Below are 72089 nucleotides of genomic sequence, written 5' to 3' on the forward strand. Positions count from 1 at the left end.
GTCTTAACGTTGGTCATCCAAATCCCATAGGACTCAGAGGAAATGTGGAAAGGAAAACCCTTTGTGTGCGTTCCTTCTACCTTGGCCTGTCCATCAAGTTTGTCTGTGGCTTAATGGGATCAAATAGTAGGACAGGACAAAACTTGCATGACCACCCATGAAATCACAGAATGGTTTGGGTTGGAAGGGACCCTAAAGCTCATCCAGTTCCAACCCCCTGCGACAGGCAGAGACACCTTCCACTGGAGCAAGTTGCTCCAAGCTCCCGTGTCCAACCTGGCCTTGAACGCTGCCAGGGATGGGGCAGCCGCAGCTTCTCTGGGCAAAAAGAAGTGATGATCTTGTGCTCCACTTACTAGAAAAGAGAGTGATGATATATATTTTGCCTTCAGCAAGGCTTTGTTTGCAGACATAATCATAAAAAAAAGACATGACTTAGAGTGCAGAAGACACTCTGCCCTCAGAGAGCAGTATCAGTGGTTCACTGTCAGATTGGAAGGATATTTTCCATGATGATCTGTCTTGGGTGATGTGAACACTTTTATAAATAATTTGGATGATGGTAGAGAACATGCTTACTAATTATGCAGATGACAAAAGCTTTAAGGAGGTTTGAAGACAGCTAGAATGAACATGATCATGACAAACCAGGAGAACAAACAGTTTTGAAGATGTAAGTCTAAAAAATGTAACTCAGTTTGCAACCTAGTGAAGAAAAATTCAGTGGCCTACACTTACTAAGGATAAGCACATGTATGAAACAGGGAAGGGCAAGGCAGTGGCACAGGAGTGCTTCTGGGATGCTTGTAAGTAATCATCAAATGAATATGTGTCAGAGTTATGCTGCTGCAAAGAGACTTACATCATAAAATGCAGTATCTATAAGAAATCCCCATGGTGTAACAATAACAGCAAACCCAGCAAGTCCTTAGACCTTGGCTGAAATACTGCATTTGGAAAGCTACAGGCCAGCAGGAGAGAGCCAAGTGTGTCAAAGGAACAGAAAATATGACATCATGCATTTGTCACAATTCTCTCACTCTTCCTGCACAAAGAGAAGGTTGAAGGAAAGCATAACTAACGGCCGGATACAAGGAGGACTTGCCAAAACTAGGTATTATCTCCCTAAAGGAAGGGGAAATGTAATGACTTCAGATGTCAAAGGGGTAGAGTGAACATTAGAATGGCTGAGGGGATGTTTAACAGTAGTCACCACAAAGCATAGCATGATTGCTCAGCGAGGCTGAAGAGTCTCCATCATCAGATGCTGATAAGAGCAGGTTGAACAAATCAGGAATGACATACCTTCAGCACTGCACCTCCTGTTCTGTACAGTGGCAATGATGGGAGCCAGGATGCTTCTGAGTCAGCCTGTCCTCAAGTCTTCATCAAGCATCCACTCAGCTTTTTGCTGCCCTCAGCCTGCAGGAGCAGAAACACCCAGTGAGTTTTAAGAGATCGACCATTCCTCAGAACAACACTGCTTAAAATACCTCCCTTCCTCCAAGGGCTATAAACAAACTCTGCATAAGAAATGCAAAACTGGAGTTAAGTCTGACTGGCCACAGGAAACATGAAATGATATACTCTGACTTGAAGGGTTTATGTGAATCCAGTCAAAACTTTCTGAAGTGGATGCCTCAGATCAGGCCATTAAATCCCTATACAGAAGCCTAAATCAGTGGCCTCATTTTCAAACACACACTGAGCACTCAAGCAACTCCTGTAGAGTCTAAGAGGAGCTAGTGATTGCTTGTCACATCTGAGAACTTGTGCCACTTTGGCTCTGAAATGTGGACCTGAAAGCAATTTCCTATGCAATTTTTCACAGTTCTAATCCTTGTGTTTTGTGAACTTTTTTTTTTTTCCTAGGCCATTATTTTCTTTGTAAGACATTAAAGCAACTCCAAAGCTTCAACTCTGGAAGTCTTCAATGGATGTGGAACGTCAGGCTGAGAACTACAGCACGCTGAAGATTTTACCATATCAAACACAGTTTGCACTCCCACATCCCCTCCTGCATTCGTAATTACATTCTGACTCTCGTTATAATCACATTTGGGTCCCAGTCCTGCTTTGGAAATTTCATGGCTGCAGGCAGGGACATATCTTCCAAGGCACAGCACCCAACTGTTGGTTAAGCCATACGCAGTCATCATTGTCAGAGCCAAGAAACTGGTTCTTCACCATTTGAATGCACCAGTTACTGCATCTGGACTTCTGGCTCAAAAAGCCATATGGTGCAGAGTCCTCGACACCCTCTTTATTAAAGATATGCTAAAAAGGAATACAGTTCTAGCGCTAAATGGAGAGATTTCGTTACTGTAACTCTGAAAGAAGTTATAATGCTGTTTTTTTTTTGGAGCTTAGCACTAGAACAAGTATGCTGTATCTGTAGGAGGGACAAGAAGTTGTGCTTACCTACAATTATAGTAGAACGGGAAAAATCAGTTTTACCCCCAAACTCTGAATATTTTATGTAAAATGCATCAAGTGTGATTTTGGGTAAGCGTTGAACAGAAATTCCCAACTTTTCCCAGAATTTTTCCTCAACAAACTGTAAGAACATGTTTCAGGAATTTTGCCAGGAGGATGCACAGCCAATAGCAGATGCTTGCAAGAATAATTAAAGCTCAGAAACAGGAGAAAAGGATCCACTAAAATCTTACCCTATTGCTATGGAGCAGTTGACATACGTGGTGGGATTACTGTCCCCTAACTTCAGATATCTACAAGGCAGACTTCTGCATGGGACATAGTCACCCTTGGCTGGCACTAGTACCAAAGAAATGAGCATGTGGCATCAAATGAAAGCAGCTTACCTAGGGCAGCAGCATTTGCACAGCGGGGAAAGGAAGAGCTCCTGCTTGCTTCAGTAACTGCTTTTCCTTGCATTATCAGTTGGCTTGCTTTAGTCTACTGCATTTATATCCAGTGGTTGCTCGTATTTATTTTAGAGTGCTGCAATTCATACATCTCAAAGTTTACTTTCTCTTTTTCTCCTTCACAAACCTTACGCTTAAAGAGATTTATAGGGAACTACCAGAGAGAATGTACCAGAGAATAAGAACCCTTACCTGACCTAAGCTGCTTAGATTTCAGCCACTTAAATGAAGTACCAGTTAATTAGCAATCCATTTGCAGTACTTTAAAGACATATTTCTTAAGCAAGCTTTATGCTTGTTCATGCTGCCCTCTCATTTTCCACCCTAGAAATCAAAACATCCCAATGATATCTTTGAACAGTGATGAAACTGTAAACATAGCCAAGTACCTCCTGAGCCAAATAATACCGGCAGCTTCCCTTATTTCAGTAATTTTCTCTTCTCACTACTGAAACATGAGATTTTTCATATCTTCACATTAAAAATCCTACCTGCCAATGACAAAAAAAAACAAACCCTTCCAGTGAGTAAGTCACCCTGAAATGCAGCAGCTATAAATTTGGAAGCCATTTCCCACTCTCACATGTGACTCCTCCAGTTTCTCAGGGGAAAGTCAATCTAACATCACATTGCAGTCCCAGCTGCTTAATTAGAGTGACTAGGAGATGGCATCCCCATGCCTGCATGAGGCAGATGGAGAAAGCCACATGCCACCATTGCAGGGGCCATGCAAGGTGGTGCGTTTCCATGCATCTGACACAACTCGCCTCTGCAGCACCCCAGAAGGCAACAACCCACAGAGCTAGTGAGCAATTCACTACTCTTATCCCTCTCAATACATTTTATTACCTTCTGAAAACAAATAGGCAACAGAAAACAAACCAAGTAAGTCAACATCAACAGGTACCTGAAGGAGCCACAGATCTGAAGAGCTGAGGATGCAGCAGCAGGAGGTTAACAATATTAACATTATTTTGGGGTAGAATTATACATATTTCTAAAGTGAATTTGAATGCTTCATCTCTTACCAGGGAAGCTTTTGTTATTATGAATTCTTTTGTCTGAGATTATAATTATTTGGGTTCAGAGAAAGAAGAACGGGCAGTGGGTTTCTTTGCCTAAGAATTCAGTTGTATTCCAAGGTGAGTAAATAAATCCCAAACTAATTTTACCTATTGGCCACTCCAGTTAGAAATGTTGGGAACAATATAGGCAATACTAATCACAAGCTTACAACTCTTGATTAAATGATAGACAAGACATTTGCATTTACCCTTAATAGAAAGTACTAAACACTGAGCACAGTCATCAAGGAGTTGTTTCGAGCAGAAGAGGCTCTTAATAGAAAGCAATAAACACTGAGCACAGTGGGAGCAGAAGAGTCAGGCTTGTGGGCACTTCCAGCCCCGGAGAACACCTGATGTCAAGGATCAATCCGTACAGACCTCTTGAACATCCGCTGTCAGCCACAGGAGGGCAAAGCGAACCTAGCCAAACTAAAGAAACCACAGTAAAGCAGCCCAACCGAGACAGGATCACTCTTGGTAAAGGGGAGAAGGTCTCAGGGCCAACCACGGGGAATACAGAATATTTCCGTACATCCTCCATACCAAAGTGTATTTCTACTACTCATCAGCAGCAGGACCAGCTTAGGAAGGAGCAGCAGAGGGGAACAGCCTGCTGGGGCTGCCAGTCAACAGCAAAATGTCTCCCATAGACCAGACCCTCTTTGCTTAAGCCAAGTCCCAGCAGCACTCTGCACATCATAAAATCAGGCCCAAACCCTCCATAGCTGCCAAGCATTTGCCAATCAGAGCATCAAGCACTGATTTCAGAGTAAACTTATTTGGCCGACGCAGACACTGCAGCTATTCATAATGTCCCCTCCATCAAACACAATTCTGTGATTCGAAAGAATACTTGTTTTTCATAAACCCTGGCATCTCCCCAGCAATCAGTGAACTCCCTGGCAGACGGCCAGCACATCCACTGGTGGCAGCAGTAATTCCTTCTCATTATAATGTTTATATGTGCATAAATCTGAGCCAGGTGAATTCACAATATGCAGTGCAATGATAAATGTATCACATACAGCAAAGGATCGAGGAGGTGACTCTGGAGATTTCTCATCTCTGAATGGCAGCATGATCCAAATACACAGTTCTCAAGGTTTTTGAGTTCCCAAACTCATGGCCAAGTTTCTGCTAGACCTTAGCTTTTTACAGAGTCCACGGATCTGCTTTAGTTTTCATTAAACAGATGATAAAGGGAACCTGTGTATGACTTTTTGGAAACTCAAAGCAAATGTTTGGGTTTGTTGTTTTTTTTCTTTAACTTAAATACTCAAGAAAATGTTTTAAAAAGTAAATGTTTTGGTTTGAAAGATAAGGCAGATCTTTCCCAGATTTGCTGCAGGACCTGTGGGAAATAAAGGGTGCTTATTTTATGCATTTCTCAATGTAGCTTAGAGCTGTTACATACAGGTTTGTTTACTTCCCCACTTGAACACATTCTCTTTTCTCACTATGAGAAAATCAAGGTGGGGAGGAGGGGATGACACCCAACAGAGCACTAAGGATGCTCAAGATTTTAATTTGTTCACAGTACGTTCACATCATCCAAAGGGGAGATTACTTCAACACAGACATGTTGGAGGCATGACCAGGAAAAGACAAAAGGCTGCCTCCACCTTTGCTGGTAATGAGGGATCTTTAACCAAGATGTGCTTTCCTCAAAGTGTTCGTATCAACAGCCATGTTCAAAAGAGCTTGGCTAAAAATACACGTCTTCCAGTGTAAGAAAAAACAACATACAAATGTAAAAGTCATACAAAGCAAAAGAGACTTTTCAAACCAATCTTTCCACCCTGAGATATATCCCAAAGCAAAAGCAGGGGAAAACATTCTTTCAGGTACCACATTAAAAATAAAAGCCATCTATGAGTAGTTGCCAGTAGCACACCAAAATTATCACCCTGGTTTACTCCAAAGAAATCATGACCTCTGGAGCCAAAATGCTTTAAAATAGGGGGTTCTGTATCTTTGCCTTGTGGTTTTCAAGCCAGTTGCATGACCCTATTGAGCACGCTCAGGCCAATTTGGTTTAATGAAAGCAGTCTGATCACAAGACTGGAAGCTTGAGCCCTAAGGAAAATACTGACTATCATGAGACTCCCCAGTAAAAGAACACTAGTGAATTGTGAAGTGCAGAGGTCTTTCAACACAGAGGCTGAGTTTCATATCTGTGCCACTTGCCTGTTTGTGCAGGAGGCTCATGCCTCGTTTCTTCCCTCAGGTGTCAGGCACTTGAGCTTTCCATCTGAGAACTGAATTTGCAGTTTCCAGGTGTATTTCAAAAGGAATCTGAAATATTCCCTGCTTGTCTGCAGGTATTTCAATCCCATCACTCAGGCAGGAGCTGAACAGCTGCTACATTAAAGGGAAAGCCCACACGTCAGAAGCAGAAAAGAGGAAGATGTTATAAGCAAACCTGAGCAAAAGGCAGCTTATGATTAAGTCATGAGAATGTAATTAAGGGTGTAAGAGCACTGGAATACCCTAGCTGATACTTTCTTTGAGGCCTCCACCATGGTAGGGCATGAGGCTCTGCTGTAAATGCATGCAGGATCTATGTCAGCTCTTCTTTGTCATATCCCTGCTAACCTCCAGGGCTCTTACAAAGAGACATGCTGAAGTAGGACCTCATGGAAGAAACTGTTGCAACCATGCAGTTAAATGTAAAGGACAGTTAAACAAAAGGAAGACTGACTTGGGAAAAGATATAGAGCCTGTGGTAGTCTGCCCTCATGCATTCAGGTCTGCCATTAAGTTGCCCCAGTTATACCTTCTCGAGTGAGGATTTTTAGCTCATGGTTGCAGTGGGGCTGCAGACAGGCAGGAGAAATGGGATGCACCAGGGTGCTTAAGGCAAGAATGTAAAGAAGGGATAAGGCAGCAACTGAAGAACCAGAGAAGTGCTGCTGCAGTCGGATGCAAGAACGTGCAGGCAAGCAGAACAAAAGAGCATCCTTTCAAAAAGAAGGGAGGGACAGGAACAGAACCAGAAATAGCAGGAGTCAGCAGGGGAAGGACTTTGGGGAAGACAGAAGGAGAGAGACACTGCACTGAAAAGCTTAAGTGACAAAGAGACATACTGAGGGTTAGCAAATACAGGAAAAGAGGGGAAAGTCAGTCTCTCCATACAAGGCTGTTCTGAGGAAGGTCAGAGTCCATTCCTTGCATTTGGCAGGGAGTGGAGATAAGGATTTTTTGTTTTAAATCCTTGAGCTGCTTTGATGTCTTTTGAGTTAACTCAGGTTGAGTTAATTCGCTGTTTGCATATAATTAGTTTTTACTGCTAGGTGGTCATATTTGCCACTTTGAGTCTAATTAGTCATTAATCACCTGGAGTCTTTCTACCAACATCTGACAAATTCCATATATAAAGGCAGATTTGCTTTGGTTTGTGTCTTTGCTAGCCAGGAACAGAGCTGACACCACCCTAATGTTGCATTCTTATAACCTTCAAATCTTGGCCATCAGCTACATCTACAAACATTTTTTGCATGCATTTCTAAGTCAAATACTATACTCGGAATATCTTTCACTGCAAAAATGATCTATTTGATGCAGAAACAGATTATTAAAGCCAAGTACACACAAAAAATGTAAGGGAGGGAGTAAAAATATTTCCCTGTCTGTGTGTGCTTAATCAGGGAGCTTGCATTAGGTGCCTTCTCAGCCAGTCATAGCTGGTGAGATGGGAATCTCCAGAGGAGGATTCAGCATTATCAGGGCATTTAGGACAGCAAACAGACCCTGGAGAATGGCACAGCTCAGGGGACTGACAACAGGGTAGAAAACATGGGGCTAGGGATTCAGTTCTGCCCATTTTGCAGGGAGCACATTGTAATATCTGTTAAAATTAGGTGTTCCCAAGGGGCAGACGAGGAGGAGGTGTCTCAGACACTGGGACTCAGCCCAGTGAAGACTTTGAGGAGAGAACTCACAATGCCCTTGCCAAACTCTGGGCAAGTATTGTATAAACTAGTACTGGTTATCTGGGCAGCCAACCGGAATTAACAGGGTAAAATTCATAACAGAAAGGTTTGTGAATATCAAAACTCACAATAAATACCTCAATTCTATGTCTGAGTGCCTCAGACAGAGGAAACAAGGCACATTTCTGTCTAACACTGATTTACCGGAGCTACACTTTGCATTTTTGCCATTACCATTAAAGTAATAGTTTTGATTGGCAGGAGCTCATTTTTAATTAGCCAGATCAACCAAGGCACAACATCAGCATTTCTGAAAGCATCTGAAAAAGCAGCCTACTTCTGCAAGAAAAGCTTATTTCCGTTTGAAGATTAAAGGCTCCAGACAGCAGCAATATGTTTCTATCTGCCATTTCAAAAGAGAGACTTGAAAACATCAGGCTGTACCACATGAGAGATTAAAAGATACAGGGAGACAACTCGCAACCAATCCTGCTTCTCAGAGGTCTTTCTTCCTTAATCCTGTCCAGCAACAGCCTTAACAACAAAAGTATAACTGCATTAATCAAGGATTATTAGCAAGAAATCTTAATGCAGCATTTTTGCCCATCCATCTCAGTTGTACTCCATGTACATCCTGTGTACAACTCACTGGAGAGTGCCATCATCCCTGAATTCATCCACAAGAGAATCACACACTATGAAGAGGAGTGGGTTGCATGGTGGGCCAGAGCAGGGGAACTGGGGACGACAGCAAGGTCTGCTCCTCAGCTGCAGTGACCAAAGATCACTACAGCTTCTCCCTGCAACAGCAGCAGGAGAAAGCTGTCACCCCATTCAAAACTGTGCTGTGAGAGAAGAGGCAGCCAGGAAGGGGAGGGAGAGAACGAATGAGAAATACCAGAGCATGATCTGCCTTAGCTTTGCTCTTCCATCCTGTCTGGCAGAGGCCTTGGTTAATCCACAAAGGCAGCAAAGTGACAATGTAGTAGAAGAGCTGTCCAAACCCCGTTATCTCCACTGTTCCTATCGCCCATAGCGTTCTTGCTGTTTCAGACATTTTTAACCAAGCAACGTTTTCCTGAAGCATACTGCTTTCCAGAAACCATTTCAGCTTGGAGATAGACTGCTTCCAATTAAAGCTGCTTGGGAAAACAGGCAGGGATGCTGGATGGGGTGCAGGCACACACATGCACACACCATGGGGTTTGCAGCTTGGTGCCACAGTGACCATGGAGGGAGCTGAGTCTCCCAATAGTTGCACATGAGAACAAGCAGAAGCAGAATGCACAGTATTGAGAACACACCTGCTACTTTTAAACCCAAACTAGATGTTTCCATTTTGATGAAAACATTCCAAAAGAATTTTTTGTTTATTCCAATATGAAACAGACACAGTCAAAAAACCTTGAAAGCTGCAGCAAAGAGAAATCATCATTCCCTGGACAGCTGTGAGCAGGATGACTGCCAGCTACAGGGCATGGAAACAAACCCTTCTAGTAAGTATTCCAGGCTTCACTGCTTATCTTTGTCCTCGACTTCATAGTCTCCTCATTAAACATTGGAGGGCCTGAGCAATGATTTCTTCTGTTGTGGAGTGGACCTGCAAACAGCTATCCATTGGGATCTGTTTGGAGGAAAAAGGTGAACTAAACATTTCCATATGATAAATTTAGACTCCACAAACCCACAGTTGACTGCTGGAAACAAACACTAGAACAGAGTTCCTCTGGCAGTGGAGCCAGAGCCTGGAACCTGATGTTCCTACAAACCACTGACTCTCCCTCTCTGATTCATAACAGATTTCCTAGGCCTGCAACAAAACCACTTGCAAACCTTATAGGACACAATTAGAATCTGATCAGCAAACCATGCAATTGCATGTTCAGCGTGCAAGGACTTGTTAGACACCCAGCTTTGGTTTAGATAATCTTTACTTTTAGCAGTCATAGCTGCTCTAGCTGACACCAGGAGCTTTGTCATTTCTGCTCAGCATCAGCAAGGTTTTCACTTTCTGTCATAACCACTTAATGCTACACAGAACATGGAGACTAAGAGTCTGATTTCTTCATTGTCCTCCCTGCTGCAGCTTTTTTTCTCCAGGACCTCATTTTAGAATCACAGCCTGGTTTGGGTTGGAAGTGACCTTAAAGCTCATTCAGTTCCAACCGCCTGCCATGGACAGGGACACCTTCCACTAGAGCAGGCTGCTCCAAGCCCATCCAACCTGGCCTTGAGCACTGCCAGAGATGGGGCAGCCACAGCTTCTCCAGGCACCCTTTGCCAGTGCCTCAGCACCCTCATAGGGAAGAGTTTTTTTCTCATATCGGATCTCAGTCTCCCCTGTTCTGGCAGGTTAAAGCCATTCCCCTTGTCCTGTCCCTACAGGCCCTTGTCCAAAGCCCCTCTCAAGTTTTCTGTAGCCCCTTTAGGCACTGGAGCTGCTCTAAGGTCTTCCCTTCAGGAGCCTTCTCCAGGCTGACCCAGCCCAGCTCTCTCAGCCTGGCTCTATAGCAGAGCTGCTCCAGCCCTCGCAGCATCTCTGTGGCCTCCTCTGGACTTGCTCCAACAGCTCCACATCCCTCTTGTGCTGTTGCCCAGAGCTGAATGCAGGACTGCAGGGGGGGTCTCATGAGAGCAGAGTAGAGGGGGAGAATCCCCTCCTTTGCCCTGCTGGTCGTGCTCTGGGGATGCAGTCCAGGGCACGGTTGGTTTCTGGGCTGCAAGTGTGCGCTGAAGCTGGCTCATGTTGAGCTTCTCGTCAGCCAGTACCTCCAGGTCCTTCTCCCCAGGGCTGCTCTCAATCCATTCTCCACTCAGTCTGTATTCATGCTTGGGATTGCCCCAACCCAGGACCCAGCAGGACCTTGCCTTTGGCCTTGTTGAACCTTACGAGGTTGACACTGACCGACCTCTCCAGCCTGTAAAGGTCCCTCTGGATGCATTCCTTCCCTCCACTGTGTATTGAGGGAGCAGCGCTCACCCCTCTCAGCTGCAGCAGCTGGGCTGTGCTGCAGGGCTGGGGCAGCCCCCAGCAGCAGACCCAGGGCTCCCACCGACCTGGTCATTACCCTTGAGAGTTCACCACTGTCTGCCCTGACCCTCTGCTGCAAGACCTGTCCAAAGGCCATCCACCAGACACGTGGAAGTAACATGTAAGAGATGACACTGCCTCTGCTCTTTGGTACTGCCCTGACTATAGACAGCAGTTATAGTTAAGATTCAGCTTCTACTTACAGCAGGCACAGTGTTTAGCTTTTCCTTCTCCAATCCCACCGTTAGCCTGACAAACGTACTAGAATCTTTGACTAAATGCTTCAGCTTTCCAGAAACCGCAGCAAACTTGCACCACCTATCGACACGGCAGAGCCATTGGTTTAGGGCCAGAAACCTGACTCGATTCAGCAATGCAGCTCAGCAGCGCTCCTTAGCATGGAAAGTAATCCTTGTACTGCCAGCATCTTACATTAAAACATGCCCCAATAAAGCAGTGTGTTATCTTACCAGCTGTTTGGCAGACACCAGGGTGCATCGGACCTGACAGCATCCTCTGCCCTCCTACCTCTGTCCACCCATCCCAGTACGGTGGGTGAGTGTGGAGGCCCCAAGGTGGCTAAGAGGAACTGCTGTCCGTTCATGAGTGACTGCAGAGGAGGTTCTGTGCCTCCTCATCTCTGGCTCAGCCATTTCTGAATTCCTTGTCACAAAAGCCCTGGTGAACAGAGAACTTCTTCCACTTGAAATGAACTTTCTTTCACTTTCCTATGTATTTCAGGAACTCAAAGGCATCTTCTCCAGTTCAATTTATTCTTGCCACATAGGAAGCTCTCAGCTTACCCTTACACTCCACTGGTCCTGTAGCAAGGGAATGCCCATCCCTTGCGCAGGATGAAGACATCCCTGGCATCTGCACACTGCCAAGCAGGCTCTTTTCTGCACACTTCACAGCAGGCTCTCAGACAGCATCATCATCAGAAATACCACATTATATAAAGATTTCTCCCAGCATCATCTGTCCTTTGTGTGCAGCAGAGAGCTACAGGAGCTACAGACATGTTGGGAGGCTGTCCCATCTGGTGACATCAGTGGTGACCTTGAATACCAGCTGCAGCTATGAGTGCTGAACACGATGGAAAGACAGCACAACACCAAAGGACTCACTTTCTTCCTCACCTTTGACCACTCCTCAGTGCCCTCAGGCCATGGTCTCTGTGGAGGAGGCATCTCAGTGACACTGAGGACACAGTGGCATGACCAAGATGGGTATCAGCCCTGGGAAGCTTTTGGTTTTCCCTGAAGTCGGAAAGGGGATGTCAAACACTCTCAGAACAAGCACTCATAAGGAATATGGGGTTTCTGGCAAGGCTCTTCCCAGCCAGCTTAGCTGTTGTTCAGTATGCCCCATGTTTTGACCACAGAAATAGTGTATTAATTCCACTGTAATGCACTGAGCTTCCTGCTGTGGGTATTGTGGATTTGCTTTATATTGTAAAAATTCTAATTTGCAGGCTTCAGCATTACCAGCACACATTACACTCCTATTTCTTCAAAGCCATGTACTTGCTGGGGAAAGCTAGTTTTATTCCCATTTTCTCCATTCTCCCTCACCCATGCTCCACTTTCTATCTGCTATGATTTTTTCCCCAAGAATCAAATCAAGGCAATGGTGTCAACATTTTCAGACTAGGTACAGATGTCTGAGACCCTCAGGGACTCATTTTATTTTGCTCATAAAAGAAACACAGGGGAAGGCACTACCACTCAGGATTTGTTCAGCACCTCCCTGTTCCTTGTAATGAAACTGTATCTCAGATATGCACATTAAGTCACATCTCTTTCAAGTCAGATCAGTTCCACTGAAGATAAAAAAGCAGAGGCAATAGGCAATACCCACCAGGTGAGAATTTGCCCAGCAACTCTAAAATGCATGGTGCAGAGTGCAAAAACAAGCTTGCACCACTCAAAACCTTCTGCAGTAACACGGTTTCCCTTCAGCCCCTGCCAGAACTCATGCTTCTCTCCCTCCCCTGCAGCATGGGTCTGCTTTGATCTCTTTATCTACAAACCCTTTGGCTCCCAAGTATTTCCTAACCTCATTAAAAATACACTGAAACACACATAGCTAATGGAGGCTAAAATTCATATGTGGGCACTGCTGCTGTCAGCTCAGCCCATGGGCTTGCAGAAACTGGACCCAGATGGAAACCTCTGGCTTAGGAGAAAGCTCTGGCCTCAGGTACCACATCTGGAGCCAGCCCAGAAGTGACAGGGAAGGGGAAAGGCTGGATAACTCTTTTGTCTGAGCACTGTACCAGAGTCTTCACATCTCTGAATGCTGTAAGATGCACCCAGCAAACCTCAGAGACAACCAGAGAAGGGCCCCAGGCAGGTTCAGAGGTGGGACATGATGGTTCTGCTTCCAAAATGCTTCAGTGGCTTCAGCTGAGTTGCCTCAAGCTCAGAAGTGCCTTTCTAGGGCGTTTTGATGCTTTGCTTTTAAGTGGAGCTTCCTTCCCTAATGGAAATAACATACAAATCCTTTCAGGGAAACAGCAGCTGGCGAAAAAATATAAAAACATTGATTTGGGAAAATTTGGGAGCTTGGGGTTTCAAAGTTTAGTTTCAAATTTTATTAAGGTGTGCAAATGCTTCACACCTGTATCAGCTAGGAGGTAGTTTGCTGGAGAACGCCAAAAATACAATTCATTTCTACTCAGTGCCATGTCCAGTTACCTCTAATGTCCTTTAGTATAACAAGAGACTATTTCAGTCTTTATGTTATATTGATGCACCACGTGCAGCTAGGATACAAGGGATTCACAATTTGGAAGATACTTTTTCTGGCAGCTTTTAAAGACACCTTCACAACAGAGTTTGTTCAAATAAATGGATAAATAAAATGCTATTTCAGTCTTACTAGCATGATCTACTATGGTAGGAATCCATCAAATCTTTCAGAGATCCCAAGCAGCTTATGTTATGTGCTTACACCCAGGGTATACTATTCACACTGGAGGAGAAATTGGTGGCATCCAGAAGCCAATTTATTTCTTCTTTCAAAGGATTCAGCTTCATAGCAGCTTTGATGCTCAGTTTTACATTACACAGCATCTGCCAAATGACAGCAATCTCCATGCACAGGTAAGAATCCCATGCTAAAATACAGCAGTTATTTCTTCAACAGTTCATAACAAACATGTCTTAGCTTTTCAACATATCTATTAATATTACCCAGGCCATTACTCTGCATGAGCTGTACAACTGTCAGATTTCAGGTATTTTAATCCATTTTCTTCCAACTCTCTTTTTGATATTTGGAAAAAAATACACTGAACTCTTTCTTCATATATATCAGTAGTTATTTGGGGCCTACAAGGATGCTGGGGAGGAACTCTTCATTAGGAACTGTTGTGATATGACAAGGGATAACGGGTTAAAACTTAAACAGGGGAAGTTTAGATTGGATATAAGGAGGAAATTCTTTCCTGTTAGGGAGGTGAGGCACTGGAATGGGTTGCCCAGGGAGATTGTGATTGCTCCATCCTTGGCAGGGTTCAAGGCCAGGTTGGAGGGAGTCTTGGGTGACATGGTTTAGTGTGAGGTGTCCCTGCCCATGACAGGGGGGTTGGAACTAGATGATCTTAAGGTCCTTTCCAACCCAAACCATTCTATGCTCCTATGATTCTGTAATTGCAGAATAACCTACTGTAGCTAGAAAACAATTACTATTGTTGCCTGGTCCTTGCCCAGGACACTCCCCTGACTGTGATAAAGCAAGCACCAAAGAACTGCAGTGATCAGAAAGTGCTTGGCAACTCACATGAGGGCCAGATTCTCATCTTTATTATAATATTATTTCTTTCCAAAAATTATGTATGAGACAAGTGTTTTGATATTCAATAACCTGTTTACAGGAAATGACTTTACACAAAACATCAAATGAGCTGACAGCAAATTGAATTTAAAATATGATTTTTTAAAATGCTCATGAAATTCATACTGCTTTAAATATAAATTAGCCACAGTGCCAGAAGGGATGAATATATTTCACTACTTGACGGCAGCTAATTTAATTGCACAGTTTTACCTATGTTCTCTGTATTCATTGTACTTTCCTATTAAGGGGTGAAGGAGCCTCCTTTGCTGCTCTGCTGCCTGCCTATATGCATTTCGTGGGAATGTCAGGAGGTGAAAGGGTGGAAGGAGAAGCCTTTGGACAGGCACAGTGCTGTACCAATGCCAGACCAAACCTGGCTATCCTGGATCCACAGGATCCCAAAAGAAAACCAACAACTGCATGAGATGAGGTGTATCTTTTTGCTTTCCAAGCCAGCTTGTCACCTTGGTACCAAGAACAGTAACTGTGCTGCTGGACATGTATCCAAATTAATAGTGAAAATACATCCTTTTAGCCTCTGATCAACATTCACCCTATGTTTTCCCTCACTTAAAGCAGTATCGTACATCCTGGTCAGATTCCAAATCTAATAACTACATTCTTCCAACATAAATTCTTTCCACAGCTTTAAATAGAGTCAGCATTCTTTATTTTCGGCCCATAAGTACTCTGTGCTTTCAGAGATTTGCTGCCTGCTACTCTGAAGTGAGGCTGAAGTGAAACATGCAAATTATTTTGAAAGGCCTTTCTGCTCCTAAGAAGGAATATGCTCAAATTCAGAATTCTACCATCATTAATAATTTCGTACAGGAAATAATAATACACATTCAATGGTTCATACTAGTCTGATAGTCGCCTTAATAGTCATAGTCCCACAGCTGAGCAGGCTTGAATAAAATCACATCCAAAATTTCACCTACAATCTGAATTCAACCTCTTACATGAGAAATAACTTTCCCTTTGCTTCCTTACTAGCCATGCACACAACCAAACGCCTCTAGACTTCCTATTTTTGCAGTGGGAGCAAACCACAAGGCAGCCAAAATGATGAACCAAAAATCAATGTAACTGATCTCCACATACTTGAGACAGAGTCCCCAAAGCCCCAGTGCCTGCCCAGCCATATGCTGTCTCCACATCAGCTCTTATTTCACCCCAACTACAACATATTTAAAGACATGGTAAAGTGCCGCAGATGTGCAAAGTTTAAGAGTGCTTCAGCAGAGAGTGACAACTAAAATAAACCTCTCTGCATAAAATCAGCTCTGTTTTTCCACCCTCTATCAAATTACAGCATCCCCAAATTATGTTAGGAGAAGCCCTGTCTAAAATGTGAGTTGCTGTATTTCATCAGCTATCAAGAGATGACTCAGGATTATAAATACTGAAATAAAATGAACATCCTGTTCCAGCTTCTTTAACTAAGTTCTCTCCCTCAAATAGCATCAACAAGTGACTAAGTACAATGTCATAACAAACAGTACTTTTGGTACAGCAATGTACTTGGCAAACAGCAACTCTCGCAAATACATCACTCACATTTTACTGTAGTTGCTAACCAAAAGATCTTCATTTTATCTTGAGGGGAAAAAAAAAAGGAAAGAATGTATAACAAGAAGATAGCAAGTAAATAATATTGTTCCCATAATAAGTGGGAAAACTATTTGTCTGCATTTGGATGAACCAATAAAGGATGTTTATGACTAAATTTAGCTTCAAATTGTGACACTGATGTTATGGCGAGAGTGTACCACTGCAAGTTTCTTACATTTAAGAATCCTTGTAAAACACCCGAATAGCACTTTTTGCTCCTGAACAGTCAACCAGAGTTAGGTTTTGCACATTAAATTTGGAATAAATACCCCAAAACAAATTGAAAGAAAACACGACCTACATCGCTACAATATCCAGTTCTTGGTAAGTAATTCTGGATGAAAAGACATGCCATATGGAGAATCCATTCCCATTAAACAAAAATCTCATTTAAAGTAAGCTCCTTCTCACCTGTAGCTAACTCAATAATTAGCTGTAGCTACATTAATTAGTTACAATCCAGAGATTACATGGGCTAATAATATGCTCTAATAAGGAAAAACGATGTTCTGGTTTTGAACATGTGGGTTTGCAGCAGTTTCCTTAGAGGGGAGCATGCTTTATAAAAACCACGGATTCTAACAAAAGAGCAATTTTAATTCTTTTTGTGAGAAGCGAATATGAAAACAGTTCTCAGAAGGAAACCAACTTTGATTTGGCCACTTTGGTGGTTCCTTTGGTTCCTTTGGCCACTCTCTTTCAAACATCAGGTAGTTACTTTGAAGCTTGGATTTCCATTGAGTAGTGTGAGTCCTGTGCTGCCCAGCCCAGCAAGGAGAGAAGCCATAGCCCTTGGGGAGAGACCAGAGTGCCTTCTGAGGCAGGGCTTTAGTAGCACAGATTAAGACCTGGGCAGCCAACAATGTATGGCAATCATGGTCAAAGCCTTCATCTTCTCATCAAGAGTGCAAGCAAGGTGGCAGGGCCATAACTGGATCAGCAGAGATGAAGGTTTCCTTTCTTCCTGCAGACATTAGTTTGTGCTCACCATCTCTACAGCCCTTAATAACATTCACTATGAACCACTCCACTGATGACCTCCAGCTGCCCACTTCCCTATCAATTCATCTTCTGCATATTGGGGTTAGCCTAGTTGCATACACAGAATTCAAGGAATACACAAAACCTCCCATTATTCAACACCACATTTCACCCCAACAAGCAAAAGCAACATCTCTACTGCTCTCCCATTTGACTTGCCAGCTTCCTGCTAGATTTTTCAGCATCAGAGTTTCACCACATGAGACAGACTGCACAGCAGTCTCCCTCACAAATTAACCAGGCAGCAGGGCACTGAGTCTCACTGCAAAACCAACATAAAGCTACTAGCAATAAAAGCAAGCACAGATTTTGGGGAGGGTGATACCATGTTCGAAGGTTTTAGTGGATGGGTTGCCTTTGTTATTGTAAATGGTGACCTATTCTATGTGCCAGTAGAAAGCAGAATCCCTCTTTAGCCCTACAGATTCACAACTCTTGTGTTTTTATACCTGAAATCATGCGGTTGTGCTTCAGGCATTCCCATGGATAAGCACTTGGCTTTTCAACCTTCTCTTTCCAACTTAAGAAACAAAGTTGTGGTCTTCAAAATAGTTTTATAGTGACTTCATATTTAACTTGCATCCCAGCAGGCCAGAACACTTTTGATCATCTTTAATACACTTACGTGGTGCAGATGTGAGCATATCAAAGACAGCATTTGCAGAACGCCTTCTTTAAATCACATAATGTTTTGTCTCAAAAGAATTATTTGTTCAAACCCTAACAAACCTCATGCTATGGAATTATCCACATAAAAGTGACAAACATACACCAAGTGATTTTAAAATGCTTATTCTACAGTGATGCCACTAAAGCTGTTTTCTTAAGCAATTGTAGAAAGGCAGATGCATGGAAACAAATTATTTTTATCTTGTAAAGCTAAACATTTTTCTGCTGAGGAGAAAGACATTCTATTTTTAATGTAAATCTCTTTAGAAAAGGACACAGCTGCTGTTCACTCACTTAACCCACTACTGCCATAGTCTCCAACAGCCTCTTACTGCAAATTCAGCCTCAGCCTAGGGTTGTTCAGATTTAGTTTGGGACACTTGAATGGGAACCTCCATTCCATGGTGTTTAGTACCTGGGGTGCCAATGTCTCACACAAGACTCCCACATCAAATGCACAGTCCAACTTTTCAGTCAGTTGGAGGTTTCAGGCTGTCCTGGAGTGGTATTTGAGGGCCTAAAAGTTGCTGTCAGCCCAACGTGCTGTTTCTGAGTCCTCACTCACTGGCTCACCCCCCGGAGAGCCCAGGAACGGCTCTCTGCTCTGCTCGAGAGTCCTGCTTTTAATGATTTTCTTCAACAGTTCCTTCTGTCACTGCAGAGTAGATAAAGAAAAGGATCAAATTGAGATTCATTAGAGCAATAATTAAAAGCTGACCTTCCAGCAGTCAAGCCAGACATCTAGCCTTCTGAAAGAGCCCATCCTGCAGGTGCAAAGGACAGCTTTGATGCTTCACCCATTTACAGATGTGCAATTTGCCTCATTTTCTAAATTAGTGCCTCAAAACAAGACCAAAACAACCCAAACCACTCTCATTTTCCATTTGCAGGACTCAGTGCTTTTTCAGAAAGCATAAAAGCATCTATTTCAGTGGCAGAAGGAAAGAAGATTTCATTTTCCCCTGTAGTAATCACTCCTGTCCTTGCATACAGAGATACAAAATAGGTGCTAGAAGAGAGGCAAAACTTACCCACTCTAGATTTAATTTCATTATTTTATAGCACATATTAGAAAAGATCCTTTGTAAATAGCTTGAGCTAGCCTGGAATTAAAACAAGAGACTGACATCCCCATTTCCCAGCAGAGTCCTGGTCCCCTGGGCACAGCGAGAAAGAAGAACAGCAGGAGACCTAACCCACTGCCTCCTCCACCCTAGCCACACACTGCTTTTACTCCGTGGAGCTCTGGCCACCATATGTATCATGCAAACATCTAAGAACCCTCTAAACATCCAGCAGCGGAGCACTGCATGGTTTTCTGGATGGCAAACAGCCACCAACATGAGCCACAAGCACAGCAGCCACTCACCCCCTCCATCACTTCCCTCAAAAACTTGTGTAGCAATAGGTATTTCCAAACCCAGCCAGCCAGCCTGGTGTGACAGACTCTGGGTTTGGTATTTGGAAACACAACAGTCTTGGTTTAAGCAGATATTGTTGTTTGTTCAGCTCTTTTGTCCCACATCTTGGTGTCTCATAGGCATAGGCTTCACTAGGTACTTACATGGCAAAGCTGCTAAGAAACCAGCTGGCTAATTTAAGAGAGTGCAGTCCTCACAGCATTCCCCCCTGGGAATTTCTTGAAGCACACAAAAAAATTTAAGTTGCATCACTTTTTCTACCACATCATTAGTTCTATTCCCAAATCTATATCCTGAGGCAGGAAAAAAGTCTCAATATCCTTTCTGCATTAGGCTACAAACTTTGCAGGGACAAAAGGAGCTACCACTTTACAACAAGAAAAGTAACAGCAGGATTACAGTTCCACTTACAATCCAAATTGCTCCTGTTCCTGCCAAGAGTACATTTTGTCACTAATATAGTTGCAGGCCAGCACTAGCACAGATCCACCACATGTCAATAGAGAACAACTAACATATACATATACAGGTTTTAACTTCAGCCCTCGGTAGGGACAGTGACAGGCAGTGCTGAGAAGCTTGGATAGGGCTTGGATAGGGACAAGCTTAGGATGGGGCAAGGTGTGAAGCCAATACAGGGCAGGAAAGACACAGGCAGGGTCCTGGAAGCCCTTGGAAGTGTCAGGGTAACAAACAGCTGAACCGCTGGAGCCACACAAGTTTGGACAAGCCACAAAGCAAGGCTGGGAACAAAGGAAGGCAAAACATCATCTATCAGTCTATTTCAGCTCAAGACATGGGAGCAAGAAGAATTGTAAGGAAGAAAGGGGGCTATTGCTCTGTGGGACCAGTGCATATGTAAACATACAGCTATTTTAGAGACCCCCTTTTAGCAGGAGCAGGTATTGTTTAGGCAGCTTGAACAGCAAATCCTCCAAAGGCCATGAAGCCAACCAGCAAACCCTTGTCCTATCCTTGTCCCCAGAAACTACCCATTATAAGGCTACTCCACAGTCCTCACTCAGTGCTCTGCGCCCCATCTCCCAGTGCAAGGCATGACGGTGACATTCAAAACCAATCCAGCCCCACACGGGGCCAACCTGCCAGATGTCAGAGTTGCAGAGCGACCACAGCAAGTCTGCAGAGTATTTACAAAGCAGTTTGCTAAACTTATACAAAGGGAATAATTTGCAACGTAATGGTGTGTTTGCATTTTGAATATCCGATTTCCTGTTCAGCAAATAACCTAAACACTCCCAACCAAATGAAATGTAGACAAGACTTAAAATGTTTGAAGAAAAGCACTCATCCAGAAAATTAAGGTCAACATGGAACAGATGGTGCTTCTGAAAAATGTGGCTTCAACATTTATCTTTGTGTAAAATAAAAATCTCTTAAGAACCTCCGGCTGTTTGGTGACAGTCCTACTTGAAATATTGAATCTCGCACTCCACGGATAATAAAGAAGCACTAAAAAATTACTTCAAAATACTAAATCTAAATAAAGTTCTCTCTACTACTGCGCAATAAGATTTTTGTAGGCATGTAAATACATATCAATAAAAGATAGATTCGAGCGCTTCTGTAACTGCTATAAATATTGCAAGTGCTCTCCTCGTTTCCATAAATATGACCCATGACTCCCAAGTGAAAAGCTTTTTCATTTGCAGCAGTCAGGGGAAAAAAAAATGATCCTTTCTTCTTTATCAAAGCCTTCTGAAAGGCTGAATTTGAGGCCCAGCGCACAGGGAGCTGTGAACAGCTTGTTAGGATGATGCATGAAATGCTTTCTTCCAGACAAGGTGGATTTGCTCAATGGGATTGCAGGAGAACTGCTGTTATCCTGGAGGGCAGGCAATGTCACACCTACCTGGGGAGGAAAATGGGGGCTTCCAATTAGGCAGGTCTGCAAATTACTTCAGTAGTACAGAAATGAGCTGGACCAACCAGAAATACTAAGGCAGACCTGTCAGACGCCCAATGAGCAATAACATGTTAGAGACAAGTCAGAGCGATATTAAAGGAGTTGAGTATTGGCATAAGTAGCAGTACAAGTAAACACACGGCAAGGTGAGCAAGAGGCAGGGGAAGGCTCGGCAGGACAGCAGGCTGTTAGCGAGGATCTCCTCAGGACAGGTAAAAGAGAGGGTAGTCAGGGAAAACACAAAGCTGCACAGCAGGGATCCTTCAAGTTCACCTGAAACAAGAACTAAAAACCCAAACCCAAATTACACACATCCTGGGCCAGAATGAACCCGGTATTTCTGAAGGAAAACACCTGCAGTGCCTAAAAATACAGTCCCAGGGAGATGTCCTCCTGTGCATCACAGACAGAGCACCCTGCTGACAGCCAGGCCCTCCGACAGGCTATTACTTCAGATTTGTAACACACACCACCTGAATCCCTGAAGTTAATTGCCAAGGGGCCACCTCAATGCCTGGAATGAAGAAATAACCTGTGATAAGTTTGGACATCCAGCTTCAGACATCAAAGCAGCCACAGCCACAGAAGGAGCTATGGGCTCATACCACCCATGCACATACACAAAACCACAAGGTAATTACAGATCTACTGCCAGTTTCTGTTTGATAGTCACCAGATATCCAATAGAACAGCCATTATCAATGCATCTCTTTTTTCCAGTGCGGCTCCCAGCCATTCGCATCTACTAGAAAGACCCGGCTTTTTGTAACTCAAGCCTTCAGCCACAACACTGATGAAGTTGCACAGAAAGCCTCTGCAAACCCACTTTGCTAAAAAAAGCTACAGGAAGCTTATTGCAGCAATTCTCCCAAGTTGACACATCCTTCTTACTGGCTTCATGATACTAACTTACTGAACGTTTTGGGTCTCACTTCCTCTAGAAATTACCTATGATTCCCTGCTCTACTGGGGAAAATTAGCTCAGCAAGAACATTTAGACTCACTGCTCTTAGCAATGGGCCCTGCCATCAGTAAAGCACAGCCAAAATGAAACTAGATTGTGTGTTCCAGGGAAAGGCTTTCAAGAGTAGCTTCTATACAGGGCTTTCTTGCTTCAAGGCCATCCCAAATCACATCACAGGCAGTTCTGATAAGCAACAGCACAGCAGCAGCTTACTGGAGTCTTACAAATAGTAGAGACTAGATCAAGGTCTCTTTCTCTCCTTACCTAGGGCTTTTTAGAACTAAATTAGACTTTTTTTCTTAAGAGAAGGTTGTGTTGGTTTTGCTGGTCCTACCACAGGGCCAAGCGCTGCTGCTGCTGCACATAGAAACATCTATGGGCATCAGGCCTCTACTCACTATTTCTAAAAGTAAAATAAATGATATTAATTTGTTCCTCCAGCACTTGGTGCTTAAAGTTATTTCTTGACAACTTCTGTTCTTGGCATTTAAGCATTTTTCATATTCAGCCCAAGTCTGACAGCACTATTGGTTATCCTTCTCTGCCTCGCTAATAATTTGGTTGATGGCATGCAGGTGGGTTTCTCTTAATTAAAAAACCCATTTGCAAAGTTTGCATTAGGTGATCTGAAAAAATAGAACACTCCACTCAAAGGTTAAATATAAGTGGGCTGCAGAGCTCCATGAAAATATTGCATAATTTAGAGATAAAAATAGCTTTGCTTTATTCAAGCTAGGCTGGATAGGTAGATTTTTATCGCAATCAGCCTAAACCCCATCTCTCCAAGTTGCATGCTCAAGTTGATTACAGAAAATTAAATTTAGTATTAATCAACCTAGGGAGAAGGAAATTACAAAATTAAGCTAATGCATAAATCATGGAAAATAATGGTGCAAACAGCTACAGCAGATCATTTAATGCATCTTCATGCTCTTCCTATACCAGAATCAGCTCCCCCCCAGCCCTCCCAACAGGTACTTGTCCAACCATTATAAAATTCACTCACAACACAGGTACCAGGGCCCCCGCCTCAGCCTTTCTGTCACAGACCTTGCGCGAGCATCCTCCAGCTGTCCTGGTTTAGGCTATCTCCAAATTGCTGCCCTGGTGTGAATGCACAGCAGGACGCAGCAGAAGTGCTCTGTATAACAGATCAGTTGCCAATGGCTGCACTACCCACCCAGCAAGATGTATTTTTCCCTCTCCTTCAGAAAAAGCTAAAAGCAAGCTTCACCTGCTCAAGCAGGTTTCACACTGCTGGAATGCTGTGGCTGGCTGTGTTGCCATGTTCAAAGCCACAGCTTTTCACCCATGCCTTCAGAGGCACCAATAACTGGCACTAGGGTGTAAGGCGCAGCCTTGCCCTACCTGCTTTGGGGCCACACAGGTGCCCAGAGTCCCTGCACCAGGCAATGGCACTACTAGAGCCCAAGCTATGCAGCCACAGCAAAAAGCACCCCTTGAAGCAACACCAGCAGGCAGGTCCCAGGGAAGCAGCAGCCTCTCCTGGTCACACCAGCAGGCTCTCCAGGACTGACAGGTCACTTGCAATTTTGGGCACAGAATTGCAGCACTTGGCACCTCTGGAAAGAGAGCAAACCCAAATACCTATATAGCTATAAAGAATCTGACCTTAGGAATACCTATTCTTGAACGCCTCTTGGTTTAGGAAGAAAAGTCTACACACTGTGTCTTTTTGTGCCAGTTTATCTAACACATAGCAGTGAGTCAGGACTGCAGAGCAGTCCACATCCCATTTAAGCTTGTATAGTAAGGAAGCATTTAGCTCTGAAGGCACACCACAGCACAAGAATTTTCTAAGCTAAATCCTGGTGTTTTACTCCTTCCCTAATCTTGCTAAGCAGGAAACATACAAGTCTGGACAGTCTTTATCAGCTGAGGGTGTGGGAGAGCAGTTTTAGATGAACTACATTGCTTTCTTCCTCAAAAAAAAAAAAACATCAATTTGGAGATATTAAACAGAAACGTGAAGTTTTAAGAGTTCCCTCTAGTCACTTCCAAACTTTTTTTCTAATCTCTTTTTCTAATCTCTTTGAACTCCATCTTCTGTAGTTTAATCCAGTTTGTTTAGGATTAAGTTTTTCCAACAAGACACTGTGTATGTTTATGCACGTTATAAACACACACAAACATCCAACACCGAATGAATTAAAAAACATAATCCTTATAAAGAGCCATAACAATTTCCAGTTCTCTGGAATCAAGAATAAAGGAATTAGCAGCATGATTAAGGCTGAAGTCAGAAAGCATGTCTCTGAATGAACTCCCAAAGGGCTTTGCTGAAAGCTTCCATCTCGGTTTTCAGGCAATTGCCCCTGTTTTGGTGTTTGTTTGGTTTAATTGAAGCCATGTCAGCATGAGCAGCCCCCCCATTCAGCCGGCTTCAACCTCCCTAATCACACAGGTGCAAACAAAAGCACACCAGCACAGCGGCTGTTAAACCAAATAGGCACATAGCCTTGTGAGGTCTGCGTGTTTCTATGGACCTAAGCAACCATCTTTCCGCCTCCACAAAACCGAGCAGGCACTGGGGACACGGAGCAGCAGCAGCAGCGCTGAAGCACCAGGCAAGCCACTGAGGCAGGCAGAGCCCCTCTGTGCTCTGCAAACACAGCACCCAAACCACTACTCTGATAGAGAACATGAGCCCCTGCAAACAGCCAAGCAAACACTGCAGCTCCCTCAGCAGCCTCAGCCCATCACCGTGCCTCACACTCCACCTGCAGCACAGAGGGGCTGGGGTCACTGGAGAAGCCACCCTACCCCTATGGGGTGCTGCAGGCCACCCCAAGTAGGGCAGCCAGCCAAGGGTTTCCCTGGGATCCCTGTGCTTCCTAGCAGAGAGGGCCAGGCTCATCCCACACCATTGCTCAGCATGGGGAATGCTGGGCTCAGACACGGTAACACATAGCTCTGCTGCAACCAGTGATGGAGGCTCATCAGACCCCAAACAGGAGTCACAGCCCTGTCACTTTCTCAGCAACATGCACTAGTGCTGGACTGAGGGAAAGCTCTCACCATCAGACAATTCTAGCTCAAGAGCTAGCACTAGCACAAGCTGCAGGGAGAAAGCAAGGCACCTCCTGTGATGCCCTGTAAAAGAACTGCCAGAGACTGCACTCAGCAGCACAAGCAATTGCCGAGTTCAAGGGGTAAAAATAAACAGCATGTCTGAAATGGAAAATCTATGGACATTTGAGAGAAGCAGGGGGGACAGCCTGGCAGCTGAGACCACATGGGCCATGAAGCAGCCCAGGAAACTTCCCTCGAAACACTCCAAATCCTACTGGTGTTACTCCTTACAAAGCACTTGGGGAGCTGCTGATGAAAACTGCCTTGTAGAACAGGAAAGGGTCCTTTGTTCTGAGGGTACAGACGTGAGTTGCAGCGGATAACCACAGCACAGCCGGGTCATTAGCAGAACACAAACATTAACATCCAGGAAAAATACAACACCCCAATGGGCTACAGGGAACAGCAATTTGTCTACTAAATGTTCCTGTGTCCAGAGACACACATGCATAAACAGAACACAGATGACATCCCTGCAATGCTGCTAAGGGTATCATCTGTCCAGACTGCACTGATGTAGAAGAGAGATTTCATACCTCCTCAAGCAGCTTTCTACAAGCAGCACTAGCTGCATACACCCTTACTGGAATTTGTGTGATGCTGAAGAACTACATTATCGGAGTGCACAGGACTGTAACCTGCCAGTCACAAGTTAAGGCTAAAGCTAATTAAATGAGTTATGGAGGCAGATGATATATGATGCCTTGCTCCAGCACGTCAGCTCTTCTAGCACCTTCCCCTTTTGACTGTGGACATGAAAGGCATGACTACCACACATCCAAGATTAGGGCAGTATTTCATGGTACAGGACTGCTTTTCCACTTTTGGGATCAAGGTGAAAGATCAAGGAACACATGGAAGACTGTGGCAGGCAAACAGGAAAACTCTCAGCTGCAATACTGCTACAGTCTGCCATCAGTCCTTTTGCTAGGCTGGCAAGATGAGAGCTGTTGTGGGGTGATGAAAGCTGGGTGCCTTGTGACTCAAGTGTATAGGGGCTACTAAGCTGCACTGAGGCACTGCACAATTCATCTGGACATGTGAGCACCTTTTAGAGTTGTTTTTTGCCTTTGGCAATCTACAGTGGAACTACCCTAACTTCAGCCTTACCCTTCAATATCTTGGGAAGACTCTCTAATGACGTAACCCACTGGGCACTTATGAACTGCCTTATAGTGTCAGAGTAGTTCATGACAACTGCTTGTTTACATATTGGAATGTGTGTCTCTGTGAAGCAAGGTGGTATGATCCGAACAGATGTAAGGCAGGCTCCCAGATTCCTCTGCAAGCTGAGAACTATCTTGAGGCTGATACCACTGAGGGCAATGACTTTTTCTTAGGTTCACTGGAAGATCAGAAGACCTTGAAAAATTACTACGATTACATTTACTTTAAGTCCATGCGACTTTTCAGGGCACAGATTTCCCCTGCAAAGAAGTAAAAATTTATTAATAGACTGAAATATTTTCACATAGGAAACAGGGAAGCAGGAATGCTACTAACCTTGAGAACATGAAGACCAGCCTCTTGCCTTTTTCCTCCCAACTGCAAATCAATCATCCACTTCGCAGAAAGCTTTTAATCTTATGCCACTTATCAGCAGTAATCATCCCACTTTTTATTTGGAATTTATGAACAAGTATTCTGTTTATTATCTTAATAAAAGCTCAAATGCATAGACCTACAAACATCAGGCACCTTAGCACACACCAACACAGGACTCCCACCTATAGCAACCTTCTTTATGCTGTAGAGAAGTCAAGACCACCAGGATTGATATCCATGGTGGAGATACCCAAGTAAGTATGAAGTGCCCACCATGCCATCACTTGCTACCTTTACAGCTACTACTGGAAAGCACAGCTCTCGCACCATACTTATATTTCATCCACCTCTGGAACATGTCATACATACTTCACAGGTTTGAAATCCTCTTGGCTTCCCTGTCACAAGCATATCAAATGTCTTAATGCAACACTGCGTAAGAGGTTGTCCATGCATCCAGACTATACATGACTTAATTTAATAAGCAATCCAAAGTCCCTGAGTTACACATCACCTCCTTACACCATTTCTCCAGAAGTCACTGTGTGCTTTTTCTTTCACCAGTTAACACTGCTCTTCCGTAACAGCACCCATGGGTGATCGCATGAGGCATGCCACCCTCTTGTGTCCAAGAGAAGTTTCACTAGTTCCACCCGAAAGCAGGTATCAGGATAGCACTTCACTAGACCAGAGGCAAACAGCCCTCAGGTGTTTGAGCACAGTCTCTACTAAACCTCCTTTGTTGTTGCTGCTGTTTGCATTTAGAAGAAAGTTCAGTAATTCAGACTAAGCAAGGAACTTCTGCCAATTAGAAGCAATTTTCAACAAGTAATCACAATAGAGTACCAAAAGCACAAGTATCAAATGGAAATAACATGTAAACATATGTGACATAGTAGTAGATTCAATTAACATGAACAACCACAGAGACAACTCACAATTCAGAAATAGCCTTTTGTCATGAAGTCTTTATGGCTTGACAGAAAAAAAAGTTAGATTTGTTTTTGAAATGGTTAGTGCAATTTTTTATTTGAGAGGTCAGCTATAAGAATTAAACATATGAATCCAGTATGACACCTCAGCTTCCAAGTTGATTTTTAACCTGATCTGAAATATGGCACTGGATTTTTATCTAGAGTCAAGGCATTTGTGATCTCAGAATAAAACCACAGCTATTTCCCCCCAGGAGATGGTGGTAGTGGGGTTCTTTAAGGGATCGTTCATATTTCTTATAAAACAGATGAAGGAAAGCCTAGCAGCTTAACGGCATCAGAAGTGCAGCTGAGTGCTTGGCCAGTACCTCTGCAATCCACATATCCATCCATACATAATTCATTTGGAAAAGTGAATGAAGGAAGGAGGAGGCAGCCTCATTGAAGAGATGGGTAATGCAGCATTTGATAACAGTTCTTTCCTGGAAATTCAGACTCCTACAATGTAGCCTTAGGGTTTTACACAAGGAGTGGCTACAAACAGCATATTCCCCCAGTACTGTCTGAATTCAGATCCTACTCTCCTGCCATTTCATGCAAAGCAAGAATGAATAACTAAGCTTCTATGCAAAAATCACTGTCACTTTCCTTGACAGTGATGGTGTTAATGGAGAATTTTTAAGTAGCATACACCTTCTTGGAACCAGAAGTCAAGCTTCAAGACACTCACCATGTCTTCAACTTTTAGCTGAGTTACCTATTCTCTGACTCAGGAGACTGGGTGCTGGAGCCACCATTTCCTTACACTTATTGCTTTTACAAGCTATATTCATTCCAAGGACACCCAATTCACTAGAGCATCTTTGCTCTTTCCCTTCATTTCTCTTTCAAAACAAAGAACTCCCATCAACCCTAATAGAAATCAACATATGCACGCATAGGACATAGACCTTTTAAGGCTACATGGCTGACCAACAGAAAAATACATACACGTAACTGAAATTTTCTTCCATTTAGCAAAAGGTACCGAGTTTTAATTGAGACACTTCAAGCTGTTACCCTTACTTTCTTAAATTCACCTTCTCCCGCTTCCCCCTTAATGAGTGGGGAAGACTTCACTGTGTTTCCCTAAGCAAAATAAGAAATAGATCACATCAAGTTTGCTCCATAGACCAAAAGGTAAAAAAACCAACAATAAAGGACAAACTGGTTCACAGTTAACTATAAATAAAAGTGCAATAAGTGTTCAAGTAGAGTGTAGAGTTTAAGCAAGCTGTACAACCACATTTGGCATAGTCATCTTTTAAAGGCTCTGCGTGGGTCCCTCCCATTACCAACAGGGAGAAAAGGCTGAACACTATTAGCTGGTGCTGGATTTACAGGTCCTCGTCCATTGCCTCTCCCACTACCTGCGTAAGAGTGGCCGTGATTATATGTAAATGGAAATCCACTTGATTCAGGTCCAGTTTGTAAACCATTTCCTACAAAGACAGCAAAAAGGTTATCAGGAGTTCCACAGACTGAAATCACTGCTCCCTTACATAAGTTTAGCAACAGTGAATGCATGGAGTTTGTGGCAACCAGCAAACCCCAAGCAGCAGAAGAAAAAGCCCCTCTGGTACTGCAAGAGCTTACCTTTTGCACCCTCCTAAACTACCTCCCCACCATCCCTACCTCCACTCCCAACTGAAGCAAGAAAGGTCAGAGCTGCATGCCAGTTCTTTGCCCAACAGAGACTGGAGTCCTGTGAAACTAGACTGGTGCTTTCAAAAACATACATTGGCTTGTAGCTCACGCACCAAGATGCTCCAGAGAGACAGCAGGGCAGCAGAAGCCAAGTAGAAATCAGCAAAAGCAGACTACACAAAGTTCCTTGTATCATTCCCCACTACCAGGAACACAGACATAGAAAGCTGCCTTGTCAAGTCCAGCCACAGAAGCAACTCAGCTAGCACCAAGTTCTCATGAACTTAAGCCTTATAAGCATCACTGCTCATGTTTTGCTGGTAAGAAGAGGGACAGAGCTGAAAAGGCAGAATGATGACAGGAAGCACAGGGAGAGAAGGAAGAGACAAAAGGAAATCACTGCATTTAAAAACCACAAAAGAAGCAGGAATAAACCACCAGAAGTTTCAGAAGATATGTTCATGTTCAGTAAAACAGCTGTCCACAACCCAAAGCAGGGGCAGTAAGGAATCATCTACACACTAACTGGGCTGAAAGTGAAAGCCTACTCGCCTCCCCCGGCACTGAGGAAAAACTGGCCTGAAAGCACTGAACCCCTTTGCTCAGGATAATTTATTTTCAGGGGAACAGAAAGAGCTTGTTTTTAATACCAAGTTATGGAATCAGTTTGCTGTCACCAGCAGGGTTTCACTATACAGCTTCAGGTACTGAGTCTGGACATGAATAGTTGTAAGCTGAGAAGGAACCTCAAGTTCTTGAAGCATTTTCTTATTTAAGCTTCAATGCTTAAATAAATCACAAAATAATCCAACCAGGTCAAACACTGGAATTCAGATTACCACCACTTCTGTTCTGGGGAGCTAAACTGGCAGGAAAGCCATGGTGATTGGCAAGACTGAAGTATTAAAGTTTAAAAAAAACCCAGAACTTCAAGTACTGCAAAAACACTTTGAAACCATCAAAACAATCTAGGATCAGTCAAGTCCCTTCACATAATACAGGCACCTTGAACATTCTGATCTCTTCCTCTTCCAGGGAAGAAATCCTGAAACCATTATCCATTAAATGTTCATGCTTATGTGCTTGCAGATTCAGGCCCCAGCCTAAGAGACTTTTTAGAGCATAGTATACTTTTGCCCCAGAGTGGTGAAACCTTAGCAAGATAAATTTCTTTTTATTAAGTGTTTCTCATCCTTTCACTTCCACAAAATGAAAAAACTTACCCAATGGCCCAAAAGTACATGAACTCATATTACTTGATGCAGAACTATTATTCTGTTCACCCTGTGCCTTCAGAGAAAAGGAGAAAAGAAAAAAAAAAAAAAAGAAAAAGAAAAAAGGCATGGATAAGAGAAATTTCACATTTTTACAGGAAGGAGATATTTCTCCTGTGTTCTTATTGTGAATCCATATGGAATTTATCTGCTACTAGCAATTCATTCATTTTTTATCTATCAAGTCCATTTTTCCAAGAGTCACATCTGATCCCAGCTTGGTATGAAATACTCAGAACAAACAGCACTTTATGCTAGAAGCCTCAAACAGTTTTAACATACCAGTTTGTTCTGCCCCATGTGTTCCGTGTTGGGCTCGCTGAAGTTTGGCACTTCTGAATATACCATGCAGAACCTGGGGAGAAATTAGGATGATGAGGTAGTTCTAAAGCCTAAGGTTCTCGACTCTGCAACTCAAATGTTAACATCTCCCATCACCTAGAAATAACTAATCCAGACCCCACCATTCAGCAAGAATTCATAGGTACTAAAAGGCTCTTTGAACCTTTTATGGCTTGTGGTAAAGCTGCCACATATTCCTGGTGAGGGTGTTTGTTTCAGTCAAGCAGAGGCAAATACACAGTTATCTAGGAGGTAAAATGGCCTAAAGAAAACGAAAGGTGATGAAAGGGCTCCATCCACCTCTCTTCCAGCTGCACAGTCTTGGCCAGCACCCACTCACAAGGTTACCTGAGACAGTCACCCAGTCTGCTCCCAGACTGTGACTCCATTAGACCTCTAGGAAAAACTTATATGTTCCCACACACTTCCACATGATGGAGTGCCCCATTAACATAACAGCACAGAGGAATCCAAAACAGGGAATGAAAACATCCTTTTCCACCCAAGGGGACTATGAAGGAACAGGCCCACCAACTCATCACATGGAAATTATGGCAGAGGGGAAGAAAGATTTGGATCATTACACAGCTTGGAGTGATTAAGAAATGGAGCACTCGCCTCCTGCTGGGAGGCACAACCCAGATAAGGACTCGCCTCTCTGCAGCCTGCTGGAGAGTAAGCCAACTGGCTGATGCTTCCGAAGCAACAATGGTTTTATACCAAAGGAAATCTACAGGTCATCACTTACAAAATCCAGCTGAATATGGGATATTTCTGAACCATCCAAGAAGAAAGGTGGCCACCCCAGAGTCCCACTTCCCTGATCACAACAAGGCTTTCCACAGCTCTTTGTGCAACCACAGTAGCACTCTTCCGGTTAGAAAACTGTTGCTATTTCTTCCTGTTGTTTGTCGAGTGTGTTACTCATGCTTGTTCTTAATCAGGAGGAGTCACCACCTCAGTTTGTGGGCAGTTTAAAGAAGGTTTAATGAAGCTTGCTTCTGTTTAGATATGATTCACTTGGAGTTACCTCTCTCTTCCTTCTTTGCACTGCCTGTCTCTCAAGCATGATACACACACACCAAAATAAAGCGGCTAATCAAGCTGAGGCCTAGGTAAGAAATGCAGATTAAGTCCCTTGTCATTTATACACCTCCTCCCTCTAGGTAAAAAACAGACCTGTGCCAGTAATGGAGGCTGATTTTCCTCAACCCACCTAGAATTCAGAGAGGGTCAGAACTCATTACCACATGGACACTTGCACCACAGTTGCCTGTGCTGTACCTATTCATGACCATGTACTAAGAGCCACCATGTCTCATACTTACCACGATGCTCTAAGAGGACACAACACCACAAGTATGAACATACAATACTTACTCCCCAATTTTATGCAGCTCCCCTCCTCGTCCTGTATAAAGTGTCAGGCATCCTTTCCACAGAGATGCATACCTGGCCAAAGAAAAGGGAAGCAAAGCAGTCTTAGTGAATCAGAATTACCACTGCTGAAGAAAGCGGAGGTGTGCTGTCTTCCGTGAGTTAATAAGTATTACATACCAACATAAATGGATTAAAAAATTTCCCAGGGACTCCAACTTCACTGAGCTAGAAGTTGATGGATCCCCATATTTTACTTCTAGCAAAAGGTACTGGAAGCTCAGGTGACTCTTTTGGTAATTCCAGGAAAGCAGCCAATTATGAGATTGGATGCTTCTTCCTTGGCTGAAGCAATCCTTATGACTAGTCCTGCAGAGGAAAGGCATTTTGCCAAAAGTGGTATAGCAGTATCTGTGTTACCATTCAGAGATAACTCTCAGTATGAGCCAGAAAGAATCACCTTTGTTCACTGTATATACAGATACTACTATAGAATGAGTATGACAAGAAGCGCTTACTTTTTCGGTATAGGTCCTTACCAGATATATGTGTTGGGGGGTTTTAAGGCACAAGTTTGACCATCATGTTCCAAGTGAAGTGTAGAAATGCAATGAAATCATTTTTGGATTGCAGAAACATTCACTTACAAGACAGCATGAGAGCACTCCGGTCTTTATAGTGGCACTTCAAGCACTGGAATTTAAGTGATGCAAAACTTCCTGCATAATTGTTCCTTTCGGTGAGGGGCATCATGTATAGGAAGAAAATAATGAAAATACAGACCAGAAACCCAGGAGCAATGCAAGGGAGTTAACAGGAACATGGGTGTCTTCTAGCAAAGGAATAGGGAGCCCCAGCAACTGCACTCTCAGGAGTCACAGATAATCTGGACAAGGCACCACTTTATTATGCTCCAGGTCTACCTCTAGAACACAGATAACCAACCTTCCTCTTGCCCTTTGCTTTATCTGCTGAGACTGGGAGCCATCCAGTTGCACACAGAGCCTCAAAGAGAGGCACCAGGGAGGAATCAGGCCAGCAGAACAGGACTGCAATGCCAATACAATGATAACCTTCTCTGTACTTCAACATGAGCAGTAAAGCATAGTATCTACATTTACAGTGCCTATCTTGGGAGTTTTCCATCCAGAAGCAGGATTACAGTGCCCATCTTGGGAGTTTTCCATCCAGAAGCAGGATTAATGTGCTTCATAAAGCTACCTTCCACTTTAAAGATTCCCTTTATGCATAACCTTTAATAACCAGCTAGTTGGACAGTCTTGTGGCAGAGCACAAGGGAACAGAGTTACCAACTAAGCCAAACATACATTTACTGGGACAAGATTCAGCACATCATGGGACTGATAACTTCCAGCACAAAGTTATTCCACATATGCAAGCATTTGTTTTTGTCTCAGGAAGAGTTGGCTATAAAGCACAAAACTCCAGAACTTACTTCAAATTTAGAAAATCTTAACCACAACAGCTACTTGTAAATGGGTTTAATCAGCCAATGACAAAAATCAGCCAGTGTCTGCTCTGCAGAGGAATGCATCTATAAAACTTGAAATTCAGCAGAAAAAAAAAGAGATATGTTTACATGTGGGGTCTAACTAAGCTTTTCTACTTGTAATAGTGTGCATCTTGAAAAGTCAGATTAGCCTACAGAGCTGAAACTTACCTGCCGTTTAATGGCAACATCACATTCTCAGTCCTATTTAAGTACAGGATCATGTTTGGAGAACCCTGCATGGCAGCACGAGGGCATTTTTTGAGCTTCTGCAATTTCACTCACTACAATACCTAACTTACAAGTCCTAAGTAAACATGCAATTCATTTAAATGAAGGCATGACTTAGCCACCCACCAGAACAGTGATGTCAGCTCATGAATTTAATTCACACAAGCCAACTTCACTTTTCAACACAAAGGGGTGCAATGACCCTCCCATTTGTTGCACTGAAACACCAGAGCAGCTACTGCAAGCAAGCCACAGTGACACTGCTGAACAGTGTCATTAGTTTGTTTCAACGTCATCTACACACAGGGCTTTGTGCTGGCCCAAGCTCTGATTTAGTTCCACCCACAGTGCCTCAGCACTCCACGTGTTCTTCACGCAAGCAGGCTTCCTCAGAACCACCTCTGCTGAGCAGTCAGGCTCTCTCTTGTAAAAGGACATTAGCATAGTAGGAAGCAGCTGTAGTTTTGGTGGCAAAGGTTATCCGATTTCATGTCAAAACCAAAAATTACACTCAGATAAACAAGAGCAGCTCAGTTAGCAGCTCCACTGAGTAACCTTTTACCTACTTTTTCACAAAAACAAATTAAGAAGATCTTACACACTGTGTAGCTCCACCACCTCCTGGAGTGCTGTAGGCCAAGGGATCAATGTAATGCATTTCTAAGTGTAACTTAACTGGCATAAAGAACTCAAATTAAAATGACTTAACACTTTGCTATTGACAAGTGACATGGTAAAGGATTTTCAAGCTGAATCTAGTATGTTTTCTTACAACATAAGGTTTTGGTTTGGAGATTTTTTCAATTAAAACAGCTCTGAAATAAGTTAACTGCACCTCACCAAACTAATAATGCTCTATAATGTAGCCATAGCATGAATGTTTACAGTAAAACTGAAAAGGTTCTCCTCTGCCTGTCATTTCTGTTAAACCCATTGCAATGAAAATCAACTTTTCTGCATGAGAGAGATTAATCATCCCCTTCATCCATTAAGGAGCCAACTGCTAGAGTAAAGAATTGGCTGTGAAAATAAAAACATGCTTTTGACTTCCCTGTTTGATTTACATACCAGGACTGACTGTTGTATTCACCCCCCACCCCAAAAGAAGCATTTTCCTTGACAGCTATTTCTAAAGCTAAACCAAGTCTCCTATTAAACACCACCTCCTCATTAAAAATACAAGCCCCTCCTAGCCGTCTACCTACTATATGCTCAAGCCAGGCGCATTCTGGGGTGGAAAAGGTGGTGGGATCTCAGGGTGACACCTGGCTAACAAGAGAGCCGGGCCAAGGGTGTCCAGCTCTGTCATCCGCTCCTCTAAAGAGGCTGCCGAGCTACTCAGAACCCCGCACCTCCACCTCGTTGACAAAGGACTCCCCGACCCATCGTGCCCTGGAACGGAGCGCAGGCAGCGCCCGGCCGGTCTGGGCAGCGGGGCGGCGGGCCCGGCCCCGTACGCACCCTTTAGTCAGGCGGATGATGTCCCCCGGCTGGATGAGGCCGCCGATCTCGTCCCACACGGAGATGGTGATGCTGCCCGTCTTGTCCGCCACTTTGCAGGACCTCACCTCATGCCCGTCCTTCGTCTTGGTGACTCGCCCTGCAGGGAGAACGGCGGATCAGGGGAGCCGGAGGGGCGTAGGCACGGCACATAGCACGGCCTGGCCCCGACAGCCCCCCCCCCCCCAGGGCGACACGCATGGGCGGCCCGGGGGTGGGGCGTGCCGTGCCGGACGCCACTTACCGATCTCCAGCACAATAAAGATGACATTTAAGTTTTTCAGTCCGGGTTTTATGTCTTTTATAAGGAAGTATGTATCGCTCGCCGCGCTCATAATGCGGCCGGCACGGGGGGCAGGGCTGACGGGGCGGGCCGAGCCCGCATCCCGCGGGGGAACAGCGGCAGCAACGCAAAGCCGGGCAGGGGGGCACCGGCAACCCTCACAGGGTACGGGGACACGAGCACAGAGGGGCTGCGCGGTAACTGTGCGGGCACCCCGACCCCCACAGCTCCCAGTCCGGACCAACACTACGAACTAGCCCTCCCACACCCTCCCGCTCCCGCCGGCACTGAGGAGCACATGTGCGCGGCGCTCGCATTTATGGCAACAGGGCGAGACCATCCCGGACGCCGGGTGGGGGGAAGAAGGGATGACGGTGCCGAATGGAACCGTCCTGGGCACGCGGAGCGCCGGGACTGGGGAACTAGCTAGAGCCGCACGCTGATTGGGCCGCCCTGCGGCCATCTTGTATTGGTCGGGGAGCTGACGAGGGGGATGTGGTGGCTGCTGAGGCGAGCCGAGCCGGGTAGGGCAAGGGCTGGGGTGAACGTTCCTCGGGAGCAGCCGTGGCTTGGCTCTTTCATTCACTCACTGCGTTTATTTCTTCCGCGAAACAGCCCAGCAGCACCCCGAGTGCGGGCAGAGAAGCAGAGGGCTGTTAAGTAGCGGCTCGCCTCCTCATCGCGCCATTTTAAGTCCTGGTTGTGACACCGAGAGAGGTCTTGCGGAGATTTCTTGGGGGCCGAGTTGTCAACAGTTCCAGCCTCATTCGCTGAAAATACACATTTAGGAAGAGGATTGGTTTATGGGGGTGCCCGCTAGGGGTGGGTTTGTTTTTATTCGGGGGACGTGTCCCCACCAAGCAGAAATGACAGTTGCAGGGACTGAAGGGGGGAGCAGAAGTGCTGTGTGGTACCTCAGGGCTTTGCAGGGCTGCACCGCAACCTAGTAGTACTGGGACTACATGTTCAGTGGATGTAGGGAAAGCTCAGGGTTATGCAGAAGTTTATTGTACTGAAAATGTGAGTCAAAGTTCTCTTGAACACTGAAAACACTATCAAAGTGCCCTGAACTCTTAAACAGGAACCTTCTGGGGAGACAAGTTATCTGCCGTTGGTTAGAGGCTGGGTCAACCATGAGGGGCGGGCAGCATCTCCATGGGGAAAGCTGGTAAGATAGTGGACTAACAACAAGCTCCCCCAGCCTTGTGATGGTCTTGGCTGGAAGGTTCTGAGGAAGTGGCTCCCTGCCACAGAACAGCCCAAAGAGATGCGGATGAATTACAAATTCAGCTCTCCCCCTTAGGAAAGGTAGCAGGGTGCAGAATGTGCACTTTGCTTCTCTTTTCCAGAGCCAGACTTAGCTAGTTGGGCTTTCACCTTCTATTTCTGTAAGCAGAAATCCATAGATGACAGCAGTTGTGAAATTCTTGGCCACGCATTCTGCCACATTGGAGCCTTGGTCCAACTTGTGCAATGCTTATCTGTAGGCAGTGGAGCAGCGCTGCTGGGTACAACTCGGAGCTTGGAATAAAACATGCTGCTTGCAGGAATCTGAAAGGAAAGTGACATGAGCCACAGGAGATTTTGCTTAAAGTCCCAAAAAGCTTAATCCACATCTGTCCTGAATCATTCAGTCAGTGCATATGGGGGGATGACAGACTCCCTTAGTGGCCTGTCTCTTGACTGGCTCTGTAAATTTAAACTGGTAACACTAAAACCTTCAGAGTGATCAGCTGTATGTCAGTGCATGAATAGCTTTAATTTAGTCAATTCAGAAGGAGTTCAATCCAAACTCCAGCAAAAACAGTGTCCCTGGCAAAGGCTGCAGAAAAATTGCTGTAGAACTAGCAAAAATTTTCTATACAGATGAGATTTTTCTGCCCTCCTCTCTACCTTTTGTCTGCCCCATATATTTTGAGCCCTTGAGAAAGAATCACTTTGCACCCTGTGTATTCAGCCGTAAGTACAGTAGGACCCTGTCTTGGATCACTCCAGGTGCTACCAAAACATGACTCTCAGTACCAGAATGTCTGGAACAGGACAGCCAAAGGCCATATACTGCTCTGCTTCAGGGAGCAAAACCCAGTGGAAAACCTCCACAACAGGTCCCAGCTCTTGTGTTCTGACTTAACAGGAAGTGAGAAAAAAGGGAGAAGGATCATAGAGCAGATCTCATTGGAGATTTGAAGAGAATCCTTCATTTTGTATGAAAAAAATACCTTATGGCAAATGTTGGGTAGAGAGGAAGCCATGAGGGTGGTTAGTTCAAAAGCAAAAACCCTAATGAATGCTTCACCAAAACACACTTCTAGTCATAAGTTACTGGTAAGGTAGTTTCAGGGGGACATCTGTCCAGGAAGACAAGTGTTGGTGTAACACAGGAGCTGAGAGAGGTGCGAAGGACACCAGACGTGGGCTACCAAGCCACCTTGCAGTTCTACTCAGTATACTTGCACACAAGCTACCTTTGCGTCAGGGAGTGTTTCTATGCAACACATCATGCCCAGGCTGCCTGGTGTTCACCACACAAGCCAAATTTAGCCTGTAGTGCATGTCTGCAGCAAGGGTTCCACTGATGAAATTAAATCTCCTTCCAAGCTCATTTGCTTGCTGCAGAACATTTTTCTTCTGTGTGCAGGTTGCAGCTGTTTGTAGACTAAGACTCATGAGAGTGTTTCAGTCCAAAGCAAAATCAGGGTTGAGTTTTAAAAGAGTTTTCTGCAGTCACAAGTCTGGCAGAAGTCCCATGCACCTCAACAGGTCTGGAATTTCACCCTCTGGCTGTAATGCAGTTACTCTAGCACAGACATTGGTCCAAACTGCCTTTTTTCTACCGGTTGCTCAGTATTCAGTGCTTCTGGAGTCCCAGAGCAGATCTTCCCACAAGAAGTCTGCGAGCAAGAGCTGATGTTTAATATTTTATTGTACACAGATACTAAAAATGTACAGAAGCCTGCAAACACCACCTTTAACCAAGCCTTACCAGCCCGTTACCATACATCTGCCAAGCTCCTAAATGAAGCTACAGGTTCGGTCAGCTGGTTTTTAACATTGACTTTAGCTCCCTGATGCCACTTCACAGTGGCAGCCAGTCCAGCATTATGGAGACCCCAGAAAACAGTGGTTTGGTTCCTTCAGCATCTCTTAAGCACCCCGTGTTCAGCCACTGGGGTCAAGATTTCCCTCAAGGAAATATGAATGACTTCAGGTGAAGCCACATGGGCTTGAGGGGAGCATGAGCCAGAAGTCAGATGCCTGAAGCAGGAAGGGCTGTGGGGTGTCTGACTCCAGGATTTCAGGCAGCTTTTTCTACCACCTACCTAGCTGTTAGCTGAGTGAGCAGACTGAGTACCGCAGCATCACACCGTACCACAAGAGAAAAAAACAAACAACTAAAAATGAGAGAAAAAGCAACTGCAAAGTAAACATTCTGAATTTGCAGCAATCTTTCCAGAGGAACCACGTGCATGTCCTGCAGCACTAACACAGACTTTTCATCTTGGGCAACACACGTTCTAGCAGATGTTTAGGATGGACTTACATGAAATCCCTGATGTGAGGCAATTCTAGGCAACTTCCCTGCTCAGCTGTGAATCTGGGCTTGGGCCACAGGAATTTGGATCAAAATTTCTTCCATAGAGATGGAGACATAGGAGTTGGTGTGGCCTCATCTTTTCCATGACAGATCCAAAGGACAGTGCAGGGGGCATGTCAGGGACATGAGCTGGAAGGAGTGGGAGAGAAGGGCGGCCTAGAGGGAAGATCATGAGGGGAGATGGGTGGCTGTGAGGTGTGATGGGCAGTCATGAGGGGAGATCATAAGGTGACAGAGGGGCAGCCATGATGGAAAATCATGAGGGGAAAGGAGGGATGGCCATGAGGAGTGAAGGGTGGTCATGAGGGGAGAGGAGGTGCAGCCATGAGAAGTTGTAAGGGGAGAGGAGGGTCAGCCATGAGGGCAGATTGTGAAGGGAGAGGGGGGACGGCCATGAGAGGAGATTATGAGAGGGCAGGAGGGGCGGCCATGAGGCAAGATCATGAGGGGAGAGGAGGGGTGGCCATGAGGGGAGATTGTGAGGGGAGAGGAGGGGCAGCCATGAGGGGACATTATAAGGGGAAAGGATGGGCAGCCATGAGAGGTGAGGAGCCATTGTGAAGAGAGATTGTGAGGGCAAAAGAGAGGCAGCCATGGGGGAAGATTATGAAGACAGAGGCAGGGGCATCCATGGGGGGTGAGGGGTGGCAGCTGTACAGTGTGGGCCACTATGGGGGGCAAATGAGGGGTGACTGCGAGTGGAGGGAGATCTTGAGGGGCAGCCATAGGTGGAGATCAGTTTGCCCTTAGTGACACGGTTTAAGGGTTGGCTTGGTAGTCCTGAGTAATGGTTGGACTTAATGATCTTAAAGATCTCTTTCAACCAGGTTGATTCTGTAATTCTGTGATTATGCACAAGAAGTCTCAAAAGATTTGTGGGCTTTAAAACTAAACTCACAGCTGCTGTTATTCGGGTCTCTAACAAGTGCTACAGCAGAAAACAGATCTCACAACTTTGCTCCTTCATCAGACTGATCTCTTCTTAAAAGGTTTAACAAGTGCAAATGGAGGGATTAGCACTTTCCCACTGTAGCTGTGCCAGAATAACCCCCCACTGTGATCATGAAGACACTAGTCACAGTTGCCTAAACCAGTTCAGTAACTCCTATTTACATGGGGAAAATAGATACAAGCTTTACCCCAGCAAAAACATGGAGTGATCCCTTGAAGCAGCCCCACTGCCATGGTTGGTTGGCTGGTAAGAGAGGCAGGTGCTTCAAGTCAGAGGAAGAAGGCAGTTCCAGTGGGGCACAGAGCTGTCTGCACAGACCTCTCTGCCTTTCCGCCAAGTGAGCTGAGTCACTAGTTTCTCACAGACATGGCTCCGCGCAGGGCAGTCAGCACTAGGGAGTTGTCTGAAGTGGCTGAGAAACCTTAAAATACCAGCGAGGCAAGCCCTTTCCTACTGGTGTTTGCCAGAGAAAGGCAACATTTCAAATTGCTTTGCAGCTGCAATCTCCTTTTACCAGTTCTTGTGGGCTAGCTCTCCAGTTTGTCCCATGACACCTCCGTGGCAGCAACATACGCCCTTAGAGATGAGGATCTCTTTAATGCTTTCTACCCCAGGAAGGGTTTTGCTTCTCACCTCTTCTCCAGTGCCTGGAGGAGGTATGCAGACATACCACATCACCCGTCTGCAGGCTGGCTCCACAGAGGCTAATGGGTTGGAAGTTCAGTGTTGGTCTTGCATCAGCTAATGCTGACCTTCAAAGGAAAAATAGGGGATTTATGTCCAGGAAGGAAGCTTTGAAAATTTAATTTGGTTTGGATTTATTTTTTGCAATGGGGATTTGGGTTTCTTTCCTACATTATTTTTTTTTCTCCTCCTGTAGCAGTGTCTGTTTTTTCCTGAAGGTTTGTTGGTAGTCTCAACAATACAGACTTCTACCTTTCTCAGATCTTAATAGGTTGTGTTCACGATGGGAAAGTCTCAATCTTTCCACAGGTCTGTACCCTAGGCAGAGAAGCCACGTTTTGTCTGCACTGCTGCAGAGCTGGATGAAGATGTGATGACCTTCACCCTGCCCAAGGAAGTCACCTCCCTGAGCTCCCGACAGTGCTCCACGTGTGACCGCTGCGTTCCTGTTAGGCAGACGGCATGCGTGCTGTTCTGCAACACCTGGTGGAAAAAGGGGGTGCGGTGCTGGGATGAGTAACTGTGGGAATATTAGCCTTACCCTCTGTGCTGTGCAAACAACACCATGCTGCTGGTGATGTGGCTTATAGCTGGCAGGCGCAGGGCACAGAGCAAGCTCGTATCTGCAGAAGAGCGTGTAGACACAGTCTCAGTTGTTTAGCTCTGTGTTAACAGTGAAAAAACAAATCCTAAGTGGACTAAACAAATCTTACCGTGGCAAAGTGCTTCATAAATTAGTAATTCGGCCTCTGGCAGACTAATAGGAAATCAAGCTGTTTACTTCAGAGTATGACATACTTTTCTTTGTTGCCTTCTCCCTGTGGCACCCAGATAGATTCTGATGTGCAAAGCTTTGTGTCAGTGACTAATGAGTACTTAGCAGTTGCTGCAGATGTCCATAGGCTGCACGTTATCACTGCTATTTACAACATCAGGAAAGGACCTAAAATATCACCTGGGCCAGAAAGGGTCAGCAGATTAAAAAATGTTCTTTTAGAACATCAAACCTGGCAATGCAACACGTTTCAAGTGCCACTGGAAACACAAAGAGGTTTTGTACTGTAGCTTTTGCAGTTCCACTTTAATTTTCTGACCATATATAGCATCAATGTTCCTGTCCAGACAGGATAACAAGGAACTTGTTCCTTCTGAAAGCCACCAATGTAAGCAATATCAAACGGGTACTCCAAGTGGTCTTTTGTGATGAGCACCTCTGGGAAGGTACTGTTTGAAACCAAGTTGGAGTTTAGGATATTTGTAGGAACCATTTTACTGCAGTCTGTGTTGTTGCCCATGTTGTGTTAAGGTATGGGAGGGAATGACAAATGCAGTGAAAGCTTCCTAGGGTTTCCCAGCTCTTGGGTTTAATGAAGGTTGACAGCTCAGGAGCACACATTTCTGGACATTCCCAAATAATCCAGGCAGGGCAGTTCAGAATAGGACAAGCCACCCTTGCAATTTACTTGGAAATAGATGTTGCCCTTTGAATTCAGATACAGCTGAAAGGCATACACTCAGGAGAAGGCCGAGCTGCTCTGGCACAACAGCACAAACAGGGACAGAGCCATCCAGCTCCTTGTGATCCTACAGCAACTCCAGTCACAAAAGCTGTGCAACAGGCTCTCGGGTTACCAGCCTTACGTCACCAGCTGCAGACTAGCTGGGTGATCATTCCCTCCTGGCATCTTGCCCCTACCAGAAGGTTAACCTTTAGAGGCTTGATTTAGTTCTCCCTGCCTCCCTTAGGAACTCCTCCAAGAAGGCAATGCCAGTGGCATAGTAAAAGGGGATTCTACACAGGCTGTAAAAAACCAACCACCCATACCAGATGTCTTAAGTGAATGCAGCTTCACTTTAGGAAAGAGGATTGTGATTCTTTACTGGCACTGCTGGGAAAATGGTTATCCCAAGGTATCAGATGCCCTCACTGCTTTTATTTAAAGAGGTTTGCCAGGTGGGTGGCTTTCTGCTACTGTAAGACTTGCACTACCTTGAAATAATTACTTTCTGTTCTGCTGGGTCTCCATGACCAGTAAAAGCCTATAATAATAGTCAAGTATCAGATACTGTCTTCATGTTGAGGCAAGTCATTCAGTTCCCTTCCTGTTACTTTCAGATACATATAAAAGAGAGCTAAAAATTCAGTTCTTGTGTGGACCATTTTTTCTGTGTTTTTAGCCATGGAGACACTGGTGCTGCCAGGTATACATCTTCCTTGAGGTTTTAAATATAAAGCATTTCTAAGAGTCTCATATTTGCTGCAGAGCAGTATTAGACAATACTTTATATATTTTCTGCAAGAGGGTACTTAATTATTGGAATCAAGCTTTCTTGTATTTCCAGAGGACCAAAAATTCCTCCAGGTTGTTCAGTTTGCTGGTGATGCCTTAATTTCATTAAGTTCTCCAGTCAAGTTAGACAATACTGAAATCTTAGCAGACAAGAGAAGTGTTTGGTATTACAGATATTTCAAGCTTCTTTTGTAATTTGTAAAGAAATAGAAGAGTATCAGTCCAACTGTTTTGTGTAAGTCGTCTTCACTATATGTAGATGTTGACCTCCACCTGACACAACCTCAGGGCTGTGTCTGGCATCTTGAACTCCAGGAAGGGGCTGGTCCTTAAAAATTCCACCCAGCCATTGCAGAAAAATCCCGTTAGCCTCTTCTCCAAAGGCTGAATAGGATGTCAAGAAAAATCTGAGTGACCCTACTTCAGATTTGAAACTTGATCTTCTTTTTCTCTCACATCTCTAGAACAATAAGAAGTGCTATGGAGAAAGTAGTGTCAATGATAACAGTGAAAAAAGGGTGTTAGTAAAGTGGCAGCTACCTGAAGATAACTTGTGAAATACTTTAGATAATAGCTAACCAGTAGAGCTTTTGCTGGGCAGATGACCATGAGCCTAGAGTAGGGTTCTTGACACTTGATTTACTTCCTATTATGAAGGATTTAGTGTAATCAAAATCTCTAATCTGTTGAGCTTGTCTGTACCTTGGAGCTCAGTGTGAAAGATTTAAGCCAGTACACATGTATTAGAAAAATTTTGTTTTACCCCTTCTACACCAGTCTTTTACCTTCTGCTGGGTTCTCTAATTTTCGCTGTACCACAAAGGAGTTTTTCCAGTAAGTTACACTACAGGTTTGTTAGACTGCCGTTTCATATGCTGTTAAAATAGTGTCAGGTAAACTAGAACAAAATCCTGTAGGAATAACCCACCAATCTTGCAGTACAGATGAAATGATAGTATTTTATACCTATCTTCTTCTATTGGGTAGAATCCAGGCATGTTATCAATGGTATATTAATTTAACCCATTGAAATGATTGTAAATTACTGTATATTATATTTGGATAACAGATGAGGACATACAAAGGAAAGTGGGTACCTTCTCAGTTTGGGACCTGCTAGATTTGGGAGTAAAATCTGTATTTCTCCAGTTGTATTGCAGTGTCCGCTATTTCTTTCCAAAGGGGGCAAACAGCAAACAAAATGATCTCACCACTGACGTAAGTAGGAGCAGTACTTCATTCCCTGATAAAAGGTATTTTCCTGTGTTACCCTCAGGGCATTTTACAGGCCTGGGTAAAGTCATTCTGCCTCTTCCCTGCCACGTGGACATGGACGCACACAAAAACAGTCTGACTACGGAAGTACTGGGACCTGCGTGTGTCCATGGAAAGTCTTGCATTTTGTCCAATTTGTTTACTTCCTATAGGGTCATTAGGAGGCACATCATCTATCTGCTCGTTGTCACTTAGTTGTCCTTCTATTATGACTGAGCTTCAGCTGCTGTGGTGCGGAACTGAGAGACATCAACACCTCAGTAACACAGGGGGTTTAGTAACCCCCTAAGGAAGTTAGATCCTGATCATTGTCAGATGCCACATAAAAGAAGATACGTAATGACACACATGAATATTTTTGTACAGGTTTTCCATATTCAGGCTAATTTTTATCTGGTGGTAGATAAAACAAGAGTTTTAAAAACAAAAAGCCGGGCTTTAACCAGATGTTAATTGCAGAAGCTTGATGGCACCTTTCTAGCTTTGAAAGCCAGCCCTATATTGTAACTATAGCAAAATTGCAATATACACGTATTAAGAAAACTCATGACATTTGTCAACCTAACTACCAGGGTGAGATCATGGCTAATCCATCATAACAGAGCTGATCATCCCTGACCGTCTGCAATGTACAAGGACCATCGAGCAATACCAAGACCACCTTGCTGAAACTGAGGGGTTTGTTTAGCCTGACAGAAAGCCTCTCAGTACAGCCCCTGCCTGCCCTGGCTGCTCGCCCACAGAAAACCCTGCTGAATTCCCAGCACTGGGAGCCAATCCTGCACTTCCCCTCGGCCTTCTCTGAAGCCTGCAGGGGAAGAGAGCTCCCTCCTCTGACAGCCTTTCTGCATGCCTGTGCATGCCTATGGCATCATTTCTCTCCCTGCTGTTTATTTTTCAAAAATGCATCTCTTGACAACATGACTGGGTTTCTTTTCCAGCCAGGTAAGAAGAAATAGCTTTCCTGCCACAGTGTGCTCACTTCCCTAGAGTTAGGAACCATGACATTTGCATACATTTGCCTCAATCAATATTGCTGTATTACTGAACAGGAATATCAGTAAATCCTGAAGAAGATAAAAAAACAACCAACCAAACAAGCAACCACTGTTGTATTAGTGTATTAGCTATTCCAAGTTCTCTGTTAACTTTTTTCCTTCCTCCTCCAATCCTCTGAATTTGATGGTCACTGCACCGGAGAACACGCATCTCAACTTTGCAGCTCCCCTTAATTAGTAGGTAGCAGAGCAACACGTAATTAGCCATAAGTGTTGTCTGTTTTCAGCCAAATGATGCACCAGGGAGGGTGCAGAGAGCTCACATGGAGCCTGTGTCATGCAAGCCACCCCATGCTGGCATTACAGCCATGCAGGCTCTTCCTGGGAGAGATCTCCAGGTACAGGTTACTAGATACCTCAGCAGAGAAGTGCAAGACACATCATTTTCATAGCCACCCTGTGATTTCATGGGGTTGATTTGGCACGGAGGTATCCAGTATGCAAATCACAGACCAGGTTAAAGGGCTTTATAAATAGCCCCAGGCTTTCTATCAACCGTTGCCCCCTCATCCCACTAGCAAGAGGTGTAGCAGTAGCTTGAACCCTATTGTTAAAGGTGCACCAAGCAACTGAAGTCAGCAGCTGTGGCTTGTGTTAAACACTTGCTCTCTTTAATGTCAAGACCTAAGAGTGAAAAATACTCCTTTTTACCAAAAGCAAGAGTAAAGATATGACAGAACAGTTTCAAATCAGTGGGAATTTAGTCAAACAGCTTCAGTTTGTTAAATGGAATAAAATAAACAGCATTAGCAGATATATCCCCAAGTTGCCAGAGTACTTCATAGGAACTACTGTTAAATTATTTCTGGCCTCCATTCTCATGCATGGACCATGTACCCCCATTTAATTTTCCATCCCACTGTACCCACTCAGCACCAACAGGGTCTCATGTCCCAGAACAGGACATGGCACAGGAGATGCTGCTCTGCTGAAAATCTGGGCCATGGAAGAGAATTGAAAACACAGGACATCCCAGCTGCAGTTCCCATGGGCATTGCCGCTGCTCAGGCAGGGGACTTCTCTGCCCAGCTGACCTGGCAAACACAGCTTCAGCATTTTAGAGTCATGATCTTTTTTCAGCAAGGAAAATGACTGTCTTTGTCTCTCCCCTGGAGGAAAATGAGTGTCAAAGCAGCAGAGTTCTCTGTGGGACAAAATCTGTTGTTACCAGCTCTCCTGGCAGGAGCCCAGAGCCATTCAGCCCTGCCCAGAGGAGGTCAGCGGCATGTGAAGGCTGCCCTGCATGCACCCTGCCAGTAGTTGATAGGGGCAGGCATCAGCAGTGACTGGGATAGTGGAGTGAAAAAAAAAAAGCCCAAACCACAGTCTGACGTTGGATGCCAGAACACCATCAGTGAAGCTTCCCTGGGCTTCGTTAGCAAGACTGAGAGTTTTGCATGGATGCTGTCAGACTGCACAGCACTGCAGTCCCACTGGGACTGCCTCCCCCAGCACACACCTGAACCAGCACATGAAATTAATTCTGGTTAATTCTGCTCAGGGAAGTACCACTCATTTGAAGAACCAGTCACTGGACACCAGGTAGTTCCTAGGGCAGGTAATTAAACCAATTTTGACATCCAAATGGCAGTTCTCTTGCCAAGGTGCAGCAGCTCCTGGCAGGCAGCCCTCCCAGCTCTCCTGCATCCCACCGTTGCCATGGCAGCATGGGGGATATGCACCTTAGTGCTTGTGAAGCTCCAAGAAGCATTTCCCATGTGAATCGGGCTGTGCATTCACAGGCACAGAGCTGTTAAACCCTCATGGTATGAAAATTAGCAGTGGCCACAATTACACAAAACTTGAAGAGCTGGAAGAGCGCTCATCTTCTCTGTGCATTGGCTGTCTCTATTTAAGGCTTTATCTCTTCACTTCCAAAACACCCCAGTAAACAGTGTCTGCCATGTGGGGACACCAGGTAAACAGCCATCCTTTGAGAAAGGAGCCTTCCTCCTTTTCCACTCCTGTTACAGTAATTCCTTTAATATTCCCCCCCCCCCCCCTCCGCAATGTTTATCCTGGAGTCAGAAAGGAAATTCATCTGTTGTGCCTGTGCTAGCGACCTCCTGGAATTGCCAGCAGCAAATGTAAACTCCAGCGTGACCTCCTGGGTCTATAAAGTGTGTTGCCCTGGATCCTGCTCTGCTGTTTTATTTTTTTAGGATTCCACAGATGCCAAAAGTAATCTTAGTTTACTTTAAGTAGAGACAGGTCAGAGGCACTTCACTGAAGCCAAGAGCCCTACTTGCATGAGTAGGGCCTACTCACAGGAAAAGGATTACTGGTAGAAATAGGGATTAAAAGACTGAAGTCATCAGACCATAAGTCTCTTTTTTATTTTGCTATGTCAGGTCTTGACTATGTAAACTGATCACTGGAGCTGAAAGACTCCCAGGATGACATTGCCTGGAGATCACAGCCCCCCAGGTTTAGGCTTGGGGCTTTTGAAGTTTTTGCCATTTTGGAGAACACCCAAGCCTAATTACAGCAGGACTGGGTGCTGCCAGAAGCACGGAAAATGTCTTCATAGCCTAATACTGCAAAAGTGGTTTGGTGAAGCTGAGCAGTCGGCCCAGGCTCTGGCTCCCAGCAGAGCAGTGTATTAAGGAGTGAGGCAGTGACCCCTTTCTGGGCTGTCACAGCACCCTGTGCTAGGACAGAGCATGCTCCAGCTGGCTGGCATGAGGGACTTCAAAAGCATGAGGGGTACAAGCTTTGACAAGGTCAGTAGCTGGTTTTGGGTGACCCAGAGTGTTAATTTGAGACTTTGGCAGCAGAGGGGAAACCCTGCAGTGTTGAGTCATGTCACACAGCCACTACATTGGGCCTGTGACGTGGCTACAGCCAGGGATGCTACCCTGCCTCCTGCATATTAACTGTGGCACAGGGAAGGGCTTTGACCAGACTGTGGCCTGAGGGACTGAAGACTGTGAGTCAAGGTGGTTCTGGTCTCTCTTTCTCTCCAACTAGAAGAATGTCTGTCTTTTGCAATGCATCCATCACCAGTGAACTCAACAGCCTTCTGTGATGGCTCCAGCTCTGTCACACTCTATAGTAGTGTCAGGAAAAATTTCTTTACTGTGAGAGTGACAGAGCACTGGAACAGGTTGCCCAAGGGGGTTGTGGAGTCTCCTACATTGGAGATATTCAAGGCCCGCCTGGACAAGTTCCTGTGTGATGTACTCTAGGTTACCCTGCTCTTGCAGGGGCGTTGGACTAGATGATCTTTTGCGGTCCCTTCCAACCCTTGGGATTCTGGGATATCACAGCACTGATGTCTTTGCAGAATGGGAGCTAGTTCTGATTAGGACTTCCTCACATGTTGACTTGGTACCAGTTTCTCTCTGACCATCCACAACAAACGCATACCTCCTAGAGAGGATGACCAGCAGCCTGGTAAAAACCACTGTGCTGACAAGAGTAGCAATCTCTGTGGAGCGGGTAGGATCAATGAGGAGAATATTAACACAGGGACAGAGAGCCTTTTCCTAGCAGCCTCCAGTAACAGCAGCACTTCAAACCCCCACATACATGCAAGCTGATATTTCAATGCCTTCAGGTTGCTACGGACAACCAGAGATTTCTAAACTGTCTTACAGAGCAGAGCCCTATCACACTATACACAACAACACTTGGCATTTTTATTACCGAGAACTCTATGTCAGAAGGTAAGAAATATTGTCATCGCTTTACAACTGAAGATACTGAAGTTACCATGACTTTTAGGTAAAAATGATCCCTTGGGTAAACCACACCCATTTAAATGCTCTAGTACCTGAAACTGCCTCCTCAAACATACGGCCCCTTCAGATAACCCACACAGGGCTGAAGCACAGGCAGATTATATGCAAGTCACTGGGATAAGAAGAACAGGCTCTAGAAAATGATAGGGGGATTACTGGGAAGAAAGGTCCCTGAAGTTTCCCCACGTGTATAATCCCCGCTGCCACAAAACTGCACACTTATTTACAGAGCAGCCTGCTGATTGTACACACAGCAGAGCAAACATGATCTTCAAGTGGGGAACTTTCCTTGCAAAGGGACCACTACAGCATGGGTGGAAGCCTCAGCTGGTCAAGATGTGTATTCCCCTGGCCACCCGTTCGCTTGGGAAGAGGACCATCCTTCTCAGCTATGCAAAGGCATAACAGAATTACGGTTAACATGATTGCATGCACAGTGAGTGGTGTTTCCAGGGGTGTACATAGAGCTGAAGAGAAAGCCAGGGACAGGGTGCGAGCCTCAATGCCCCCTTGTCTGGCCAGCAGGCATCTTCTATGTGCAGTGCATTCTAATCTCACACAGCTTCAGAAACCTGAATATTTAAAAAAAACACACCCACAGGTTCTTTCTTTGGATTTATCTCATTAACATAATGTGGTATTATTAACACTGTGCCTCCTGGATGCAGAGGGTACACAGTACACACAGAGTACACAGTATGCTAGAGATTGGAAGGGACCTCAAAAGATCATCTAGTCCGATCCCCCTGCCAGAGCAGGACTGTTACCTGTATTCAGACAGGGAAAACACGGTAGACCAAAATGATGTGACCTACCCAGCATTATGCGAGAGGTTGGTGGTGAAACTGTGGCGGATGTAGGTCTCTGCAGTCTGCTGACAGCATTGCAGTTTCATCAGGACCAAAACAGCTATGAAGTCTAGGAGCATTACTTCCATTTTAAGCTGTTGAAAATGCCTGTATAATCTGCAGAGTTACAGAAACTCACCCGCTGCAACCTGTTGCCTTCAGCATAGAAATACACTTCCATTTGCTCTAAAATGGAAGCTACAATACAAAGTGATGCAGGATAGTTAATACAATTGCAGTCTCTGAACTGTTCTTTGGCTTGGCATAGAGAAAATGTCATGGAAAAAGGTCTAGGAGTAGATTTTGCTTATCCTTCTCCATCTATACTCAGTGCATGCCCTCCTCCCTTTGAGCAGATCTGCAACGCACCACCTAATTTATCTTCCCACCAACACAAACACAGGGAGCATACCTCCATGATTAATGGAGTTTTTTACCCTAGGAGTTAGTTACATTGCAGCAGACAATGAGAAATTTGATTACCACTAATACGGTATTGACACAAATGTCAGTGCTGCAGACAAGCAGTATCGTTTTGAATCAAGGATTCCTTTTGTCATCATTTTTGCCTGCTTCTTCCGTTGTAATAAGGTACTGCTTTGTGTATTACCCAGGTACTCCCGACTAAAACTGTCTGGGGACAATTTAGTTTTTATATAACCCTTCATTAAGTAGGGGGAACAGCTTTAACAAAAAGGTGCTGTGCGTTCGCATAGCCCTATTACCACTTAAATACACAATAGTCCAGCCAAAACCTCCTGTCAGCTGATGCCTTTACCATTAGTAATGGCTAATCTGCTGCTTTATCAAAGTCAAATACAGAAGGAAGCAGGAACAATGGCATACATTTTTTTTTTTTGTCTCTGGAGAATTGAACTGATCAAATCACTCAAATCTTGTCAAGATCTGGTCAGAAATTAAGCATGGGAATTGTGTCACTCAGCCAGATGACTGAGGGAGTCTGATCTGCAGGCGAGGATCTTTCCTTGCAAAGGGCCCACCCCAACATGGGCAGGAGGCTTCAGCTGGTCGAGGCCTGTGTTGCCCCAGCCACCCCTTGGGAAGAAGGCTATCCTTCCCAGCTGGGCAAAGGCATAACGGAGCTATGTGTCTGATGGGAGCACTGGCTTGGTGTGGGGCTGAAGGGCTGTGCTCAACTCAAAGACCTTTTCTGGTTCTAGATCTCCTTGACCAGGCTGCTGATTTTGGGCTGCAGGGCCTGACGTGGGCCTTACATCTTGCGTCCCTCCCTCCTCTCTCCCTTCCTCTCCATTGTGAATACCGAGGGGCAGTGGCTTCAGCTGTTTTTCCTGTCTGCCTTTCAATGAGTGAATCTCTTCTCTGAAAGTACCTCCAGCCTCTCTGGGTTTTTCCAAGCACTGCACAAACTCCAGGTCTCAAATGACATCCATCTTGGCAGATGGAAATGGATCCATGAAGAAACTCAGTTACCCTCCCTGAGTGATCATTTCCATATCTTCAAGAAAGAATTAACTTAGCTTCTGGAACGAAAATTTCAATAAGGCCTAGAAAAATAATCAGGATAGGAGAAGAAGCAGAGTTTCTGAAGTAGGAAGGAATCTTTTAATGGCATCCATGCAACCATTAAAATCCTTAAACTCAAGGATGGAGACTACAAGGATATTATACCAAGCCTTGAAGCCAATCTCATTTCTATCCAGAAATGAGAGCGAAGGGAGAGAAGAGGAGGAAGGGGAGAGGTGAGCCTTATGGCCAAATTGCAAAGTTCACACATTGCTTTGAACTTGTATACTTGCCCATCAGGAAATGAAAGCACAGCTCAGGCAAAAGCAGCACAACAAAACTTACCTGGGAAAAATCTGAAGTGGAAATCAGCAAAACCAAAATACAACGTTAGGAACTAAAGAAATAAAATATTCCATACTTTTTATTAGTATATTAAAAGCTGGAAGTCTGCAAAAGCATTTGTAACCACATGGATGGAGCAAAGTATGAGATAGAAAAGTACTGTGAAGCAGCCAAATAATCTTCTGGTCTCTGTCCTACTGCAGGATGTGATAGAGTGGCATCTGTGTCCAACCTCCTCCTTGGAGCAATGGACCGAGGTACTGTTGGAAGTGGGGTGTGAAAGGAGGATGCATAAGCTCAAACCCATAAATAAAACAGTAAAAAAAAAGATCACAGGACTGGAGTGCTTTCATTGAAATCGTATTTCTTCTGCTGTTACTAGTTTGCTTACTATTGTACCTGAAAGTTGGGAGTGCCTTAGCTGAAAATCAAGCATGCCAGTAACAGGAAGCTGTTTGAACAAGTGAATGAATTGCTTGTGGTGCAGGTATCAACTCCGTTAAAACAATTATCCTCTTTTCTTCTTCAGACATTATGGCCTCTGACAAACATGTTACACCTTCTGGTCAGCAATTACATACAAGGGTCATTCCTTTCTTCTTCAAGACCTAGATATCCTCATAACCTGGTGTTATCCTGGATTTATTACTCAGTGGTGACAACAAATTTAAAAGCTTCATCAAGTGCAGGAACTGAGTCACAAACAAGAACGACTTGATACTACTTTGATACTACTTCAAGCTTGGGAGAGAGTCAATTCTATAAATAAGGAATACAGCCCAACAGACTAGATAGAAAAACAGCTTCTTTTGAGTCTGCCCATTTGCCCTCCACCCATGGAAAGTCAGTCTGCTCTTCACCACCTCCTAAGCATGACAATACATCTCCCACAACAATAAAAGGAAGACGACAGATACTACTACCCAAATGGTTGGTCATTAGTGCAATCTATTAAACAACCAGAGACATGAGCTACAATTACACCAGTGAATATAAAAGTTGTATGGAAATGTCATCCATTTCACCCTGCAGGCTATGAAACATGTGACAGCTGTGACAAGGAAAAACATTCCCATCACTGGAGATTTTAAAAACTAAGTTAGACAACCACCTTCCTGGTGAAGTAAAGCCAGTCATGCCCTGAGGCAGAGGGGTAGCCTCGATGACTAAAATGTTATCCAAGCCCAATCTGCTACAGTCATACATGTGCAACACTTCACAACTGCAGTACTGACTGTTCAGAAGTCATCTGCTGGCAGATGAGATCATGGTTACTACAGTAACCACAGCGATTTTTCCAAGGAATAGAGAGAGGGAATCTTTTTCCTCAAACTGTAAGTAGACTCAACTCACATGCTTAAATGCCTGCCACTGTCAGGCTCTATCAAGTAGCCCTGAAACAAAGATAACTGTCCATGCATGGGCAGTGGTGGTACCCCTGATACTTAACACCTGATGTTGCAGGGCTGCTACTGAGTTTAGCACAGCTCTCCCAACAGCATTGAAAAACAAAAACAAACCCTCCAAAACCCATCCACAAATATTCTTCCTCCAGATGCAGTGCTCAGGTTTTAAAAAGTGCAAATTAAAACCTAAGTAGCTGAAATAGTTACAGAAAGGAAGAACAGTAATAACCATGAGAATTCAGGGTTCTCATTGGTAGGCCAGGAACAAGCTTGGTGTGAGACTGGAAATTGCTGTGCACCCTGTAAATGAGACCATGGACTGCCCTCTACAGTATATCGTTAGACTGTGTTTAGTTGTTCTAAAGTCACTAGCACTGTTTTAAATCCAAGTTATACATTTAATTTATCCTCACACCCATACCATTGTATCCAAGTGTGAAAGCTTGATCTGCTGCGTTTGTCTTTACTTCAGACATTTCTCCGTTGTTTTATGTTTACTTTCCTAACAGACAAATAAAGGTTATTCTTTCTTTGTTAATCTACTAAAAACCCCTCATGCTGCTGACAGGAATATTCTCTAGTGCTTCTAATCCTCCAGTCATTATATTCAGGGAGTCAGTCATTACTTGGGAAAACTTCTTTTGAATCATCAGACTTGGCCTGAAATTGAACTGATGGAGCCTTAATTCAGCCCAGATAGAGCAAGATGAACATTAAATACTCACCAGTAAGAGAAAAGGCTTTCTAAACCAGCCCTCACATATCATTGGGACTGAACACCTCCCATCCCGATACTGATCAATTGCAGAGATTGGCCTAAGTATATTTCTAATGCTGTGTAAATCTGATGTTTCGAATTAATTTATTGATACCTTGCCATATGCCTTGTATCCCATTTTTATTGCCATATGTAAAACCTGGGGTTTTCCCCAAGTCTGTTTCTCTGTACTGGGCACTTTTAACAGGATCACAAACTCCTTTTCCCCAATATATAGTTTTCCATCCTGTTATATTTATGTGTCTGCTTGACTTCCTCTGCCAGAGAAAATAACAGCCTTTGGAGGCAGATGTTTCTTATATTTTCTTCATGCCTAAAATAATTGTAGCTACTTATTAAAAAACCTCACTGACAGTGTGATACAATAACCTTTGTGATTTACTTATCTTTCAGTGAGCTTTAAAGAGAGCTACTGCCTCTTCCAACTTTGTACTGTATAGCCCATAATCAAATGCAGCCCTGCGCTCTGATGTTTGTAACATACTACAACAAGAAATTGGTCTTGGAATTACATTTATTCTATCCTTATCTAGTTGATTTACTGGTTCCTCAAATATTTGCTTCCTTATACTATCTTAATTGAAGATTCCTCCTGCCTATATTTTCTTTCACTGCTATTCAACACTTTCCTAACAGCAGTTTCATGCTGTCTTTCCTATTTTCTGTGTAGAGCACCATACCTGTTTTTCAACATCGCTTTAAAAAAATCCAACTGAAAGATTTCAAGGGCATTAAAGCCAGTAGGATTAAGTAAGGGATGCATTTATTCTTTTCCCCAAGCAAGTTCTGCCTTCTGAAGGCACAAGCAAAATATTTAAAGGAGGTACCAGCATCCTTAAGGAACCTCCTTAAGGGCTGTTGCCCTTGTCTTCTGTATGCCTAGTAGTTTTCTGATAACTTGGCATGCAAGGCAGAAGACCTATTAGTTGCTGGCTGGTTTGTTGCCTGGCAACATGGCCAAAACCTTACTATTTTCTGGTCTGTTCCTGCTGTTGTAGCTTGGAATAACTCAATCAAAATCCACATTTCACTGGTATAATGGAGATCAACATCTGGCCCCACAACCTGCACAAAGCAGTGTTTGATACACCCAAAACTGAAGAAGTTTACCCTTCCTGTGGTATCAAGAAAGTGCTTGAGCTTCCCTCTGTATGGGCTATCATGGACGTACTGACTGCTGATGCTGTTGGATAGCCCTCAATGCACAGTCCTTCACTGTATGCATTGCTAATGAGAGATGAATAATAGATATTGTAGTGAATTTATTCCTGTGGCCAGCGAGATGGACTGATCCTGGTATTGCTCCATATCTGCCAGCACTCTCCAAATCAGCTTTGGAGGGCACCTGTACTTATTTAGAAGAGGCTGCTGACGTGGAAGCTCTTGGCTGGGTGCTGAGGCTCCTGCAGAGACCAGCTTGGAAAGAGGGAAGTTGTGAATGGTAACAACTGTTTGGAATAAAACAAAAAGTAACAGGTTCTTGCAGAAAAATACCAAACAGAAAAGGCAATTCTTAAATGTATTAGTTAATGCATGTCATGGGGCTGGTAAAACTCAGCAGCAAGGATTGAGAAGTTCATTTTACGCTCTTTCCTTGCCCTATACCAGCCTCTTGGATAAAGTGGTATTTAGCAGCAAGGATTTACACAAATTAATTCTGAACATTTCTTTGATTGTTTTAACTCATGAATCATAGAATGAATCATAGAATGGTTTGGATTGGAAGGCATCTTAAAGATCATCTATTTCCAACCCCCTGCCATGGGCAGGGACACCTTCCACTAGTCCAGGTTGCTCAAAACCCCATCCAACCTGGCTTCTTGGTTTTCATATATTTGAGGTTCACTTGCTTATCCTTAAAAGAGACAGTTGAAATGGAGCACCTGATTATCTCCTATCGCAGAGCGTGGCATGGCACATGGTGTAACTCCTTATTACCTTTTCAAGTTTCCCAGGGCTACTAACACACTTGTAGCCCAATTTTGAAGCCTTAAAAAACCCCAAACAAACCAAAACCCAAAAAACATCCAGTTAGAAGTGAGTTTGGCCCTTGAAAGCAAAAGTAAATTTCAGTTTTTCCTTTCTTTCCTGCTGTGTGCTGAAGCAGAGCCATATCTTGTCTTTTTTGTTTTTAATTAGATCCAAAGAAGGCAACTAATAATGACCACAAACAGGAAAGCTTTGCTTGAAGTTGCTAATAATATTCTATTACCTTATCTTTAAATTATTTTTCATGGATTATAGATGTTTATAATTATGAATCCCCAGCTTCATTTTATCTAGTACAGCAACAGAATCAAAGTCATCCTGCTCTAAACTCTCTATTGCAAATCCTTTTTAAAGCCCTTGTTCAAGGTCCTCCCCCATTTTAATTTTCTTTGCTGCTGCTTATTATACTAAAGCCTGACATCTGAAAATTGAACTGCAGTGTTAACCATTTTTTTCAACACAGACCATACCTGTTCTTTCTGGATGTTGATGCTGTAAGAATATTTTAGAACACCAAGCTGCCTGCAGTGAAATGCCTTGCATTCCCATTGTGTTACTGTAAATACCATTATTATGAAGAAATGATTGACTTTGCTTGACGCACTTTTCAAGTAGTCTGCAGAGACATCTGTGGTGCCAGTGTCATTCCCGTGCTTTAATTACAATTTTAATCATCCATGATCTTTCATTTATTTGTGCTGTAAGCTAATGATTTTTTTCTATCACAAAGCACTGGAATGATGTCTTAGTATTAATAATTTTTATTATTAAGTAGATTCGCACTTCAGTCCTGCTCACTCACTCTGCTAGATCCTCTGTTTCCAAAGCGGCTCCTAAAACCCCGTGAAATATCTAATTTCTTCTGGTTCTCCTCTCTGCATGTAACCAGGACATTTGATGTCTTGTTTAGGTTTGGATTGCATCAACAGAGTCACACTGCAGAGTAAGTACCAGTAGATACCTACAGGGAAGTGGAACAATTCAGTACACCCTGCAGCCTGGGTCCCACAGCTCTGGGGACCTCTCGAACCCTTTTCCTTGCCCTGAGGTCAATAATTTACATCAGATATCCTCTCATCTTGCAGCAAACTATATCCTTGTCTCTCAGGTCTTCCAATTCCCACAAGAGGGGAGATATGAGAGTGAGGAACCCAACCTCCTGTGATACGTCTCTGCATTTAACCCTACTCCTGTACTATCTTTGACAGGCAGATACAGGAGAAGCTGCTCTGCTCTGCCACCTGGACACTGTAGTCATATAAATATGGCACCAGTCCTGAGACAATAACTCCAGATGAGTGGCAGATCATACTGGTTTGGGGCACACTAATTGCCGTGCATCTCTTTCATCATACAGTGAGCTCGCCTGAGGTTGCAGCAGGGCACACAAGGTTTGATTGCAAAGGAGCAATGTGTTGCTCAGTTTCTGAGGTCAGTTCAACCCCACCAAAAGCTCTGCCAGGAGCTAAATGTACTCTTATCCTGAAACCTGCCACAGCAGGTGTCATTCCCAAAGGGTCCCAGATGACTGCCTTGCCTTATAGCAAGTAGGGGAGCCTAAATCATTAATCAGGCATATCCTAATATAAGGTTATGACTTTATTTCTAATTCCTAGGCATACAAGGAGAAACACTGCAGCCTGCTAGCAGCTACCCTCTGTGAATCAGAAGACCCTGTGGCAGCACACTGTATATATTTATAAACCAATGAACTAGGGAATGTCAAAAAATAACAGAAAACACTGGTTCTGTAGGATATGCTGTATTCATTTCTCAGAAGGAGATTCACTGAGATGTTTTGACAGAAACTGTCTTTCCTTGAATATAAACACCAGGATGCAATCAACAGATCCCCCGCTAATGCTGACTTATGGGAGCAGGTAGTCAGCTGAAGTTCACTGCAAAGGCATGCTAAAGGAATCTGCAGCAGCTCTAGCCTGATGTTTGCAGGCTAAATGTTCAAAGGGCCTGTATGCATGTGCCAGCACACAAACAGGTATGTGTTCACCTGTGATTTTGACATCTCGTTCATGTGGATTAAAAATCAGCCTGACAAGAAAATGCCTCAAGTCTGAATACAGAAAATCTGGAAAAGGACTTAAAACTTGCACTGATCCACACAGCCTTAAGTCTAGCAGGGACATGAAGGACTCACAAGCCCTTTACCAGATCTCCCCTCTGCTGCAGCAGACTACATGGCAGGCTGCAGCTAGGCAAGAGAAAGTATGTAGGAAGCCACTACTGATTTTAAGAAATGATACCAGGGCTGCAGAACCTGACCCACATGGTCTGCTTGACCACCTCCAAGAAGTACCATCTCACCTGGCCGGGTTCATCACAGAAGTCAGAAAAAAAACGTATCTCTACCCAGTGTCCTTAACCAGTGTTCTTTTGATGCCTGTGCACACTAGAGGGTCTGCAGGTTGGCTCTAGGAGCAAGGAAAGAAATATGACTTAGAAACAAAGAGAGGCTTGCTCAAGCTGTGATGCTGGATTCATCTTTCAAAACCCCCTTGTCAGGTGTTTGGGTATCAGTTGTTAGTTCATGTCCACGCCTGGAAACGCTGCAAAATTGTGTTGCTTCCGTAATTTCAACGAGGAGGCATTAGACATGCTCCGAGGTCATTTGACATTATGCTTTTCTGCTTGTATCTATACTGTGGGTTTACGTTTCGTCTCTATGCTGCAGCGGGTGCAGGGCCGGGCTTGGCGCGCCTGCCCTCTCCTGGCGGCCAGGGGATGCAGAGGGAAGCATCCTGCCCGTCGAGAGCCGCTGTCATGCAGAGGCGGTGACACAAATCCCATTCACACAAAGGTTTTCACCGGCTGCAGTATGTACCAGTTTTCCCATGATGGCTTAATCTTCCTATGTGAACTGTGCCAAAATACTACACTTTCAAATGTATCTAATATAACAGGAATATTACAGCAACTGTAAAGCGCAAAAAGGGGGAATAGGAAGAAGGGGAGAGCAGCCTCTGAGAAAAATGAATGATAATTTTTCTTCCCATCAAGCTTTTTTAGTCAGTAGCTCTTGTATTTTACATCCAACACAAACGGAGTAGCCATTCCCAGATACAGACATAAATACACCAAAGCAAATACCCTCACCAGAGACAATTACACTAACCAGGTAGCCACAAGAAAAGCATGCCTGTGGCTGAAACAGGTGAGATTTAGATTAGACATTAGGAAAAAATTCTTTCCTATGAGGGTGCTGAGGTGCTGGCACAGCGTGCCCAGAAAGAGAAGGTGTGGCTGCCCCATCCCTGGCAGTGTTCAAGGCCAGGCTGGGTGGGGTTTGGAGCAACCTGGTCTAGTGGAAGGTTTCCCTGCCCATGGCTTTAAGGTCCTTTCCAAACCATTCTATGACCAAACAAGGGCTAAACACACTGAGCATGTCTTAATCTGTCTGGCATCAGAACATACAGAACAGGTACCAGAGGAACCTGAAAAAAGGAGCAGCTGCAGGGTGGATTATGGTCTTGGTGCCACCAAAACTTGGAGTGAGATCATGGCAATCCTCAGGGGCTAGGAGCTGGTCAGGCTTCCTCGTCTCTGCCCTCTTCTGCCACCCAGAGAGGCCAAGCTGGCTCACTTACACTGCAATGGAAACGCAACCCTTTGCTGAAAATAAGGCTGTTCTTCAGCATTCCTTCCTAGTGATAGTAAAGCTGAATCACATGTGACTTACAGGGATGACTACCAGCTTCCTAACAGCCCTGCCATTCCTTTTAAAGGCCACCCAGAACAATCATCTCCTCTTTTTTTGCCGGAGTGGAAGAGTAATTAGCACCTAAACCATCAACCCATATGCTGAATGTTATGGCTGTGAGAGCTGAGCATTCATCAACTCCCATTTCACAGTTCCTGTCCAAAAAGATGAAATCATTTTCATGACATGGTCACATTCACATATTATTCTCAATTCATTCGACTTCACTTGGTTATTAGCAGAGAACAGCCTGTGCTTCTCGACTGATACTAGGGCCATAGCGGAAAGATCTGACCTAGAGCAACCACTGTGTCTGTCTTTTACATCGCACTCTTTGTTTTCTGCAGATTGTGTTTTCATGTTAAATACTGTCTTCTTTTTAATGTTGCTCATCTAGATTTAGCTCTTTTTAAGATGGTTACTGCCTTAAAAAAATAATTTTATCAAAAGCAGTAGCAGCCAATACTTAGAAGCGATACCTCAGCTTCCTCTTTTCTCCTCAGTGAGACATAAATTAAAAGCCCACGCAGGCATAGGTAAAAGGCTAACATCACTTCCTCAATGGGGAGAGGAGGCAGTGCTCACCTGGACCCAGCACAGTACACAGCGTTTTGTGGGGATGGAGCAAAGCACTGCTCATGTACCCTGGCCTGATGCATTTTGCCCACACCGGCCCAACAGCATTGTCACTTTCTCCCTATCTGGTGGCTGACAGCTGAGGAGATGGTGATGCTAAGCTCCTACTGCTACTGCTGAAGCCACTTAGTGCTGTTCTGGGTGAGAGGCACCACAGGACCTCGTTTACCATCTCCCCACAGGGGTCTAGCACGGAGCTACAGGCAGGCAGGTAAGTCTGGAGCCACCACTGCCATTTCCACAGCCTACCTCTGTTCTTAGCCACCCGCACCTCAGTGAGTAGATTGGATGCAAGTCCTTGAGCCCTGTCTTCCACATAAGACTCTTCACAGCCTTGAGAAACAAGAAACTGATAAAAAATACTACACTTTAGAACTTGAATAGGGTTCAGCTGGCTGAAGACAAGCTTCAGAGCCTGCTCCAAAGTCTGTGAAGCTGGTGGTAATGTGCAGACTCCCCTTAACTTCAGAGGGATGAAGTCCCAAGAGAAGAACAAGTTGATAACTGACCTGCTTGCCTCACAGAGCAGGTGGAGAAAGGAAGCTGTAGCACAAATCTCTTTGGTGCATCAAGTTACAAGCAAGTCCCCTGAGGCTGCAGATGCTACAGAAAAGACAAGGTCTGGGTCTCCCAGGGTTTTTGTTGTTTTGCTTTTGTTGAAAGCTGCTGTTCGGGGGAGACTGCTGATCTGATTTTGCCCAAGTGATTGTGCTTCAGAGCTACTTTAATTAACAAATTACAAACTCACGCAAAATCTTGGCATTTAGGAGTATCTCTTTGCTAGCCACTCCATTGCTGTCGTAGCCTTCTTGCCAGACTCTTTCCTTAGACTTTGGGCTCTCAAACACACACTATCTTTTGTTGTTCCCCCTCTGAACACCAGGATATGAAGGACACAGCACAGCACTAATATGAATATCAAATTATCAGCAAACAGGAGCAAATCCCTTTATCCCTGGGAAAACCCAGGGATAAAACAACACAATGTGTTTCTTACCCCCCCCCACCTTCCCAGGCTTTAACAGCGTTATTTTGCACTCTTCAGCTGAGCAACCAGGGCCCTGAGCACGCTGGTGATCAGTACTGTGTTGAGGGCAGAAAACAGTGAAGCAGATCACACACCATCAAGACGCTGAGGCTGGGCAAGGCAAACACTTTTGTCGTTCAGATTCTAACAGTTATTGAAGTGAAGGGGGTTTTCTTCACTGCTGGGGTGGGCTAAGGTAGTACACCCAGCCTGTTTTGCTGAGCTGGCTGTGGTAACCTGCCTTACAGTTGTCCCTTCATGCCCTAACACTTTGTTCTGCACAAGTGCTGGACTGTGCCTCTAAAATACACATAGGAGAGCTAAGAAAAATGGTGTAAATTAACCCATTTCTAAAAAGACTCAACCCACCTCTTATTTCTAAAAAAAAGAAAAACAAAACCAACCACACACAACCCCCACTCATTCATAGAATATTATTCATGACAGCCTAACATCTGTTACTTTTTAAGTAGGAGTTTGAAGAAGGTTGTCAGTCCACAGTTACCCTTTATTAAAATCCCATAGGTCAATATGGGAATAACTACTCTTTATTGAATAGATAAATTATACATAGCAACAAAAATTCATCAAAAATGAAAAATCAGGGTGGATTTTTTTCCCCTCAGCTCTCACAATATCTTTTAGCATACTGTCTAATACACAGTATGTGTGGTTTCCATTATAGAAAAAATGGTTTGTTGACTGTGACAGGCTGTAATTAGACTGTAATATAAAGCAGGGCCAGTGTAACACTGTGTTCATACTCTGCATCACAATGGGATCTTGGTTGCCTGTTCCTTGTGCTTGCTTTAATAACCATCACTAACAAGAGCAGGTAAAAGGTTTTTTTCTTTGCATATGTTATACAAAGTCAGTCTGTGGGTTCCTTAATCAGAAAGTGATATTATACAAGCCATACCAAACATGAATGGACCTAAGAAAAGAGCTGCTCTCTGACACTGTATGCAATCAGTGAATTCCAAAGCATCACAGATAATTCAACCTGGATGTCAGACCTATGTATAAATCAAATTAGTTTTGAAGATGCTCCATCATGAGGCTTTCAGTATTTTCAGCAAATAGGTAGAACGTATATTTTCCAGGGTTTGGAATTAAACACGGTTCCATGAGACTGTAAGTTAGTTCAACATTCAACAATGCAATTTCATTTTTATTTTATCCAAACAGCCTTCTACTTCAGCGCTGGACTGGCTCCAAATCCCTCAAAGTGTTGAAGGCATAACCAGCTGCCCTATCTGACGAAGGCCAGGATGCTTCTAGGTGGTGGAGGTTGCAAGTGACTGCTACCATAGTACCTAAGAACAGAACAGTAGAGCAGGTTCGGGAGGGGAATAAGTCAGAGATACTGTATTGGAATAGAAAGACAGACACTGTTGGATCACAGGAGAGCACATAAGAGAAAAACCCAAAGATATTAGTAGACTCATGAAAGATCTTGACATTGAAAAGAAGTGTGACCTTGGTCATGCAGGAGCTCAAATTGAGGAGAAGTTACAAGGTCGCACTGGAGAAAGCTCAACTTAGTTGTATATTCACTGGTTTGGAGGGAGATTTTGCACATACTAGGATGCAAGAGGGAAAGAGGCTGCAGCAACCAACGTAGGAGATGTTGAAAGAGACCTTTAGGTGGAAGGAGAGAAAACAAACACAAGCACAACAGGTGTTATCTAGTGGGGCTTTTCTGATCTCTTCTTAAGAACCAGTGAGAAAGCTGGCAAGGAAAGGACTCTGGGCTTCTTGCAGTGGCTATGCTAGTGAATAGCCCCTGGTGAAAGAGAGCCACGTGTCACCAGAGTGAGAGGTCTTGGAAGGTCATTTCCCCTCTCTGCCTTTCTTTGCTTTCCTCTGTGAGCAGCTTCCATTCAGATGCTGCGATAAAGCACATTTCTAATTTGCATTTTCCAAAACAGGCTGATAGTTTGTTTGCTTTCTTAAAATTCTTTCCTATGACCTTGGCTGGGGAAAGCCCACAAATTACTTCTGTTACTTGACTTGACTGCTCATAGGAAGCAGAGAGGAACATTTCAGCAGTTCTCAGCCCATGTACATCGGTGGCAGCTGCCTGGTGTCTCCCAGGTTTCAGCTCCAAGAACTCAGCCTTTCAAACAAGCCAGTTTGATACGAAAAACCACAGTATAGATAGGAAGTAGAACATCATGTGTCTAATTATTGTTCCTCTGCTGCCCTAACAATTAAAAGCAATACTAAATGGGCTGCGGGCTGTCACCTTTCATGCCCTGACTGTGTGTGTTCTGAAGGGTTGATTTCACGCTCAGGGGGGCACATGAGAAAACAAAGACCCCTATATTTTTTCCAAGACAGTGACTGCTTGCAAAAGCCCTTGCAATGGTTTGTTACTGCATGTGCCACTGAAAATGCTGCCAAACATTTGAAAAAGACAAGCAAAGATCTGAAAGATGTGCAGAAAATAAAGCTAATCACCAGGGCTGGGATTTTCCAAGGGAAATAAGTGGGACAACCTTTCTGAAGACTGGACCTAAATAGCATGGATATTGCTGTCTTGCTGTGACCAAATTAGCTTTTCTGTGATTTAGAATAGATGTGACAATGCCATATGTGATCTGAAATAGTTTCATACAATGTAAGATCTTTCATTCACTTCCATTAAGAAGGTTTTCTGCCTTACGCAGCCTAACCACAGTCAAGGCACAATGCCAATGAGAGAGGGTCTTAGTGAAGGGCTGAGTATTCAAGCACAAACATGAAAAAGCAAAACTGGGTATCATGGACATAGTGCTTCGTAAGAAGATGTATTGGATATATTTTCTGTTGAAAAATCTGCCCTCTTCGTTCAAGGAAATCTAAGTGGTTTCATTTCTTTGCAACAAACAACTTCCTTCTTCTAGCACAAAGAAACTGCGGGATTTTAGGCAAGAGAACATTAACCCCAGAGAGAGGCCACCTCTGAAGTACACCTACATACACCAGTCACTCATGGCTGCCTCAGAAATGTCGTTGGTTTGCTGTTTGACCTATTTCTGGCTTGAGCAAAGGAGAAGAAAAACAACCCACCATTGATTTTGCAAGTAGTTGCTCTGCAGAGCAAACCAGACCAAACCCAGTGTTTGTTTTGCTTCCTGGGGATCTGTCAGAGAGGTCAGTGGAGGAGTTGCAGAGATTTAGTAGGAGATAAAGAGAACTCGTTTTCAGTTCAGGAGGTTTCAAAAAAACTTCTTAAAGCTACCCACCAGCTCTAGATTTTCCCTTTCTACAAGGATTTGGTAGGAAAACAAATCCTATAAAGGCCAAAACCTGTGAATTATGAAGTGGTTTTGATTCCCCAAAGGAGGGGCTTACAGCAGGTTCTTAAAGACTGATGATAACCCTCCATGCAGGCTCCCACTGTGACACATGGCCACGAGCATACACGCTCAGCAGTGCTCTCTTTCTATAACCGCTTCCCTTGCCTTTGCTGCTGCCTCAGCTCAGCTAGCTTTCATTTCTGCTGCTACATGGGGATGAGCCCTCCCTCAGCCCATCCTGCCACAGCTAGGATGTCCTCCCCTGGAAAGGTGCTCTTAGCTAACTAGTTACAGAGAAGCTGCTCCCAAGCCCCTGGATAGACATCTGGGCTGAAATCTGCAGCAGCAACATTTTTGCCTGGCTGGAGGCTCTGTGGAGTTAGAAATGGCTGGCTGGGAATCATGTGGGTGAATCCCATCTCTGCAGAGCCCCTGTACTTGCACCAGCCCTGGATGCAGGACTCCAGGGAGACACTGGCACAGATGGGCTTGGGCAGGCAGGGGGGAGCAGGCATTATTTCTGGCAGGCTTCACTCAAAGGCTCTAGCTTTCAATACTTGGTTTTGTGAAGGGCAGAGGCAGAAAAGCAAAGGCTGGCTGTAAGGTGTAGCTTTCCAGACAGGTGCAGCAGTGCTGGGGATTGCATTTACATCAGGTCTAAGTCATTAGGCTTAGCAAATGGAAACTTTGCAGGTCTTGTGCATTAACTGAGCATCACAGCACTGGCTGCAGTCACCTTAGAAAGAAGAAAAACAAGTGACATCTGCCCACGCAGAGCACAGTGTAATGGGAAGCAGGAGGCAACACCATGACAACACCCAGCAGCTATTTCTTTTTTTTTTTTCCAGGAAAAGATAAATGCAAGAGCAAGAAGAGGGGTCTGTTCCATCCCTGACAGCAGCTACCTCATAGAGACTAGGAAAGCATGTAGCAAAACTTCCCCAGAATATTTTGAGAATTTGAGGAGCTGAAGCCTCCCTCTGAGATGTATGGCAGAGGGCTGGAGATGCCAATGTGCCCACACAAGTCCTGTATTAGAAAGCATGTAAGTAAAATGCCTTTTGAGATTGATCTGAGATCATGTGACCACCAGTGGCATGAAATACAGGACATATCTGACAGGTCCCCTCTGCTCCATGTTGGCTTTTGAGTGGTGAGGAGTTCAGAAGTGCAAAAAATTTTGTCTTCTGAGACAGACTAGAGAAAATGCTATATTCCAGCATCAACATTAGCAATGTTGATCTGTCCAGGTAATAGCCACGCAGTTAAGTCAGTGGTTAATTTTGAATTAGGTTTACATCTCATGGGAAACTGACTACCACACACCAAAAAACAAGTGTCACTTGAATATTAAAACACAAAAAGCAAAGGCATACAAGCCCACTTCAGTACATGCTTTGCCAGCACACTTTGCTGGTGTGCAATGAACGGACACCAAGGGCGGCATTTTCTCTCTGCTGGGGCTGACCTGTGTCTCACCTTGTTGATCCCATCCCAGCAGCTAGTCCTAGAGGTGTGCAGTGCTGCTCCGCCACTGACCTGACCACATCTTTCAGGAAGCTCTTAGTCACGGGTGGTGTCTACTTACTCACTTGCCCTCAGGGGCTTTCGCAGCTGATGTCAGACCAACTTCTCCTGTAGTATGTCACACAGGAAAGGAATCTGACTGTATCAGTGGTCTAATTGTGTCATTGCTGGTGTGCAGTGTACATGGGAAGCCACTCAAGGAACTGGTCAATAACCAAGATTGGAAGCATCTCTGGACTGCTGCTGCCATATGGCCCTTGTGAACCAACCCACACATCATGGCACCTGGCTGCATATACTGAGTGTGAACTGGATGGAAGACACCAGAGAGACACAAGGGTCATTTTGACAGAGGTTTATTTTAGGCCTTACTGCTTCCTTTTGATGCCACCATTTCTAGTTTGGTCCACCAAAAATGGACTGTTGAAGAAAATAAACATACCACAGCAAGGCAGGATATGGATCTGGGAAGACACAGGGGCAAGCAGGTTATGTATTTGATTACAGTGGAATGGAGACATTAGAGAGAGTGATGGGAAAAAAGGAAACAGCCTCAAGCTGCACCAGAGGAGGTTTAGACTGGAGATAAGGAGCAATTTCTTCACCAAGAGGGTGGCCAAGCATCAGAACAGGCTTCCCAGGGCAGTGATGGCATCACTGTCCCTGGAAGAGTTCAGAACTCATATAGCTGAGGCCCTTAGTGACATGGTTTAGTGGTGGACTTGGCAGTGCTAGGGAATGGTTGGACTTGATGATCTTAAAGGTCTTTTCCAACCTAGATGATTCTATAAGGCTCTGGAAATATCCATGCACACTAGCCTGCTCCTCCAAGAACACAAGTCAGTACTTGCAGAAAATTGCTCTGCTTTACATACACCACAAACACATCATGCTGGTCCTTTCTGTGGCCCTTTTCCACCACTTTCCCAAATACCCTTTTGCTTATTGTAGGGTGCAGTCTGAGGCTCATGAGTTATGTGGCTGGTGAGGCAGTTGAAGCCTGATCCTCTCTTGGATCTTCATGCCACAGTGACGAGCATGACTAGGCTACCACAGGGTGATCCAAATCTCAGTCTGGATGGAGTCACAAGGACCATTAAGACTGCTGCCTCTAAATCACCTTGGGGCCTGGACACCCATGCCAGGCTCAGCCCCATACCATGAAGATAACATTCCACGTAGGATCACCACAGTCATGACCTGTGTGTGGCGCAGACATATGAGTTGTGCACAAGGTAACAATTCACTTCACACTTATTTGTGTGAAATGAAATTCAGGGGTGCTTGGGCACCCATCATGACACAGGTGTAGGTCACCCCACATACTACCCCTTCCAAGTCCCAGGCTCCTCTCCCCCCCCCATTCCCATGCCCTTGTGCTTCCTACAACCTCTTCAGTCAACCAAATCTTACCCAGTGACTGAGACAAACAGTTCTTAAATTGTGCCAAGGTTGTTGCTAGTGTTCCCATGTAGAAAAGAAGGACCCTAGAGACTCTTATTTGCATCCTATAGCAAAAGCCTATCTGGGAAGTGATGAGAAAGTTTTTTCAGCTGTTTCCGTGACTTGCAGATAGGGCCTTCCCAGCACTGTGGTTGCTGCTGCTCTAGAGCTCACAAAGGCTCTAAGGCTATTTTTTTCCTTGGGAATGAAAATAAATCACTCCAATCAGCTGCTTTTCTTGAGGTGCAACAAAACAAACTACAGTAGAAATGTTATCACTGGTAACAGATTTAGCCTGGAGAACTGTGTGCTCATTTAAATTTTAACACGTAAATACAAGGTATGGCCAGCACAAGCAGATACGAATTGAGTGAGGTTACATTACTTGAAGTTATTTATTTCTGCATTTGACAGCTACTGATGAAGCCCTGCCTCATTGCTCCTCCATGCCCCCTGTGCATTCAGGACACTGGAGTGACTCTGAGGGAAGGAAGAGCTGGCAGGAGACATTACCATCTTAATGATTACACTGATGCCTCTCGCTGTCACACCTACCTGCCATCCACATACCTGTGAGGAATAAAATGTTCACTATCTTGGCAAACTGATTCACACTGCTGCTGGTATTATAGCACTCCCTAAGAGCCCAGAGATGCCATCATTGCACTCCTGCTGTCATGTCACAGCAACTAAGTACCATGCAGCCACTCGCTCACTCCCCCCACTCCACAGTGGGATAAGGAGGAGAGTCAGAAGAGGTAAAACCCATGGGTTGAGATAAGAACAGTTTAATAATTGAAATAAAGTAAAATATAATAATGAGGGTGCTTGTGTGTGTGGGAAGACAGGAATAAAACCCCAGAAAGACAAGTGATGCACAGTACAATTGCTCATTACCCACTGACCGATGCCCAGCCCAACCAGAGCAGTGATTGCCAGCTTCCAGCCAACTCCCCCAGTTTATATACTGGGCATCATGTGCTGTGGTATGGAATACTCCTTGGGCTAGTTTGGGTCCTATGTCCCATCTCTGCTCCTTCCCAGCTTTCCATGCCCCTCATGGCAGAGCATGAGAGACTGAAAAGTCCTTCCTCAGGGTAAGTGCTCATGAGCAACAACTAAATCCTTAGTGTGTTATCAGAGTGAATCCAAACCACAACACTGCACCAGCTACTAGGAAGAAAATGAACGCTATCCCAGCTGAAACACAACACCTGCTTACTATGCTAACATTACAATCCTGCTGATGAAGGCTTGATGGGACAGCAAAATAGGTTGAACCCACTACCTTTTCAAACACAAAGTAAAAACTGTTCTCTCGAAGCTGTGAGTTTGAAGGGGGACCTGCAAATATTTTGTGTCAACCCCCCCGAATAAACTTTACATACACCTGCTCAACTGCGTAAGTAAAGCAATGGGGGTGTATGTGTGAAGATGTGCAAAAGGTTTTTGCCATTCAAACTTCAAAGCTTGCTCCTGAGGTGGAGCACCTATGTACCAGAGGCTTTGAATGCTGTGGCAGAGGCTGGCTGCCCAGAGCCAGTGCTGCAGGAAGAGAACCTGCTCTCATTCACCCCAGTCCCTGTGCCTGAAGCCACTGCCTGCAGGGCAGGCCATTGGCTGGGCTTTGCTGACTATATGGTCTCAAGGCTCGCAGGCTGGCCAGAACTGAACAGATCTAAGCCATGTCCCTAGCAGAAGGTACCATTCCTCCAGATGCCAAGGCCTTGCCCTGTAAGAATATCACAGCTTCTCAAATAATAGGTTTTTCCTCCTCTTCCCTTGTCCACAGAAATGATACTTTCCTAAAATACACTTTCCTAAAATACTCAGCTTTAATCCTGCCTGGCACAAACCATCTCGGGCCACGCAGTTAAATCTTGCTGAACTTATAAGCTGAGAGCCAGATCCAGTAAGTAGCAATCAAACAACTTGCCCCCTCAAACATAGCCACTAAATAGTAAAATGAAAGCAGCTGATAACCTTTATACAGACTGGGAACAAGCAAGAACCAAGGAAACAAAGACAACACAGAGGAAATGCTGCTTCCCACCTCGTGGGAGCTTAGAAAGCGAAGCAGGGAGTTGGAGAGGCCAAGAGTTGTCTTTGAAAGGGGAAAGGCTTCAGCATAAAAAGCAAGGTGTGCTCAGAAATTTCAGGGATTTCTTCCCCATCCCAGAGTAATAAAAGGGCATCTGATCAAGGAAAACAGGAGGTCTGTTCTAACATTTTCCAACAGCACCTCATTGGATGTGTTCTTCACACCATGATTTCTTTGCCCACACTCTGTCTTCCCAATTCATTGTGCTGACTGATACAGCTGGGTGATGTCCAAGGGCTGCTGCCCTGTAACGGGGAGATAATGACACAAGAGGAGGGAGGGGGAGAAGCAGCAACACGGAAGACTGACTGTTAGAGCCCAGAACAAGTTTTCAGGCCTGGCATCTAGGAAAACTCTATTTCTGATATGAAGTAAACTAGATCTAGAGAAAGAAAAGGTATGTAAGCCCTCCTCCTCAGTCTTAAGAGTCTGGCTTTTAAGAGAAACCAGCATTTTAGGGTCATAGACTTATCTGCCAGATGATGCATCTTTTTCAACTGAATCCTTACCACAGGTGGGCTTTTTTAAAACAATTCAGGTAAAACACAAAACAAACAAAACACTACACCACCCCCTGTATAAAACAACTAAACCAAACCCCAGAACCCCACATCCAATCTTGTATGCGTACATGCAGGAAAAATCATCACAAATACCAAAAGCTTGTCATTTGTGTCTTCCTTAAAACAAATGTTCTTTCCTAATCCTACAAACATAAGGAATCAGGGAAATGATAAGTCTACATTACAATAAAAATTTCTGTTAGTTAGTTTGCTTATTTCTCAGAGTCAGAGTGGCCACTGAAACACAGGCAAAGCATTTGGTCTTAGCTACCCAATATTCAAAGCATTAACAGCAACTGTAGGGCATCAGGAGCCAGCAGGGAATTGCCATGTCCTTATTTAATGCTTCACTCATTCTTCACACTCCTTTGCAGGAGATGCCAGGGTTTTCAGACAGGTCTACCAGCAGGCACACTGGGACTCAGGCACTTTGTGAAGGAATACAAACACCAGCTAATTAAATCTATTGTTAAAACAATTTGTTTCTTGCTGGGGCCGAGTCATCTGAAAGTGTTTAAACTAGGCAGGTTTCATTTCTGAGCACAGACTGCCATCTGCACTCAGGAGCAGCTCACCCTCACTTCTGTGGTTTTACATTTAAAGTACACATCAGCAGCAGAGAAATAATAAATGAATAAAAATCCAAGTGCAAAACTCTGAGCTCTCCCTTAGAAAGGGGCAGCGCTTGGTGGGAAAATCCATGATTTAGCTAGGCAGCATGGGCTCCTAGAATAAACAGTGGCGAGCAAGGGTATCTGCAGCACATAAATCATAAAGGTTTATTTCCAAGGAACACCCTCCCCCAAGAGGGCACTGTGATATTATATATACTTCACGGCTTGTGAGCAACCACTGTCCAAGCAGTGGGGCACAGGCATGCCCAATCCTCCATCCCAGTCCAGGCTGGCAGGCCTGGTCTCCACACTCTGTGGTGACCGATAGTAAATCAAGGGGAACGGCTAGTTTCTGCTTTCAATGGTTTTATTTCCCTTTTAGAGAAACACAAGCAGGAAAGCAACAAAAAGCTCAATTTTCTGGAAAGCAAAGCAATAAATGTAATGCAGGGTAATTGTGTTCTACTTTTGTAAGCAGATCCATGTTCACTGTCACCCAAACCACCCATCCTTTTGTCTCTGCATGTTATATGCCTCAGGTTGCTTTGGAAGTTTTCCTCTCAGGG

At 44.4% G+C, this 72089-nt stretch overlaps 1 protein-coding gene and 2 long non-coding RNA genes across 3 annotated transcripts; all 3 read right to left on the reverse strand.

Moving 5' to 3' along the window:
• Window positions 1-276: 276 nt before the first annotated feature.
• Window positions 277-17022, reverse strand: LOC134159259 (uncharacterized). Its single transcript, XR_009963094.1, has 3 exons — window positions 13871-17022; window positions 13239-13419; window positions 277-1422 (listed from the first exon to the last, which is right to left on the reverse strand). It is a non-coding gene; the product is annotated as an uncharacterized LOC134159259 (long non-coding RNA).
• A 10090-nt stretch (window positions 17023-27112) lies between these two features.
• On the reverse strand, window positions 27113-36436 carry NABP1 (nucleic acid binding protein 1). Its single transcript, XM_062609996.1, has 6 exons — window positions 36126-36436; window positions 35843-35981; window positions 32644-32715; window positions 31204-31276; window positions 30871-30937; window positions 27113-29442 (listed from the first exon to the last, which is right to left on the reverse strand). Exons 1-6 carry the CDS (start codon window positions 36214-36216, stop codon window positions 29258-29260), a joined length of 627 nt encoding a protein of 208 aa, XP_062465980.1. The 5' UTR covers window positions 36217-36436; the 3' UTR covers window positions 27113-29257.
• A 32180-nt stretch (window positions 36437-68616) lies between these two features.
• On the reverse strand, window positions 68617-70417 carry LOC134159251 (uncharacterized). Its single transcript, XR_009963087.1, has 2 exons — window positions 70299-70417; window positions 68617-68815 (listed from the first exon to the last, which is right to left on the reverse strand). It is a non-coding gene; the product is annotated as an uncharacterized LOC134159251 (long non-coding RNA).
• Between the last annotated feature and the right edge of the window lie 1672 nt (window positions 70418-72089).

This window comes from Pezoporus occidentalis, unplaced genomic scaffold (assembly GCF_034315485.1).
Source record: "Pezoporus occidentalis ecotype Australia unplaced genomic scaffold, CSIRO_AGI_Poc_V1 ctg143, whole genome shotgun sequence".
NCBI classification, from domain to species: Eukaryota; Metazoa; Chordata; class Aves; order Psittaciformes; family Psittacidae; genus Pezoporus; species Pezoporus occidentalis.

Excerpts from the sequence above, each read along its gene's own strand:
- NABP1 (XM_062609996.1), bottom strand. The coding sequence starts at position 36,216 with ATGAGCGCGGCGAGCGATACATACTTCCTTATAAAAGACATAAAACCC. Across the intron at positions 30,938-31,203 it reads ACATGGGGCAGAACAAACTG|GCACAGGGTGAACAGAATAA; the intron begins GTATGTTAAAAC and ends TTTTCTCTGAAG. Across the intron at positions 29,443-30,870 it reads ATGTACTTTTGGGCCATTGG|GAAATGGTTTACAAACTGGA; the intron begins GTAAGTTTTTTC and ends CTGTCTTTGTAG.